This window comes from Manacus candei, unplaced genomic scaffold (genome assembly GCF_025592945.1).
Source record: "Manacus candei isolate 608988 ecotype Guabito, Panama unplaced genomic scaffold, ASM2559294v1 h1tg000011l, whole genome shotgun sequence".
Classification (NCBI taxonomy): Eukaryota; Metazoa; Chordata; class Aves; order Passeriformes; family Pipridae; genus Manacus; species Manacus candei.
In genome coordinates this window covers 9,300,458-9,372,546 of record NW_026138059.1, presented here as the reverse complement: position 1 = coordinate 9,372,546, position 72,089 = coordinate 9,300,458, and positions in this window count along the sequence as shown.

Sequence of the window (72,089 nt, the reverse complement as noted above, 5' to 3'; positions counted from 1 at the left end):
GCCCGGTCTTCCAGCCAGTTTTTCACCCAGCAAAGAATGCACCTGTCCAAGCCATGAGCAGCAAGTTTCTCCAGGTGATTTTGTGTGAAACACTGTCAAAGGCTTTACTGGAGCCCAAGTAGACAATACCCACAGCCTTTCCCTCATCCACTAAGTGGGTCACTTTGTCATACATAGAGGGAGATGAGTCTGGTCAAGCAGGAACTTCTTTTCATAAAGCCATGCTGGCTGGAACTGATCCCCTGGTTGTCCTGTACATTCCACATGATGGTACACAGGATGATCTTCTCCATAATCTTCCCCTGCAGCAGATCTGTTCCCCAGATCCTCCTTCCAGGTCTTCAATTATCTAGCCTTTGTAATGACATTTTTATGAGGTTGTTAACAATTTATTTTGAAATAGAAATTGATTGCTTACTAGTAACTGAAATAATTTATGATTCACAGAGAAATAGTTAATAATTCAGACTCAGTGTTTGCTTTTAAATGTTTTTCCCTTATGTAAGATAATAATGGTTTGATCACACACAGAGGCATAGTTGTGAAATTTTTTATCTGAGATATAACTATTGCAAAATAGTTTTTTGATCTTGAATTTGGTTTGCTCCTTTAGTATTCCAATTTCACCCCAGCCTAGTTTGACTGATTTCAAGGGTTAAAATTCTCTGAAAGAAGAATCAAGACTACTACTTTTCTGCCGCAACCTCAATGAACATGCAAGCTGTGTCCAGCTTTCTCTACATTGACAAGAGATGCACCCCAACAGGAATGCACATGAGAGTGATACCATTGGTGCCAAGAGCCCAGTATTGACACTGTATGCATTTCAGAAGGTTTTACTCCAGTTAGCCTTGAATGGTCCTATGGTCCTGCTTAAAATTTCCTATTGAACATTTTAAATTATACTTTAAATAGTCATAGTCAGGTCTGTCCCCCATCAGTGTTTACCTCAGTAGAGTTTTGAGCCTGCTGATGGCTGGTTTCATGGCCTTGATGCAAGGAAATAGTAGAAAACTTTTAGATACAACATTAAGGTAATAGATGCTGTCTTGACATGTCACTGCCATAGTGAGAGACCCATGTCTCCTTCTTCAGCTGCTATGTCATGCTCCCCAGCCACCATGCTATTACCAGCTGGTGAGGAACAATCCTGTGACAGTAGGAATGAGAGAGCAGATTAATGCCACTCTCCTGGTCACTGCAGGCATGTGTCAAATGGCTCAGTGGGTAGATACTGTGGTGGTGAGGGCAACTATAAATGGACTGATCTTCATTGTTACATTTAAGTACATCAGCACACCTACATTTTTAACATTTGGTCTGTATTCCAAGTGTTCAGAAAGAAGCTATTAATTAAGCCAATAAATGAGAATTTGGATGATTAATTAATTCACCTAATACCTCACTGGTATTAATAGTGCATTCTTAAGTATTTTCCTGGTTAAAAGCTAGTGTCCTGGTAGTGAGTAACATATCAACGTGACAACATTATTAAGCTCGCATGAAATAATGACTAACATGACAGACAATATATCTTATCCTATGTAAGAATGAATTCACTTCAATAGGTATTTACTTTTTCTGTTGTTGGGGATTCACATGTATTGCTTGTCAAGTTGCATGTTCTCGTCCAAAACAGAATACAGTGTCTATATGTTTTGCAGAAAAAGGAGGAGGTGAAGGCAAAAAGGATATTACTGACAAATCAATGCCATAGCCTATTTTACTGCAAGAACACCATGAGTCATTTACCCGAAAAAGTCAATCAAGTAACCTAAGAAGTTGCCTCAAGCAAGTGGTTTGTTCTTAAATCTCTAATTTTTTTCCTGGTTCCTATGTGGAAAATAACTTGTCTCTAATACAGGGCCAAAAAAAGAACTTCACAAAAAAAGGTATAAATCCCTGCAGCCTATATTTATTTGCCACACTGAGGGAACGGCCTCTTAAAGCTGTTGTTGTTCACAAGATGGCTTTAAAAGCTTAGAAATTTTAAGAGAAAATCCTGGCTAAAATGCTTTTGTTTGTTTGTTTGTTTGTTTGTTTCGGTTTTGGGTTTTTTGTTGGGTTTTTTTGAATTTTTTTTGTGGTGGGTTTTTTGTTAGTTTTATCAGCCGCACACCCTTCTCCCCCAACACCCTCCTTCCCATCCAATTTGGTTTTTTGGCTTTTTCAACCTTATAGAGTGTTTTTCAGAGTAATTTGTGTTTGTCAGGACAATGGTTTGGGGGTTGTGAATTGTAAAGTAGGTACTTTGGTGTACATTGGAATTGAAGAGCATAATTCTGTATGCCAAAATGAGAAAGTAAAGCTGAAGAATGGAAATGTTCCCTCTTGCTTTATCTCCTTCCTCTTACCTGTCCTTTTTCTCCCTTGTCCTACCTTTCCATATGTTTCAGCTTTTGCAGACACTGCAGGGCAGGGTTTTTTTCCAGTTTGTGATAAAACCTCAACAAATGGGCTACAGTGACACAAATTCACACATTATACAATCTTAAATTTTCAAGCGTGCCAGTCAGTGGTTTTCTGCCATTCATAGTACCAAATTGAGAATGTAACTATTATATAGAGAAAATCACTTTTATTTGCAGCCATTCCCACATCTATAAATTGCACCTTTTTGATTGTCTGCATATTTTCTGTTCATTTATTTCAGAGACTGAATTGTCAGATGACAAGATTATATGAATGTTGTCCCTTGCCAGCAAATTTGAGATTCTCAAATAAAACATTAATATCTTAAATATATACATTCAATAAAACATCTCGGAAAGTGACCTGGTTTTGGCTGAGGTAGAGTTAATTTTCTTCCTAGTAGCTGTTACAGTGTTGTTTTGGATTTAGGATGAGGATAAAGTTGATAACACACTTATGTTTCCATTGTTGCTGAGCAGGAGTTACCCTAAGTCAGGGACTTTCCAGCTTCTTAAGCTGCCCAGCCAGTGAAGAGGCTGGGGATGCACAAGAGGCTGGGAGGGGACACAGCTAGGACAGCTGCATCCAGCTAACCAAAGGGATACTCCATACCATAAGCCAGCATGGTTCACATATGGTTCAGCATATAAATTAGGGGGAAAGCTGCCTGGGGACCCACTGCTTGGGAACAGACTGAGCATCGGTCAGTTGGTGGTGAACAATTGCTTCTCATTTAAATCAGTTGTTTTTCTTGGATTTTATTTCTCTCTCTTTTTGTTAGTTTCCTTTTCAGGATTATTATTGGTTTTGTTATTATTACTATTAATATTATTTAACTGTTCAATCTCAAGCCACGGGTTTTCTCACTTTTACCATTCGATTCCCTCCCCCATCCCACCAGGGAGAAGTGAGTGAGGGCTTAGTTGCCAGCTGGGATTAAACTAGGACAGAAAGGTGGGTAACAAAGGATTGTTGAGATTTCTGACTGGGGTAAATTTGCACCACGCAGTGCATTTAAGTAGTAAAAGTGTGCTACAAATCAATATATATAAATAGTGCTATAAATGAAACATAATGCAATGCAGACAAGAAAGAATAATCTACACTTTCCATAAAAACTCAGCTTTTAGAAGGCTTCAGAAACCTTAGATAATTATAATTCTAAAAGGCATAATAAAAGCTTATGGCAAAACATGGGTGAAAACACACTTTGAAAAAATTACAGAGTATTCTGCAGTTTATCTCAGTCACCTGTCTGGGGTTTTTTTTTGGTGTCCCATGGTGTCACACACATTGAAAACTTTCTCAATCAGGATTTATATGCCACTAAGAGGTACTGTGAGGTATTTAGTATTAGAGGTTGAGAGTTCTTTCTTTTCAAAAATAAAAAGGCTTTTCAGAGAATTATTTGATTTTACAGCCAAATATACCTTTTGGTGACATTTTTCTGGCCCTCTAGAAATCGCCTATAACCAAAAAGATCCTGATATTAGTTCCAATAGTCTATGTCTGTATTTTCCAGTGAGGGGGAGAATGGTAGGATTATTTTTTATTCGTTATGATTGAGTCTTCAGCAAAATTTTAATAACATTTTTAAGAAATTGAAGTACTGAAAATTTCATTGAGAAAAATTTTACAAAATTCATGTTTTCATTTAGCTCTAGCATTTTTTTCAGGATTTTACACTCCAAGTGTAAAAACAACAAGTATCCCTGAAATCCTAAATATTGGAGAGGAACTAGCTAGCAAAAGCCAAACAGCTTTAATCAGATTAAATACCTAACAAATATTTTAGAAGCGTACCAAAGTTACTATGTTCAAAGTATTTTTAGACCTAGAGTCCCTGGGAGTTCATTAAAAGGCACATATATATTTTATTTAAAACTCTGTTCATGTAAGTAAGAAGAGTTTTAAGATTAGCTGCTCTGGGAAAAAAAAATAGGAAGTTATAGCAATGTTGTCTTTATTTATACATTTCTTAATGCAAGTTATTTTAAAGTCTAATGTCAGCAGCCCAGTTTGGAAACCTGTATTACCAGTTGAATGAAGACAATAGCAATAGAACTCAGCTTTAAGTTCTGTAGATTAACAGGGACACTCCAGAAAAATCTTTAATCCTCATATGCAGAACACATGGCCAAGACCCTTGACCACTTGACTGCCCTACTCCAGGTGTTCTACCCTACAAATCCATAGTAGACTGAGAAACTGAAAATGAGAGAGCTTTTGTGGGAATTTTTAAAGTTTAGAATATAAGGAATTAATGCAATGTTTCTGAACATGTTTCTTAGTAATTACTGGCTCACATTACTTCTTACTAAATATTTAAGAATGTATTTGTTCCTTGTCTATGATCTGTCACACCGAGCTAAAACGGATTTTAAGCATCAGAGTCTCAGGATGATTTGCAAACCCAATCTAATTGTTTAAGTGTCCTTTCTTGAAGTATTCTGTAATGCAATGTGGTCAACAATTAAGACTATGGCTATTTAAGCAGTTAGCATTGATAACAAATTTCTCTATAGGTGTTAACAAAGATTTTGTTTGGTATATTATCTGCCAGCTATACCCAGATGGACATAACCAGTTTAGCTTTTGCTGCATTGATTAAAATAGTGTCTGATATGACTGAAAACCACAGCAATGAGAAAAAAGTGTTGGCACCAGTTTTGGGGAACCATAAGGTAAATAGTCTGTCCTCTTGCATTATCTCCTCTGAAAAATGTGAAATTAACATTTGCTCCTAATGCTTGTGGCTAACCCTCACCACCTAGACCAGAGGAAAACTTCAGTCTAGGTCCAGTGATCTTTGTACTGGAAAAGGAAATTTTGACATCAACAAACACTGAGACAAATACAGAGGGTCAAAATCAATTATGTTGTAACTCAGATATATTTCCATAGAAATCATATTTGAGCAGTCACAACAAATATGCATTCTTGACTAAATAAATACAAGCAGAGCTTCTCTTATTTTCATCAACCTACTTCACACATTATTTTTCAGCTCCATAAGCTTCATCTAATTAAGTTACCTTTTTTTTTTACTGAAACATTTTTTCATGCACATTCATAACTCACATACCACATTTTATTCTTAGAAATGAATGGGATACATTCATGATTTCTTTGCTTTGGTCTTCACACAGTTGATGAGGCACAGTGAATTGGAAGGCTGGTTAATCTTTAAATCAACTACTAAAAAAGAATATTATTGAGATTTTTAAGTGTTAACCAATTTATCCTTTAGTATTTGTAAGTTTGTCTCCCTATTGCTTTTTTTATTTTTTTTTCCTATCCTGTGGGGATTTTTTGCTCCTGAAAAATGATGAAACCTATAAATGTTTAACTTCCTCACTAAGGATGTAAAATGTCTGCAAACTTTGGGGACCACAGTTCCATTTTACAAACCAATATACAAAATGTCTTTCATTTGCATTAGGTTATTTCAATTTTTTTCTCTAATGACCTTAAATAAGCTTCTGTGACAGTTCTTTCCAATTAGTTTATTTATAGTGGTAGAGCATATAAATTCATTTTTTTCTGTTTGGAAATATGAATTATAATCCACATGAGAGATATTTTTACTCTTTTGTTAAAAAGTCCCTTCCCTGACACACCAGGTAATATATACTCGTCTTTGTCTTTGGTAGTGTAACAGGCAATTAACCTGGAACCTATTCTGCATATGGAAATGAAGATAATTTATATAATTCCACCTCTGTGGAAGCTACATGTGTGTTTGCAGACAGAACTGGCTCCACAGTGATACCTCCTAATGCTGTGGTTAGTGCTTTGAGTCATTGTTCTTCCCTCCACCACCAGTATAACTCCATTGGAGAAGGCCACCACATTTGTCAGGTATCATTTACCCTTAGTGAAGCCATGTTGGCTGTCACCAATCACAATCTTATTTTCCATGTGTCTTAGCATATTTTCCATGAGGATCTGCTCTGCATTCTTACTGAATAAAGACTTAGCCATTCAAATGGTATTAGGGCAATTGAGTTATGGAATAATGAAACTTGACTTGCACTTAAGTTTCTTACGATTAAAAAACCAGAATTCCTGCTTAGACACAATACATACAAAAGAATGTGAGCATGACAGTATATTTACCACAAAAGTTTAGCATATTGCCCCAATAGAAAAACCTTTCATAATAAAATTTCAGTACTTCCAAAATTTATAATGGTATCTAGACAAACTCTGAAGGATATAATATAGCAACATCTTCTGCCATTTTCATCTGGTGAAAAATATTTGCACTGCTAGTCCCTTGACACAACCTTGAGGAACACTGTGGAAAAGAAAAAAACAGAGGGTACTATGGGATTTTTGTCTTCTGTAGAGTTTGAAATACATTGAAATACATTTAAAGCAGTCTTAATATATTTCACTTCTGTTTCTTTCTTTTTTTTTTTTGACTGACAAGCAATCTAGGTGAGTTATCAGAGCACCAGGAAGATGAGGTCATTATTTTGTTTTTTCCAGAGAAGAAGAAAAAAAGGTCCTTGCAGCCAGCATTTCTTCCATGGAGTATGCAGGGCTTTGAGTAAGGGAACAGCTCTTGTATAGCTGGAAATCCAGAAATGAAAGACAATAAAAAGTCAAAACAAAACAATGGAAGAATTAGTAAGAATCCCTCAGTTTAATTTATTACTGTATTAATATATACATTTTATATTAATATTTTTCATCTTATCTACATTTGAAGATTTTGAGAAAGAAATTACCTTAGGCTGCTGCAGGATAATCAACTAAACAGGCATAACACAAAGATGTTTCTAAAACCAGACATTTCATACCACTCATGTAAGTAGTCCTCAAAACAATCCCAGCAATAACATTATTCTAATCACAGATCACATCTGTGAGGTGAAGGAATAAACTGAAATGCATTTGCAGCCTGTGAAGGGACATTGTTAACTACCAGAGACATCTATCCTCTTTTTATTTTTGCATACAATTTTTTTGTCTAGAGTAGGGAAAAGATTCATTTCTCACATATGCTACTCAATTATTTATACTCAAAACAGCAGTTATCCTTGTCACTCTGGGCTGTTTACTGCTGTTTCTTTGTTACCAAAAATTCAGTGACAATTGCTTTATTAGAAAAAATCCAAACATTAAAACTCAGTTATAATAGATTAAATAGTTATGGAGACAAACAAAACAACCAATTTAGATAAATTTAGTGCCTGTTTCTTGTAAACAATGAAACAAATACTACTAAGATTTAGTTTTGATTTCTAGGTAAGATTGTCTTCATCCAAAACTTCAACACTGTTAACTCTGCTATTATTTTAAGATTTGAGTGAAACACTGCAGTGAAGCAGCTGTTAGAGTAAAAAGCAATGTTCACATTGGTTTGACTGCAGGCTCTTAACAGAAACACAAGTTCAGTTGTAATATATTTCAGCAATATTTAACAGACATAATACTTCTTCCTTAAGTGCCATTTAGTGCCAGAACTCTTTAATGTTTATGTATCACAGCTAGCAGACTTACAGAAAGCATTACCTCTTTTACAAAAAGAGAGCTCGAAGCTTTATGCTGTTGGTACTGCTGATGGTAGTATTTAGTTTCAAAAACCATTTTGGGTTGGAAGGGACCTTAAAGATCATCTAGTTCCAATCTCTGCCTTGGTCAAGGACAGCTTCCACTAGAGAGGGTAGCTCAAAGCCTCATCCAACCTGACCTTGAACTCTTCCAGGAATGGGAATTTCCTTGTCTGTCCTGAACTAGGGAGTCCAGAACTGGACACAGCACTCCAGACGCAGCCTCACTAGCAGGGTTGAGTAGAGTGGCAGGATCACCTCCCTCAACCGGTTGACAATGCCCTTCTTAAAGCACCCAGGACACCATTGGCCTTCTTGCCTACAAGGACATACTGCTGGCTTGTGGACATTTTTTTTCCTGTTAGCCAGAAACTTTGGGGAGTTGGAGGCTTACAGACACAAGTAGTCATTACTCATAGCTCACATTAGATTTACCTCATGGATGGAGGTAAGATGTGAGATGATTTTTCAATCCCTACTAAAAAGCAAAGCATAATTTCTAGGCTTTCTTTTCTATATTTAATATTCCCTTTACAGTAGGTAGAACTGTCTTGTTAAAATATTGCCTAAGAACTGAGATTGTATGTAAAACTATCTTCCACCTTTTGAATAAATCTGGCATGAATGTTTAGCTTAGCACTGAGGAAAGGTGAACATTTGGTACTGTCTTGCAAAATGGATGGAATTACAGTCAAAGCATCTTGGATATCAATTACTGAGGCTCAGGTAATATTCAAAAATAAGAGTATTATACTTTTTCACTGGATCAGATCTTGAATGGTATATGATCCTGCAGATATCTACATAAACCAACTTCTCTTTGATTATAGGACTATATGAAGATTTTGAACAGTGAACACTGAACAAATGTATGCATTTTTAGCTGAACAGAAATTTTAGCTTCTCCCTACTGTTTACTGATTTAAGATTTCTCAGGCTTTTAATCCTCAAAGAGCTAAATTCAATCAAAGCCTAAATTATAGGTCTTGTCAAAAAGGCCATATTGACCTCACTCCAGAAAACAAATCCTCATTTCCAGTAATAAGACATAAGACAAGTTTTGTTAAAACAGAAAATAAATAAAAATAATTGTCAGAATTTTTTCTCTTTTCTGAGAAAACATACGGAAGGAGGAAACTGGGATGTTATTACAAAGGCTTATTCATCACACATCATTCTTCATTTGTCACCCTTGAAAAGATGAAGTCTCGGATGGATTCATTGTGCAGGATTTAATATAGTGTATTTGATACAACAGCCTAGGACAATAACACTCAGATGCCTTAGGGCATCCTGCCTGGCTTCCAGCTGCCTTTTCAGAAGGATGAGGATTCCCTGGAACTCTTGTACAAAATTTTTAAGTTACTTGGGTTTAGTCAGGTAACCCTAATCATATCAAACAGCAATGGACACATATTAACCCAACTGAACTGAGCTCTAATGTAACTTTAAGTGCTGTAGTGTCCAGATTAGCCTCGCACTACAGCTTCCATAAATCTCACTGACAACCCAGTTGAGTGGTTTTCAGTTTCTCTTGGCTAATTTCAGGCAGCTACATCCCATCTAAGACATCACTAGTGAGTGAACTGAATGCCTCACATTTTACACCAATGAGAGTTTGCTGTCTAGTCACCTTTAGATACACAAATTTATGCATCTGGAGACAGAATTGAATTCTCCCTATTAGCCTTCAGGTTTCAAAATGAAGCAATACCATAGGCCAAGAAATACATTGTTAAAATCAATCTAAAAGCACTTGAAGGAGCTATCCAATGTGGTAAAGCCCTTTATTGTCACAGCCTGGAGGGAATAATGGGTCAACAACTTTTGGAGCTGAGAGAGAAAATGGCCATTTATTGAAGGGCTGCACCAGCTTATAAAGGGCAGGGATGGAAGGTGATGGAAGGGAAGGCATGATCAGGGTGGAGCATGCAAATGAAGAACATATAAGGAAGAAAGGGGTAGGTCTTAACCATAAAAGGGGATACAGAACCATATAAGAGATAACCATATAAGGAAATGGAAAGCCATAAAAGGAAACACTGCAATGCAGTGTCTATTAGCCAATCAGGGAAAAGGAAGGAACAAACACAACCATAAGGATTTTTATAAAAACTGTAAAAATGGGGTACAACAAGAGGTAAAATACAATGCCCTTTAAACATGAACTCTGACACAACATTCCCACAGTGCGGGTGATCATTTAAAGGTGGTGAATGTGACATTCTCAGGAGTGCTGCAGATCTCCTCACATGTTTCTTGGTCTCGCTTCCACGTTTCATAATTGTCTCTCTCTTGGTCTCCCAATTAATTTGACTGGGATGAAGTTATTCTCCATAACAGCCCATGTGGTGGTTTTGATTTGTGGTGAAAACAGTGTTGATAACACAACACTATTCTATTATTACTGAGAGGGACTTACAGTGTCAAGGTTTTTTCTGCTTCCCCACATCGACCCTGAAGTGAGTAAACTGGGATGTACATAAAAATTCAGGAGACATCATAAACAAGACAGTGTATCTGAACTGACCAAAGGGATATTCCATTTCATATAGCATCATGCTAAGCGATAAAAAGTGAGAAAAGGAGTTTTCTGGGGAAGGTAACCATTTCTGGGAGACTTGCTTGACACCAGTCTACTTGGGTGAGGTGGTATGTGATTGTCGTTGCATCAGTTTTGGCAGGAGTTCTGAGGACAGGTAATTAAACTGAAACAAACTCAAAACCAAAACATCTCAGGGACAGATACTGGAAGCATTATGAGACATTATCCAATGTGCTGCTTAAAATAACGGGAGACTGAACTAGAGCCAGGTAGTCCTTTGCATTCTAGAGTTTCTAATATATTGCTGTTATTAAATACTGTACACCTGTATATATTTTCTTTCTAAATTTCTTTTCTGTATTTAAAAGTAACACCTATATATTCTACTAAAATCTTTTTTATTTAAAATTTTCTACCACTCCGCTTCATAGGGAGGCCTTGTAAAAAGGAACATAAACTTGTAGGAACTCCAGACAGCCTTTTGTTTGGTTGTTTGTTTTTATAACTGTGTAGATATTGTGGTATCTGGCTCTGCAGATTTTCACTCTCAGAATAAAAACACCAGTTATTTCTAGATACTTGTTCAAACAGTTGGGTATAAAAAAGGAAATGTACCAGTACCAATAGTAAAACAAATAATGAATATGGAAAGCTTGACTGTTCTACTGACAGAGAAATGTAAACATTTTTGATAAATTAACACTTTCTTGCTTTATTAAGACTGAATTTCAGCACCCCAGATAGAACAGAGTGCATAAAATCATAGGAAAATTCAACTGGGAGGTACTCTACAGGTAATTTCAAAACTAGATCAGTTTGTCATGGGGCTCATCTAGTTCTGTTTTGGAAGCATCCAGGGGCTGTTATCCCGAAACTTCTGTCAGAAACTTACTTCAGGACTTCATCATTCTTGTTGTTTCCTCATACCTGGCTGCAATTTTCCTTCCTGCAAATTGTGACCCTTTGTTGCAATTTGTGAGCAGCAGCTTACCACGTCCTGTCACCCTGCACCTCTAGGGAAAGTCTGCTTCTTGCTGCTGTATAATCTCCCTTCACATAGTGGAAAATGGTAGAGAGATTTGTTTGCAGAAAGAGATGCTGATCTATGATCAACCCAGTCAGAAAGGTGCTCAGACTCTGTGAAGCATCATTTAAACAGTTATTTAGGAGTTAAAGAGAGAATACCATAAATAATCTGACCCTTTAGGATTTATGCTGCTTGATAATCCATAAACTCTACCCCAAAATTATTTCACTGCAATTGTTTTAATGAAAAGTGGATATTGTATAAAGTCAAGCTAGGAGTGAAAGTCTTCTCTTACCTTGCTCTTCAGAACAGTTTGTTGCAAGGGTAGGTCTTTTACAGTCAATAACTGAGCAGGTTCACTGCTCAGTTTTCACAAATACATTATGATTTACATTATTTATCATCCATATTTTAGCTCTCCTGGCCGTGTTCCCTCCCAGCTTCTTGTGCACTTCCGGACTGTTCACTGCTGGGGTGCATTGAGGAGCAGAAAAAGCCCTGACATGGTATAAACTCAGCAATAACTAAAGCATCTCTGGGTTATTAACATTATTTTCAGAACAAATCCAAAACACAGCCCCATACTAGCTACTGTGAAGAAAATTAACTCTCTCCCAGCCAAACCAGCACAATATATCATTAAGGATCTGGTCACCAGAGAGAAAAATACGAATTTTCAACCAGGAAGCTTATTCATCTTAGCTCTACATTTCCTTATCTTCCTAACAATTCACTTTGTAGGAAAATATTTTTCAAGGGTTGTTAAAGATTATAGAGATGAACATAATGGGATTTCAGTGTACATAGACACCTAAATCCAATTAACCTTTATTTCAAGTACCTTTAGGTCTTCCTGAAAATTCTAACCTAACAAGTACTCCATCTAGAAATAATACAGCAACACATGCAAACTTTGAAACAGAAAAATAAAGTTGAAAACTTTTTTTTATCATGCAAAATGGCTTAAAATTTGCCCTTTTGCTTTTGCTTTTTGTTTAGAAAAGTATCTGTCAGTTTTGCATCTACTGCTATCCTTGCTGTTCATCCTTATTCCTCCATGCTGCAGGTATTATCAATCATCCTGATTCTTTGTCCACATTGAAATAATAACATAGTCTTTACATACTGAATATATGAAATCCCTCTGTCTTTTCTGATATGGACTCATTGCTGTGAACCGTAGAGCAGCCACCTATGACATCAGTTCTGCAACCTAGCACTGCAAATCCCATATAAACAGTATTCCTACTAACAGGACTCCTGCCTGGGTTTCAAAAAAAAAAGACAGAAGACTAAAATTAGGCTTGGCTTGAACTAATTAGCCATCAACAGGCAGAACATTCCCAGCTCTCAGCCTTTCCTCATAGGAGAAATGCTCTATCACATTAATCATCTTCATGTACCTTCACTGGGCTCTCTCCAGTATGTTCATGTGTCTCTTTCATACTGAGGAACCCAGAACTGGGCACAGAACTCCAGGTGTGTCCTCACCAGTGCTGAAGAGAGGGGAAAGATCACCTCGCTTGCAGCCTAGGTTGCTGTTGGCCTTCTTTGTCACAAATGCACATCCCTGGATCATCTTCGAACTGGTCTTCGCCAGGACCCCCAGGGTCTACTTTGCTAATCAGCCCTCAGGATGTGCTGGTGCATGGAGTCATTTGTCCCTAAAGAATAGAACTTCTCAAGCTTGGAAAGCAAGTCCATTTCAAGTCTTCATGCTCCCTGTTAATTTTGAAATTCATTGTATACTAGGTGATAGATTTGACTAAGATATTGAAACAAAACAACTATTTGTACTAGTAAGCATGATGCACATGCCAGGACAGACAAAAGGATTTTTATATATCCTTTTGTTTCATAGAGTCATTGAATATCATGTTGGAAGAGAGCTCTAATATCATCTGGTCCAGCCTTTCTCAGCAAAAGCACAGGTTAGCTGTCCAACTGAATCTTAAAAGTGTCCAACATTGAGGAATCCACCACTTCCCTGGGGACATTATTCCATGTTTCTTCCTGTGTCCAATCAGAATCTCCACAGGACTAGCCTGTACCCATTGTTCTTTGTTTTTCCCACAAGATGCCCTGTGAAAAGGGAGTCTCTATCTTGTTTGTAGTCACCTTTTAAATACTGGAACATTGTGATAGATCACCCCTACGCCTTCTTTTTTCAAGGTTGAACAAACGCAGTTCTCTCAGCCTTTCCTCAAATGTCAAGCTTTCCAGTCCATTGGATTATCTTTATGTCCCTTTTCTGGACTTGGATTATCTTTGTGTCCCTCTTCTGGACCCTCTTCAGCCTGTCCACATGTGTTTTGTGGGTGGGAATGTAGCTGCAACAGTAACGAATCAGAATAAAACTCAGTAGAGTTACGTAGTTAAAAGGACCAGAACTAGTCTACCAATTTCTCCCCATATAAAGTCACAGTGGCTCTAATGCCATCTGATACATTCAAGTTAATCACAAGTGGACACAGAAATCTGGTATAAACTGCACTTATGTATGTATGAGTATCTTTGTACACACACAAACGTAGTAGTGTGTACTTCTTTTTTCCCCGCTGTGACTAAAACATTCACAGATGTTGATGCTAAAACGAGTGTTTGAATTAATTCTGTTTACCAAAAGATTCAGATTTCAAAAGTACTTATACAAGCATATTAGCATTGTATTCATCCTTTTATTATCATTTTGCAAGTGTTTACCATCTGCACATCAGTAGCAATTTTTACATTAGTTTCCATGTCAGCGATGACAATATTGGACAGAATCAAGAGTAAAGCAGTCCTCTTGGAAATCTCCTTTTTGAGATTGCTGTAACTGTGTAATTTGCAGTAATATTGGAGATTGTATAATCTATTCCTAAATATAGTATATAGTACCAATTTCGTATCATAATGCCATGTTTTACTAAGTCAGTGTTTTTCAAATGTCTGACTATTTTCATTTTCCTTTTCAGACAAACTTATAATTGCCAAATATGTAGTCAGATTTGTTTGTCAAGGTTGATTCCCATAAAATCTCTTCTACCCTTCAGTTGTTTATTAATTTCCTGTTCTGTCTAGGTCTGATACTATACCACGAGTCTTTGTGTCCTCACCTGCTGACTACTGACACTAGAACAGTACAGTGCCAATCTCCTTCTATCTCTGATGTTGAAAACTGGCATCAGCAGAAAGCAAATAATCTCAGTCAACTCTTTTACTATACTAAAAGTGTTTATCTGCTTATAAATTGCCTCCTACCTACTTCTGTGGCATTCATGCGTTGACTTCTGCATGATTCTGTTTCTGAAAACTGATGTAGAATATGAATAAGATGCTTCTGCCTGAAGTATTTCTATTGTCCAAAGACGATGAAGTGATGCTAACAATATTGACTTTCAAATGCTAAAAAAAAATTTGTACACTCAGAATCAAAGCCCTGTGATATACCCATGCAATAGTATTCCGTTACAGTCTGTAGAACATGCATGGAAGTGACTAATTTGATAGTGTTCTGAACTAATATTTCAGACAGCTTATACAGAAGGGAAGATTTTTGCAGGAGATTACCAATATTCATAGAAATTCCTTCTGTAACATAAGAAGATTCCTACAGGATTGTTGGTATTATGAAGCATTCAACATAATGGATAATTTACAGCGCGGGCAAATCTAACCTTTATGAGGAGGTGACCTTTTAGACCTCTTTCTTCATACTCTCTCAGCTAATGAAGGGAAGTTCTGCTATGTCTGGTAACCTTATGAGGAAGTTCAGTGGCTGGAGAACCATGTCCTTTTGTTCAATTCAGTTTCTCTCAAACACAGAGATGCTACACATAACACGTGGAAATTTTTGTCCTTTTGTGCTGACATAGTACAGCTCTTCAATCTTTCAGCATCTTTGTTCTTTTAACTGAAAATGACCTAGCCACACCCAAGAAAAAATTGTTAAGTACCAATGTATTAATAAACTATAATTTTAAATAAATTTAAATAAAAAATAAAAAATGAACACTAATAGAAAATGTACACAGGTGTCTTTATATAATGCATAAACCTATCTCATATTTTTCACCTATTGCTACAGAAAAAAATCATGTCTCATAGCAGTAAAAATTGATAAAAAATTGTAATATTTCTGCAGTTACAAGTCTCTTCTTCATTTATAGAAAAAATCTGATATTGTTCAAAGCATGTTTGCTTTTAGTCTACATCTTTTACTATAATTAGATAAGAATTTGAGAATCAAATTTTATCTTACTCATGATCTTTATCTGATATATTTTTGTTATGGTAAGAGTTACTCTATGCCAGATAGTGCTTTCTATGTGCACAGTATTATTTATGGATATCTTCTTAATAGTCCTTATTAATTATTTTGTTAGTGATTGATTTTATCACATTTTTTCAGTGCAGACCATGTAGTTATTTTAATAACTAAAAAAATTAGCCTTTGAACCACTGAATATGAAGGGCTGGACAGAGTATATAAATTAAGAGTTTGTGATATAATTTAATTTAGGGAAACACTAAAAAATGCTTATGTTGTAATGAGTCCTTCAAAGAAAATGAGGCTTATTACCTCATTGATAAAAAAGGTTCTTCTGTGGTGAGGATTCCCAGGGCTTCATTTTAAATAAATACTTTGTAAGGGTCATGTTAAGTGCTGGAACAATTCTGGTGATCTCAGCAGTGCCTGCCATCAAATGCAGCCGATGGGTCTCAGAGTAAATCACTTCCCGCTCATCGTAATACAGAGAGGGGACAGAGACACTAATATAATTCTGAGTTTTGTGTAGCTTTGATCTTCTTTGGTCTGAGCTAAATCTCAACATTTCCTTGATGGAAATGAGCAGAGTCTTAACATTTTGCAGGCATATGACACTGTGTGTTGCAGCATCAGGTAACTTTTGTGAGAGGTACATCTCACACTTTCCTTGTTCCTCTGATTTTTGGAGTGGGTAGATTATTGCAAATGACTATTCTCTGACTAAGCACTGAAGCAAGAAGCCTGATGAAAAATAATCAGATTAAAATGTTAGTTTTATATTATATCATGAAATCTAGTAGTTCTGGTCATGCTTCTCACTGTTAATTGCTCTTAATTTCTTAGATAATAAATACAACTGAAAAAAATGGCACCTTTCAGCTGAAGTAGAGCTCCTTAACTTTGTTGGTGCACCAGCTTATGAATTTAAGTTACAGGGTGAAAAATTGATGACAGCTGATACTAGTTTTACTTTGGTTTCATCACAGATGCTCCTCATTTATGCAGGTGAATATGAAATCAGAATCAGGCCCTTGGGAGTATTTCTTCGTTAAATAAATTTCTTGTTACAAACACGGTAAAGTTGTCTATCAGACAGGGCAGGAGAGGTCAAATGAAGATACAGCTTGCTAGGAAAAGGCTATCTGAAAAGTAATCAAAATGTATATACTTTTATAGTTGGAAAAATATATGTATAAATATCTTCAATATACTTCGTGAGAAGATACCTTTGCTCTGCAGTCAAGGATGAGGACAAAGTAAAGTAGCCTTGAAATTCAGCCAGTGTTGCAATCACTAAACTTTGGTTAAACTAAGTTTCTTATCTCCATTTTCAGCTACAGGCTGACAATAAGGAGGAAAGAAATGGCCATCAGAGACGGATTGTTTACTGTGAAACTGAAAATCTAGCCGGATTCAAGAATTCTTATTTAAAGTTTTTCACTTCTGCTGGCTTGTCAACAGTACAAAAATAATGATGAAGGCTAAAAAGATCAATTCATTTGTAGACTTCTTGAGGAAGTGTGACAGGGTAGATAGCCATGTACCTGTTACATCCCTATTATGTAACTGGCAGCACCCATGGCTTAAAAGTGGCATTCCTGCTACTAGCTTGAGATTTTTATCACAGCATGACCTTCACAAATAAAAGCTTTATATTTTCCTAAAATAATCCCTTAAACTGCTTAAATGATACAATTACATAGTCATTAGTGGCACACATTTTCAGCTTGGTGCCATGAAAACATCATACATGTCCCAGATACTGTAACTGCTTGTCTCTCTTCCTCATGCCACACACTGTAACTCAAATAAGGTAGACACTACTGGCATTATATGTTTATTACTTTCTCCTAGAATTTACTGATGATGTGGTTCCACTTTACCCAAAAGCATTTTACTTGATTATTCTGGGGATGATGTTTCATTCCACTCTCAGGCACAGAGAGAGTATGATTTCCAGAAGTAGTAACAGTTCCATAGCAAAATTTTAAGAAAAAAATGTAGTTTCCCCCTGAACTTTGATTCCTGTCTTTGTGATTTTCTCTTTTCTTAGCCATATGTTGCCTCTTTTTCAGCCCAAACTTAATCAAGGCTCCCCAATTCTGATCTCACCGAAGCTCTGTGCGCCTCTGTCCCCTTTTACTATCCTTGATGTACCCTATCCTGCATCGAGACCTCACCTCTGGAGGAAAGCACACTATCACTGAAGGAAATGCAGGAACTCCTGTCTCCTTGTCTCTCACCCTGCAGCTGGTAACACCATCCCACTTGTCTGTCCTGTACTACATATTGTTTTTCACCTTGGCACACTTTGCCTTCAACAAGCTTCATTCTTTCCTGCATGTCAGTGTGCCATGTTACCTACTTCTTTCTCTCCTACTTTTACAACTGTCTTCCATCCAGCTTTCTGGCTTATGACATGCCTTCACAAACATTTTATGGTGGCCCTTGAGGCTTGCATTGATATTGCCCCTGCCTACATCTCTCTCATTCTCTGTGTACATGCTCTGTTCTCTGATTTCTATCATCTCAGTGCTACTTTTGTTGGTTTTTGTTGATTTTTACCACAGATGCCTTATACAATTGACAATCTCCTTGAATGAGTCCTTTATTCCAGCCTGGACAAATAGTCTCTCCACAGGTGCTCACCAGACTGCCTCCTGTGTAATTGCATTTCTCCTGGTCCTTTAGTCTCACAATCTATTTGACTCTGCTTTCTTGTTCCTTTGATATCATCCAACAACACTGAAAAGTTAACCCCTCTTGGTGGGACTCTTCTTTACAGGGAACATACGAGCCATGTGCATGCTATTATAAACAAAAAGTAGTAAATAAAAGCACATCTAGTGTTTCTGTATAATCGGGGACTGAGCGAAAATGCTATGCTTCCCTCTATATGTATGGGATTCGGGGGATGATGGGTCTTAATTAAGATAACTAAAGAATTTTAATATTGTCCAAAACATCTTGTGATATCCTTAAAGTTTTAAGGAGATCTAAGTGTTTATTTTCTGTTTTCTTAGCTAACCTATCATCTTTAATGTCAATATCGAAAAATACCAGCTAATGAGATTTGAGATTTTTTTGTATAGAATCTCCATAAGTGTCAGGGGCACTTGTAGAGGAATACTATGCACGCACCAAATCAAGAGTGACAGTGTGCATGAGGAGATTTCTGGTAAGGTCTGGATCTACTCATGGTGACACTGGAGTCTGTTTTTCTTAGAACAATGAAATGGGATGGGAATTTATGATGAGTGTCATATAAACTTGCAGGATTTTTTTTATTTCTGATATAAATGGGGTAGATGATTATTAGAGAGACAAGATAGATACATGACAACATCAAAGACCTTGGGGAATTATTGTAGTGAAGTAGAAATATTCATCAGGCAAGAGCAATATAAGATTATTAATTATACGGTTCTAATGTTGGTTCACTGTTGGGAACTAGGTGAACTACCATCAGACCTTCGAGATGCAGTCATCATCACCCTGTATAAGAAGAAAGGAATTAAATCTGACTGTTCAAATTACTGTAGTATTACTCTGCTCTCCATTGCTGGCAAAATCCTGGCAAGAATACTCTTGAACAGAAGGAATAGTAGAAGGACTATAGCAGAAGAACTTCTACCTGAAAGCCAATGTGGTTTCAGAGCCAACAGGAGTACCACAGACATGGTATTTGTTCTCAGACAACTGCAAGAAAGGTGTAGGGAACAGAACAAAGGTCTCTATGTAACCTTTGTTGACCACACCAAGGCTTTCGATACTGTGAGCAGAAAAAGTCAATGGCAGATTTTGGAACATTTAGGTTGTCCCCCCAAGTTCCTTAAAATGATCATCTCGCTCCATGAGGATCAGCACGACCAAGTTAGATATGGCAATGCACTTTCTGAACCCTTTCTAATAACCAGTGGTGTGAAACAAGGCTGCGTTCTTGCATCAACCCTATTCACAATCTTTTTCAGCATGATGCTCCAAAGGGCCACAGCAGACCTCAATCATCAGGACGGTATCTACATTCGATACCGTACTGATGGAAGCCTTTTCAACCTAAGGCGATGTAAAACCCCTTTGATGAGCTCGTAGATTGGGACCCCGGGTCTTACACCTCCTGTGCCAATGAATTCTGAAAATTCGATACGCAATGAGTAAAAAAGCAGCTTTTAAACCTCATTTAAGCTAGTATGCTATCAGCTTCAATGTAGTCATATTATTTAAGGTTTGTTAGCAATTTATATATTCATACTCACTCCTCAGGACTTTTAAAATCTTAATTACACACTCTGATCTCTCCTCATCAAACAGTGTTCCATCCTCTCAACTATTTTAGATGCCCTTTTGTGTTCCTTTTCTTATGTCCTTGTTGGTCCTTACCAATCAACAGTAGGATCCTAGTCACCTTATTCTGAAGGGTGAGAAGACTTAACAGGCTATTTAATTCAGGAATGGTCTAAGGACAAAAAATGGATTCCAAATATTTTATGAGAAAATAAAAATGAAATATTATAATATTGAGCATGTGGGACAGGAGGCACCCACAGTACACAGTGACAGATCTCCCAGTCTTACTGGGACTGATACTGAAGGGTAAACTAAAAAATACAGGACTTGACCTGGTCATCAGCACTCAGAGCACACAAAGATATCACTTTGATTATGTCATAAGCACAAAATACTTTCAAAAGCTCAACTGCATAGGCAGAGTGGACATCTCACCAAGAGCCAAAATATAGGGGCTGAGGATTTGGGCCACCACAAGAGAATCATTCCCCTAGAGAAGGTGGACTGAGTGATTTTCAAAGTCTTGGCAAGTAAGATGGGAAACTGATCCCAGAAATGGTGTTCCTCTGTGCATTTTTTTCTGGAAACAATTCCCTTTTTGACTGAATTTCACTCGGTATGCATAGGCAGAGGATTTCCTGGGGGCTGTTTCCATATCTATAGCTAGAATTACCTCCTCTTCTTTTGTCTATAGAGCCTTTTTTTTTTTTCCCTGACCAGGTGATATTATTTACTGTGGATTAATATATGGTGTTTGATTTATCACTGGAGACACATAAGACATCTAATTGAATTTCACTTCTTTTTCTCACCAGTGTTGGGACAGGACATGCTATTTTTTCAGTTTCATGAGATTTCACTTTTCAAGACTCCACTGGGATGTAATATAACTTAAAAGAATAATTTGTTTTTACAATATTGATTGCTACTAATAGTAACATAATATTTATGTTGCTGCTTAAATACAGTCCTCTACACACAGGTAAAAAAAATCATTAATTGTTTTGGCATTATCCTGCATTAAATTTCTTCCAGAAAATTATGTATTTCCTGATATGATCTAATTAATTTTAAAGAAAAATACTGTTGCAAAATATATGATATACACTGTTACCTGAATAAGCACACCTGCTACTGCCTCTTCTGTATAGATTTTCCTCTTACTCTTATCATACCTTTCTCTCCCCATTTTTTTTCAACACAAAAGTTTTTCTATACAATTTAAGTGTGCAGCAAAGAAGAGGTTCTTGAGGGTAATGAGATATGATTAAAATGCTTTTTCTAGAGTTTTGGAAGGTAGACAACTCCAAGTTAGAAAACAGCTTTTATTATTATTATTTTAATTTGCTAAGAACTGCCCAGTCCTTAATTGGCATAAAGAACAGGTCCTTTGTGAATTTCATTTAAAGTTGTTTTTCTGCTGGCTTTTGTTCTGTGGGTCATATTGTTCTGTTTTGTTGTTGTTCTGTTCATTGCAAGGGTGTATGGTGTGTGTTCCTTGCCATGTAACCAGTAATGTGCTTTTACTTTCAAGTAAAATCAGAAAAAAATTATCATGTTATAATTACATTGATACATGTGTCCTTCAGCAAGCATTTAGAAATTATAGCTAATCTTAGTCTCTGAGAGGAAAATTTGGAAAATAATAATTTTTTCTATGGTCAGATTCCAAGTCTTTTATAAGAATACCACACACTAAACGTAATGCTTTGTTTATTTCAACACAAAAGTTTTCTTGAAATAGGTAAGTATTTTTAAACCAGTTGTCAAAGTGTGTTTAACTCCTGTCCAGTCATTAAAAAACTTCTTCTTGTAATTTTTTTTCTAAATTAAAACTACTGTTTCTTTAGTAAATCTGTGGTCTGCATGTGCAAGTTTATATCTATATATGAAATAACCTACATATGAAATAGCTAGATATGAGTATTTATATATTCTTAGTATTTTTCTCTTCAGAAATATTTTTATTAAGATGAGCTTATTGTGTTTGGCAACAGCTATTCTCATTTGAATAGTTATTCTGTTCTAAGTATCACTCTGGAAAAGAGAACATTAATAGAATGTGTTGTAAATGGATGTACTTTCATTACACTTTCAAAAGTATAATTGCATGGGTTTGAAACAAACTTCAGAGAACCATATTTTCACGTTACACAATATAGCAATTAAGGGAATCATCTTAAAGGGGGACAATGGGTTCCTTTCTTCCTGTAGTATATATCAAAGGACAAAAATTTATGACCAATTCCCTAGTTTTGACCTGGTTACCAGGAAGGCCTAAGCCAAATCCACTACACCTTGGTATCTGCAGAACTGTTTCTCTCAGATTTTCTCTCAACCTTATGAATTCGGTTTAAATCTCTGTCCATTCCTGTTTGATTCCTATATCATTCAACATATTTTTATTTTTTGGTTGTTTCTAATGCAGCAGCTATTAGAACAAGGTTGTGTAAGTTGCTGCTTTCATCTGGGAAGGCTCATATAAAAATAATTTTAGTTATAAAGATGGAATGGAAAATATCCTGAAAAATAATGGCTGCTTGGGATTAGATGTAAGAGATCTTTTGCATTAGATTACTCATGTAAATACCTACTGTTCTTTTAAACCAAGATTTTGTGTAGAACACCATTAACAAATTTCTGCTGACACATATCAGTTACTTACAAAACAAATAGAATCATTATAATCTCTTTGTCTACTCACTTAAGAATTGTTCTGTACTCTTGTTTCCTGAAAGATGAATTGTCTCCTGATCTAATGCTTTCTGTGAAATCAAATGTCTGCCCCCACTGAAGCAGGCTTTTAATTCATCACTTCCACAAGGCCTTTCTGGATTCCATAACTACTCAGAGACAGTAGTTGACTGAAAATTGTTTGGATTTATGTTGTAGAGGAGTGCATGTGGACCTCCAGGATAGCTGTCATGCTGTCTTAAAATGGAAAAAAATTTCTTGTGCCTGTATAAAAAGCCCTCCATCCAATACAGTAAATACAAATGGGGAAGCATTTGTAGCTAATAGCATATATATTTTGTTAAGAGTAAAGGGAAATCAGTTTTCAAAGGGTGAATAGAACATAGATCTAAAGTTTACCTTCCATTGATAATGGCCACCCAGAGTACTTCCATGGAGTTAAATCATATCTAAAAATGAGACAGTATTTGATACTAAGTCTTTATAACAGGCTAAAATTAAAATGCTCGCTTTTGAACAGGTGGCCTTTATGAGAACTTTTGAGCCCCAAGCTGTGTTCACTCTAAAACTGAAGGAAAATAGGGCTGAAGTGACTAGAGCACTAACACTGCAGAGATGGTTAGATCCTAGAGGATCAAAGTTTTTTCCTACTTTTGGTTTGAAATTACTAAAGAGCTACCTATGGGATTACCTTTTTGCACAGCAACTGTTCCCACTGATGTAAACAATACTGTTTAAATCATATGAAATAGGATACTTGCATAAACCTTTCTAGAACTGGAGATGACATCTATTAGTAGTTTATAACAGGATTATTTTGATGCAGTATGCTGAAGTGTAATAAGTGAAATGTTCAGTAAAGGAGCTGTGGTTTCTGTAGCATATAAATTAAAGAGATACAAAATTAAGTAGGAGGATAAAGGTTAAGGTAAAGTGAATAATAAAAATTTACCAAATTAGTTGAATCTATAAAGACATTATTTTTAGCAGAGATACTATTAAATGGAGGATGGGATGGCCACTTGGATGAGGACAGGGACCTGGAATGAGAACTGAGATAAGATTAGCATTGACAGATAGTCAGAATCCAAATAAGCTAAGAGTCTGTGTCGGGGGGTGGAATGACATCAGAGCAAATATTGCTTCAATTCAAAGGTACCCTAATCTACAAGACCATTTTCTTTTTCTAAAAAAAAAAAAAAGCAAAGCTCACAGGTAGTTTAAGCCTGGAGCAGTAACTCCACTCTTTTTTGTCACTCTTACAAAATGCTGCCCAAAATTGCTGCCTGTTGAACTGCACCAACAGAAGTGAAAGGTATAGAAGTGTAAACTCAGTCTTCTCAGGAGATGTTACTGAAGCATTTGAAGGTGTTAGTAAGATTCTCCCATCAAAGAAAATGAAGCTTTGGAGAAGGCCCAATAGCGGGTAAGTGAGGAGATGTTTTTTAGGAGCCTAAGTATCTTAAATTGTTCAATTTTTTTATTATAACTATTAAGGTGTATTAGGTTTTTGAAAAGAAAAAAGACTTTTGCTAGTTAATAGAAGACTACAGTGGCTTGTAATAATAGATTAATAAACTTGTTGATGTGTTCAGACAGTAAGATAAACTAAAAAGTTGTTGGCTTGACAACTTAACAGCCCCCAAGGTGTATTTGGGTAGAGTCATTGGACTCTGCATGTCCAGCATAAACCTCAAAAGATAAGGAAAGATTGTGTGATGTAGAATAAGTGCAATCACATGGAATCAGTTACACATGGTACTTTGCAATAGTTGTGAAATTTTATACCAAAAATAGTTAGCTAAAGGATGCTTGGGAGATAATAGGGGTATTAAAGGTTGCCATTTTATAGTTGTTCCGCTGCTGAGACATTGTGATGTCTGTCAATTATATTTCTGGCAAACTGAGTTTTTGAGAGAAATTGCATGTGTATTTTGTTACTGTTACTGACTTTGACTTTCATCTTGTTCAGTTTTGGCTGTGAAAATGGACAGCTCAACAAGAGGGTTTTTGTGTTTCAAGTGACAAATATAACAAATGAATCTGGAATTGAATTCACGTTTTCCTCTGCATTCTTATGGCAATGGCTACTTTTAAGGTAGAACATCAGATCTGAATTTGGATTGAAAACACAAATGGAAAAAGTAGAGAAGAATAATTCTGTCATAGAAGGACTTGAAATAGAGTGAGCAATATTGTCCTGTCTTTCAGTTCAACATCTAGGTTTTGTACCTGTTAATAGTTTTTCCTATTCATTTATTTATGCGTTTTTTTACTTATTTTCCTAGATTCTTACTCTAACATCTCTTTGTATATAAAATAAGTTCTGATTGTTAATACTCTATCATCTCAGTGATGGAGTCAATATGGAATGAAAAATTGTCTGACGAGTCAGCTCTATACTGTGAGCACATGTGCACGTGTGCACACATGTATGTTTCTATACTTATTCACAAGTCGTGTTCGTAGACATACAGACTAATAAACAAATTGTATAAATATTTGTGTCACAAATGCAGTCCTTGACTGAAGTATTTTCTTTAGGTTCATAAATATTTTATTGATTTTCAAGTACGTATGGCAAATAATAGTGGGAGGAAATATATATTCTCTGTTAAAGATTTAAAAGACTATATAAGAGAGTAAGTAATAAGAATTAGTGTCTTAGAAACATTTCACATGTTTGGAAACCTGTGCTCTCCTCATCTCATTGTTTTTCAGCGGGAAAAAGCATAACTTAAAGTACAATTGCAGAGTTTATCTGCTTTTTTGTAAAGATTTTATATATAGATACCATTAATGCTACTTTGAAATGATGGAAAAGTTTCCAAGATATTTTATCAATTAATTTCAATGACTACTTTTCCCCCCCCACACAACACTGGGCATTAATGAAAGTGTGTAAACATAAAAAAAAATTTCTATCTTCATGTATTACAAGTGTCAAAAGCAGCTAAAAAATATCTTAGGAGAGCCTGGAGCAATAAAAATCTGAATTACTCACTTAGTTGGTGATACGTAGTTACATGAATTACAGCGTACCAACTGTGGTGGTTTAACCTCAGAGTGCAACTAAGCACCACACAGCTGCTTTCTTCCTCCCTCTGATGGGATGGCAAGGAAAAAAGGTAAGACCCATGGGTTAAGATAAGAAAGTTTAGTAATTGATATAAATAAAATATAATAATAACACTAGTTTATATGAAAAAAATATTCTTTAAAGAAGAATCACCTCACCATGAAAAGAGAAGAAGCCATTTCTGTCAGTAAGTCAAATTTCTTGTATATTTTCTGGATTAGAAGAAAGGAGGAAAGCAACTTATTCACAGGACCAAACGATGTTAAATGAATGGTCATCTGACCAAAATTTAATCAAATTTTAAATTGTGCCGATGGCAAAGTTCTAAACTGTATTTATCACTGAAAATGTTTGGTAATTTTTTGACAAATCTTTTTTTTGTGAGTAGTGCAATGTAAGTACTTTATCAGAAATTAGCTGTTTATATGATTTGTTCTTACAAAATTGCTACTATATTTCATATAGCATTGCTTGAGTTTTCAAGCCTTTGAACTTAGTTCTTGCTTTAGTACTTATTCATGCTATTAAGGCTCAATTACTTGAAAGAATGCTGAAAGCAAACATGAAACAGCGATGTTATGGTTCTACTGAAATTCACTTTTGAATTCACATGGATAGTCAAGGGAATTTAAGAAGCCGGGGTTTGCCCATTCTATCTCCCTTTACACTTCTGAGCAGTGTCAAAGGGTTTTAGATAAAGTTAGACTCCAACTCCGACTTTTTTTAAGCTCACAGATGTCAAGCTACACCATTGTGAACACTTTCCTTTGCACATAAATTACTGCCTTTCATAAACTTAAAGGCCACACTTTGCAGATGCTGGACTGTATAATTACCCAACTTTTACTTCTATAAAAGAGAGAATATTATGCCACTATTTTTCAAGCACTTCTTTCATGACATTGCATAGAGTACAACTCAAATAACTGCATTCTATCTAAAGGCTAAAACAAATTTCTTTTAGTTTTCTGTCTGGTCTTTTTTGCTTGGTGGCAAGCTTGTAGAAACCTATCTTTGAGGGCCTGATATGAACCACTAAAAACCAACAGAAAAAGTCCAACTAAAAATAAATTCTCTCTTAATCAAACCTTTTTCAGAATTCTAATTGCAGTTCCATTTCAGTTCTGCCTGAACTGATGGCTGCAACTGATTGAAAAAATACTTGAACTCTCAAATTTAAAAGATTTGAAATTTTATTTGAAACGGAACTTACAATTATTCAATATCTCTGGGAATCCTACACTACAGATGGACTGAGCTGTTTTGTACATTGCCTGCTAAACATGCCTTGAATTACAATATTTATTCTTGAAAAGGTGAAGAAAGATTTACCAGTTCATCACAGGACTGAATTCACTACAGGTTACATGACTTTTACATCTGCAAAAAATTAGCAGAAACATCCAGAATTTTTCTCCAAATACAGTTATCAGAGACCTTCCTTAACATGTCAAAATCCCAGATATCATGAAAATACTAAATAAATAAGTAAGCTTTTTTTAATCTTTTTTTTTAATGGAACACAATTTTCATCTTTAAGTGAAGTTTCTGTCCTTCATTTCAATTAAGTTCTACCTAAGTTCACAAAAAAGGCATCCCATGTACCTGCCTGCTATGGCTCATTTTAATTGTCATTCAGAGCATAGTTTGTAAAATAGCCTCTGAAACACTAGAGAGTTGAAATTGCACCTTACTTCTGTTTTAGAGCATTTCAACTTGAGCTACTTCTTAGGAGTATGACAGAACTATGCCTCTAATATATATCACTTCCTGATTTCCTGTGGAGAATCAGTCCATTTAACAGCATAAAGTAATTAAATCCTTAAATAATCAAAGAAAAGATGAGCTTGATTCTTAGCCAGGTGGTTATAACACACCCTCAGCAAAAGTAATTCTTTGATTTGTCATTATTCAAATAAATTCTTAAGATGAATGGAAAAATTTGGGGTGACATTCATTGACATGTTTCAAGGCTACATATCTGAAGTGGCACTCAATATAAGGTGCTTGTGATGGAGAAATATAAAAAGGTCAAGGTGTCCTTATTGTGTTTTGCTTTGTTTTGATTTCTGTAAGCTCAGTCAGCAGTTAAAGTCAGCAGATTTTTGTGGGCCTCAGTCGTAACTTTCTTTCATGTTTTGCGTAGGGAGTCAGCAGTACTTGGCATCATTACTTCTGTATCAGCATTGCAGATGACTGCATGCTAGAATGGGATACCAGGTATTTCTAAGGTCATCTATCTTCACATGGAAGTTCACTTTTCTCCACTCTCAGGTATATTTGACTATTGCATACTGAAAAAGTAATTCTTGCCTGATACTCTTCAGACATAGTGAAAAATAGGCTGAACAAATATGTAACCAACTCACAACCTGCCTGTAAGTAGTTCAATATGACTATAGTCATCAATCATTGTGATTGAGGAATGCTTCATATGTGAGAAGATGGTTTTGTATTTCATGCCAAATCCTTCTCACAAGATCCTAGGAACACATATTATTTTCTAATTTACAGTGCTATAATACATAGAGATAATATTGCTATTTTCCATCGTTTGTCTTTTGAGATTTTAAACTCTGGCAGTAAGAAAATAAGAATGAATAAATTAGTAACATGAAGTCAGTCACTACCTTAGAGATGTTCCTGTAGGACAATGGCACATGATAGAAGCTCTCAGAAAGATGTTTACATTAAGCTATATTTTTGAGGAAAAGAAGTAATCAGAAAAATAAATAATGAATAGCTAGTTACTACTTCAAGTAGTTGTGATTTTCTGCTGGATGACCACATACAATTTAAATAAGCAAAATGTATTAACTCTCTAACGTATTTTAAAACAGTATTTTTTGAAGAGTTAAAAACTTTTATGAACGAATCAGAAGGGAGAAAATCTAAATAAAAATGCTGAATACCAGTGACAAATTCTTTAAAGGTAAGTGCAACTAAATCCTTAGTGCTGGCTGAAATCCAGGATGAGGTCCGCACTCTATTCAGAGGGATCTGAAGGTGGTCATCATCCGAATTTGCCTACCACTAACACTGTTAGATTTAAAGGACTGTCTCCAGCACAGGGGATATGAGAACCTGCACACTCTCTGACAACTGTATACCAGAGAAACTAACCAAACAATTTATAAAAAAGGTAGTGTTGAGAAGTTGTTTGGACTCTAATCAGGGACGTGAAAGGCCTGGTTCCCAAAGCTGTATCCTTTTCTAAAACTGCTCAAAAGAGCCTTGAGATATTACTTTGTTCATCTCAACAGTTTTCCTCAGAGTTGCTACATATCTGCATTTTAACTCACAGACAGAGAAAAAAGATTCTACAAAGTTCTTACTAGTTATAAAAATCTTCTTTCATTTTGTTCAGCTTCAAAATTAGAAAAGCTCAAATAGGAGTGTCTAGCTCCAAGACAGTGCAACACCAAAAGACTATTTAATTAAAACCACAAGCCACAGCAGAACTTAAGAGTTTGCTTAATAGATACTGGTTAGGAATCACAAATAGTTCCAATTAATATTTAGTTAGAATAACAGCATGCAGAAGTCCCTTACTTATAAAGCACTGTGGTTCATGCAAGTTTTTTATTTTCTTGCCTACAAATACACCGAATTTCCTGTTTATGCAATAAACTAGCTTTCTGGATACCCACTGTATGTGAATGAGCCATACTCATCTTTTTTTACAGTCTTGAGTACATGTAATTGGTGCTGCCCCTCTGAACCTGCTTGATTCTTTGAGAAAATTATATGCCTCATGAGGACAAGATAGGTCAGTGTCACTGATAATATCAGCCTGACAAGGCCTGACCCAGAGCTGGAATATCACTGTAACCAAGGTAAGTGATTAAGGAGAGACCAAACATATGAACATAGCAAAAATTTTGAACTAGACAGAAATAGATAGGTAAATTGTTTTTGTATAGGAAGTTTTTCATGAAGTTGTGCGTAACTTGAGTTTGCAGACAGCTCTGTTTAAAGAGAAAATTACTTCTGCCATTTTGTATCCTAAAGTGCCTACAAAGCTGCCTTGGGCAAACTTCTTTTTCATTACAATAATTAGTGTGAATACTGGTATGGAGGGGTGGCCCTGGCTGAATGCCAGGTGTTCTCCAAAGGCATCCTCTCACTTCCCTCTTCAACTGGACACAGGAGAGAAAATATAACAAAAGACTCATGGGTTGAAAAAAGGGCAGGGAGATATCACTCACCAGTTACTGTCACAGGCAAAACAGACTAAACTCAGGGAAATTAGTTTAATTTGTTACCGACCAAATCAGAGTAGGATAATGAAAAATAAAACCAAATTTTAAAAACACCTTCTCCCCATCTCACCCTTCTTCCCAGGCTCTACTTCCTCCCAAATTTCTCTACCTCCTCACCCCCGAATGGCACAGTGGGAGATGGAGTAGGGTTTGTGGTCAGCTCATTACGCATTGTCCCTGCTGCTCATTCCTCCTTACAGGGAGGACTCCTCACACTCTTCCCTTGCTCCACTATCTGTCACTTCCATGGGAGACAGTCCTTCATGAACAGACAGCTCCAGCTTGGGTCCGTCACAGAATCACAAGTTCTGTGAACAAACCTGCTCCGGCATGGACTCCTCTTTCCACAGGTACACAGGTACAGCACAGACTTCCCATGGGATCACAGCCTCCTTCAGGCATCTACTTGCTCCAGTGGGGGATCCTCCAGGGGCTGCAGGGGCACAGCTGCCTCACCACAGTCTGCACCATGGACTGCAGGGGATTCTCTACTCCAGTGCCTGGAACACCTCCTCCCCATCCTTCTTCACTGACCTTGGTGTTCTTCTCCCATTCTTGATTCTCTCTCTAGTTGAAGCTGCTGTTGCACACTTTTTTCCCTCCCTCCTTAGCTACTTTATCCCAGAGGTGCTACCATCACAGTTGGTTGGCTTGGCTTGGCCAGCAGTGGGGCCATCCTGGAGCCTGCTGGCATAAGTGCTGTTGGACATAGGGGAAGCTTCTGGTAGCTTCTCACAGAAGCCACCCCTATATTTCCCCACTACCAATACCTTACTGTGCAAAACCAACACAACTGGATATAGTCTATGGAGCACAAAAATACAGACTTCATTAATGCCAAGAAAGAAAATACCAGAACTAGACTGAGTTCCTGAATTACTGTTAGAATCTGATTAATGTACATTAGAGTGTAACCTGAGCTATGCAGTTTGTCAGCACAGCGTTAATAAGTTCAGTAAATGCACTCTCTGATGCAGTTGATTTGTATACTGTGTGTGACTGAACCAAGAGGAGGCTGACTGTTCCTATTTGTATCCTGTGACTGGAGTGTAGAAATGCTTAAAGACCTTAGATCAGCATTCAGACTGAATTCTTCTCCCTTCTACAAGAACTCTATTATAGCCACATATTGTCTATATAACACTTCAAAATACCCATTTAGCATCTGTGACAGTCTAGAATCAAAAGTGAAGATTAATGATAAGCCATAATGTATGGGAACAAATTCACTAGGAAAAAAGGAAGAGAAGGATATTTTGGTGCTCTCCCCTTCATTGAAAATGGCAAATAGAAGAATGAGCTCCAATGAGACATTTTGTGACTGTGTAGTTTGCCCATTTAATCCTGATTGTATCTGTTTCTTTTTCATTGCACAAACTGTACAGGTAAATATACCCCCTGAAATTCAGTTTTCCATGTTGAAAGGTACCTGTATAAATAAGGTTTGATTACTTCCATGCTATTTTCACTGCAAATCTTTAAACTTGAATGGACAGCTCTCTGGTATTTCTCATGTCAGGTGGAAAATCAGACTGATAAAAATAGGGTCAACTTCTCCTTATGTACTCCAGGGCTTAACTGCTTGTAAAGTTTCCAGAAGAATCTAATTGCAGATTCTTTCAGACAGTAGTGAACCTGGGCATGCCTATCAGGACTCTTTGGTCACAAATTAGTAACTAGTCAAAATGACGAATCAAAACCCACATTTCTAAGAGATTTTTCCCAACTTTCATCTCTTCTCTATATCCAACAAAAACCACTTTCTTAATGGCTTTAAAACTTTTTAAAGCTTCAGGCATTGGCTGCAGTTAAGAGGAATTAATAGATATAATAATCTGAATTTATGTTATGAATTTCAATCTTTTGTTTCTACTTCCATATTATGCCTTCAGCAACCAGTGTTTCTGAACAGTCACACGTACAAGTTTATGTCTAATCTGTCTTCAGCTGAGTGGTGTGTGCTTTACACTTTTCACAACTAGGTGGTCAGGGAAAAACTTCAGGAACATAAAGGACCAGAGATGACTTAAGTTAAACCCTGTGAAAAAAAGAAAATATCCTACTTTAGACAGCAGAAAACCTAGATTATTTGAACTCAGACTCCTTCTTGCTCCAGTTCCCATTGAACCATAAATGCCTGCCCAGGGCAGAGAAATAACGGAATATGAGGAGGCTGCATTTCAAAGTCATTCTATCTTTACAGAGAAAGAATAGCCACTGATTCAGACACTGATTGTAAGTGGCAGTTTTGTAGTCTAAAAAAAAATAAGAAAATCCCTACAGATTAGATATAGCTACATGTATTTTTCATTTCCAATAGGCAGGAAACAAGGTTGTCCTAGATCGTCTCTCTTCCACTTTCTTCCATTCATACCCAGAGCCTGAAAAAAGAAGCAAACAAACAAACAAACACCATGGGAATGTCAACCTTGTCATAATTAATGAAGTATCATTTTAAATGTCAGCTAGCCAAACTTATCACGAACATTTCTAATGTATCTAAACACTAACTCATACATTGTAGCCCTAGGTATGATATTGCCTTGCAGCTAATATGCCATTGTCTACTGCAGCAGGCTCATCAGCATAGCAGAGGCATTCTGAGGTCTGTTTTATTTTAGTGTGTGCCAGAAATAACCCTAAAGTCAAGTGTCCATTTCAAGGATTTATTTTCAAATAGGTAATAGTTTTGTAAACTTCTCTTTCCAACTTAAACCAATAAAAACATTGGTTATAGTCAGTTGTTTTCTGCACCGTTTCATTGAGAGAATAATAGCTTATCCCCTACAAAGATAGATTAGAAACAAAATTGTGTTGTCAAGACGTAAGTATTCTTTATGTTGGTAGCTAGAAAAGTTTCAAGTCCAGTCCTCCCAACATTATAAACATTCTTATCTTTCCTCATGTATGTGGTTCAATTGAAACCTCTACTTTCTACACCACTCAGTGTGTAATTGGATCTGCTCAGGCAAGATGTAGTGCCTCTGCCCAAAGAAACAAGGGCTTGTAAGAAATAGCTTTATTTCTGATCTGTCTACCTTCTATGTCAGTGTTCCATGTTGTCTCATGGAAGTAGAAAGCAGACGAGTAAAACAGTATTGGACATGAATTTGACCAGAAAATTACATTTTTGCATGCTTTTCCTTCCTACACTAGCTTTGCTAAATTGTGTCCTATGTTCCAAATACCAGCAGGGACACATAAGTAAAAAAAAGCTTTAATTTTCATGTCTAGTAATAGTACATATTTTTCATTTGATAGCATAAAAAGGGCTTAATTCTATTTCCATTGAAATGTTCATGAAATGAACATTATTTGGTTTGGTGCCTTATCTATAAATATTTCTCATTTGTCCGGTTCCTGAAGATCTGTTTAAATTGGTAGGACATCAGATATTCCCCTGCACATACTATCATTAAATCCTACTTGGAGTAGATTAATCATTCAATAATTACCTTCTGTTTCTATAACGGTCTGTACATGAAGTTTGTGTAATACTGGAGATTGAGGATCTCAATATCATATTTATTTGAGGTCTGATTGAAATATGATTGCAGATGGGGGAATCGTTCCTCTAATAGAGTCAAGTTAGGTCAACAACAAAAGGCAAGCCACTGCAGCAGATATAAACATAAAATTTTTAAGAGATCTATGTTTTTTTCTTGAGAGAATTTCCTTTTTAGAAAAAAGAGCAAACTTATACAAAAGTTTTATGCTAAAAGTAATGCTTAGTTTCTTTTGGCTGTTTCTCTCTGAACAGAAAGAAAAAAGAACTGTATTTTAAAAATGCCATTATTCTTTGTTATGCTATACTCAAAGAATCTGTACTTAAAATATCCAAGAAAATAAACTTTGTAAGTTAAGATGATTTTTAAAAAGAAGACTAATAATGGAAAAGAGCAATCACCTGTTGCATTATTTCTCTTCAAAGGAAACAAAACATTCAATCTACTTTTATCCCTCAGGCAGGAAATGTAGTAATGTTACAAGTTACATAAAGACAGTCAGTATGAATTTTATAAAATTAAAATCATATACAGAATAGGTCAAAGTCATCCCATGTGGAGGTCTATTGACTTGAGCAGGCTTACAGCACCTATTTCAATTGTGTGCTATATAGTGATTCAGATGGAATTGTTTGTGCATCAGTTGTTTCTAAGAGCAACTGTACTCGAAGCCTCAAAAATGCTGAGGATCACAATTTCACTATTCCCAGCTCCATTGCTTTGTTACCTTTTTTGAAAAAGAAACTGGAGATACATTCAATGTTGTTATGCATTAATTTCATCATTAAAGTGTATCTCCAGCAGGTACAGCAATAAAAACCATGATGAGAGAGTCTAGCTGCATTTTCTTAAAAACACAGCAGTAATTTTATAGTGGTTAATGAACAGCCAGGCTGAAATATGCAGTAAATCACTGAAAAAGGTATGTGATTTTTTTTTTCCAGAAGAAAGGAACAAATGGAACTAGATTTTATTCAAAAGTCCAGATACCTAAAGCTATTTAGGTTTAATTACTCTCATGGGATTTAGGATTTTAGACAAGTTTAAAAATTTTCACATAAGAACCAAGGAATCCCTGTGAAGCTGAAATATTTCAGTTCTATTTGAAGTCAGTAGAAATCAAGCAGCCCTTAGACAACTGTAAGACAGCATCTCTTTTTTTTTAAGTTACACAATTTAAGTAAACTGAATAATAGGAATTATTGCAAAAAATCAATTTATGTATGAGTCTATTGAAAGAGTTCCTTAATCTTCTGTCATGCCAGAATAGGGGAGCACAGTGCCTTTAGAGCAAGATATTTTATTTGTTGCTGTCTAGTGTTTCCCAAATCCTCCTTGTTTTCATAATTTCTCAATTGTTTTTTATAACATGGGGAAAACTAAATGAAGTCATAAACTAAGGGAATTTCTACAAAGGTACTAGTGTTGACACCACGAAATATTTCAATAGAAAAAATTTTGAAACTCTTATCACCAAAAGAAATCTACTTTAAATTTGGTGGTCAGGTTCCTAAAAAGAATGGGGGGAAAGCAAATAAAAAATTTTATATCAAAGAAAAATATTCACAGAATCTAATAGATTGAAAAATTATGTACCTAAAGTAATCAATAGAAAATGCTGAAAAGATGAACCTATTCAAGACCTGAATGTAGTTCTGCCATATATAATTTCCCCCCCTATTTTGGAGACTAAAGGCAGGCCAGTACTGCCTTTCACAAAGCTCATGATTCACAATATACAAAATAGTGTGAGTATATCACTAGTATGTTCACCAGGTTGAGAAAAAAGTGAGCATCATTAGAAGTTCTTGGATGAAGTATTCATTTGGGAAACTCGATGTCATATCTCAGGACATTATGTTACATATCAAGACCCTCCTCATTTCTTGGTTCCAAACAGATTTTTTTTCCCATCTTACCTAACCCTATTGCAGACTTCAGTCTAGAAGACTAGAGAGAACATGTGTTCTTACCACCCAAAACATTTCCTGACAACTGAAATTGGGATTTCTGGCTTAAGAAATGGACGTCCGCTCCCGCTACATAGGGGCAAAAGCACCACTTTAAAAAAACACAGCTAAAGGTGTTATAGGCAACTGAAACCCCAATTTGTAAAGATTCTGCGGTAGTTGTGGATTTGTTCAACACCAGAAAAGTTCACACCTACTAAAGGCAATATAAATACACCCAAGCAGAACTTAGGTTATTTGGGTACCCAACACTTTTATAGCCCTTAAGATGTCAGGTATAGGTAGTATAAGAAAAGGGAGTTTCAAGGATGTCAGTGATGCCTAAATTTTGATTTAGGAATCTGCACCGGAACAAATGCAATTAAATTACTTTGTGAATTTGGCCCAGAATCACAAAGGAAGTTTAAAGTTCATAGGAGACTGAGCACAATTCAGTGATCTCACTATCAGAGCCCTCAGTTTAGAGACAGTTATTTAATATTTTAATATATATTAAATATATGTTTCCTTCTAGTAGTAGTTAAATCAGTTGAGCAATGTATGCCTATGAACAGATGTACATCTATATTTTATTTGCTCCTCTTCTATATATCCTCCATTTGAGTTTATTGTAAGATTGCCAGTTAACCTATCATTTTATAAGGTTTCAGCATCTTCTAACCATAAATACTAAATGAGTTCCCACATTAACACTGCAGAAACCTTAGCTGACACTTTAGATCAAAATGTTGACATACAGCATGTGTGGAATGGATCATATAGCAACTTTCCATGATTTAACTGATTCATATGTTTACTTACCAGAGCTACTGCTTCATCCTTAAAACATTAGGTTTGACAAGCTGTTATCATCAGCTCACTCTTGGGTATAAAAATCAAAATAATTCTGAGTAATTCAGTAGGTTCCCTAACTCTGCAAGGAGCACTGATAGTCAGAACTGAATACACATGTAAAGAAAGAACAAGAGAAATATGATTAATTTTACTTAAATAATTACCAGCAATAAACATGAATACATATTTGAAAATCATTGACCTGCTTAATGATCTTTAAAATGAATTAAAAACTGTCTGAAGGGAAAATGCAAATGGAGGCTGTACATTATTAGTATGTTGCAAATGACATTAGTAGGTTCTATTACTGGAAAAATTTTGTCTGAAGGTGGGTTGAATGCTACAATGTTAGCTCATCTGTCTCATCTAATGAAACCAGTTATAATTAATTCTCTCATTGAAACTTAATTACAACAATTAAGGGGTACAGGATTATTTTGCACCTCAAGATATTTCTGGACTACTCTTTTATGATTACTCTTTGCCTCTGTTAACAATAAAAATTCCTGCGCTCTGCTCTAATAATACACTCAAGGCAATTGAATTGGATTGAACATGCAGTTACAGACATACATTAAAAGTCCTGTCTATAATTTTTGAAGACAATACAATAGATCATAAACACTTCATTACTCCTTCCCACCTCCCCTGTATGCTGTCAATTAAACTCATAGTATTTAATAGCAAAATCAAAGGGTGGCTTTTCGGCCTAAATTTTAAATATGTTTTTATCAATTAACAGTTCAAACTTATAAAAGGATCAACAACACACCAAAACAGAATAAGATTATATTTCATCGCTTTGGGCTGATTTTATAAAGAATTTCTTGAACAGCATCACCTATTTACTGTCCAGCATGATGTTATTTTGTTTTGCATTTGGGACTGAAAAGATCATGCCTGGGATACAGCATCACTACCATGCTTTTCAGTTTTTCAAGGACATGAGCTTTCTTAAAGTTGAGATTTTGCTATAAGTATGTAATCACTGGCTGGATTCAAGAAAAGAAGTCTCCAAACAGCTATGTTGTCTCCAAACAGCTATAACCTTAACAACTTTTTGAAAGGGAAAAAGAACTCAGTAGTCCTGTATTGTACTCCTGTGTTTTCCAGAAGAGCAAAATTTATCCTTGACTCTCATATTTATTGAAATCAATACCCCTGTTTCCAGGTTCAGCCTTCCAGATCATTCAGTCAGCCTGTCTGCTGACACTACTTATTCCTTCAACTTATTCTTCTTTCAACTCAATTTATTGAGTTTATATACTATATAACTGGAATATGTAGTTATATATACATAAACCTTGAAGTACTGGGGGGTACAGAGCTCTCTATTCCTTTTTATTAGGAAATGAGAGGAAGAGTGACCATGGACCTTTTTTTTTTTTTTCCTGACTGTCAGACGTATTTAGAAGTCCAAGCAGACCCAGAAAGAAGAAAGAGTTTGGTCCCTCTGTTATCAAACAGAGGAAAGCAGAGATACAGTGAAAGTCAGTGTATTAATTTTCTTCAAGGATATTTCTGAAGTGAATGAAAGATGAGAACAATATGTGCAGAATAGAATTGAAAGAGAAAGGGAGAAGAGCTTCCATTTGATGATGTGGACGGTTTTCTACATGTTAGTCACTAGACTGCTCTGCTACCAGGAGGACTTTGTCTTGCAAGGTGATGCAAAGAAGCTTTTTCATATTATTTAGTATAGATTTTGGTGAAGCTGTAGAGAACAAATATAGAGCCAAGGGACTGTATACTACATTCAGAGAAAAGTATTTATTTTTTCTCATATTTCAATAATTAGAAAGAATTTTAAAATTAAAAAAAGAATATTACAGTTGCAAAGTAAAAAGTGAAAATTGGGGTTTGCTTCTTTGTGTCTTCCAATTTTATTACCTTTTTTTTTTCTAGTTTCCGTGCTACTTAATGAGCTAGAACCACTCCTTAATTGTCCCATGAAGTATTAATGGATAACTTTATTAAAACATAATCTGTTGTTTCCACAGCAAATATATTCGAAGACATGAAAATAGGTAATTTGAATAATGTCAGAAAGTGAGAAAATTGGATTCAGTTGCAGGTAGAGTCATGAGATTTGAGTCATCTCCATCTGAGTTAGTGATCTAGATTCCTTTATAGTAAACATAGGAAAACATAATCAAGATGTCAAAAAAACCCACCACAAAGACAAAAGATGATTCATATCCCAGCAGTCCTGCAGGTTCTTCTTAGACCACTACTTCATTTGTAGATGTCTTCAAGATAAGACATAACCTAACATTTATGCCTTTTGTGCTCTGTGGCTTTGCCAGTAAAAAGTTGATACAATATATATTTTTAAAACTAAAGTGGTTTTACTCAGACATCTTTATTCTGTCTGAGCATTTTCTGGCATAGTATTTTCTATATGTAAATCAGTACTGGAAGGCAGATCTGAACATTTAACAGTGGTGACATATTTAGCTATTAAAAATTAATATCTCTGATGTTAAGGGAGGAGGAAGTACAAAATTCCTGATTAAGGTCTTGTGGACAGCTCAGAAATTTCAATTATTTTTAAAGTAGTCTTTCTCCTTCTCTCCCAGAAGTAAAGGAATGTGAATAGAAAATCACAGTAAAAATAATTCTACTTAGAGTTATTTGTATATTAAGAAAAATAAAAGCTGACATTTCAATTCTGGCGATAAGGATAATCATATTCATAAAACATTTTTTACACTGATTAAACAAATTTGTTCATTTACTTCCTCAATTTTCCTCCTGGTAATACTCTGCTTCAGCTCTTAACACAACTAAAATTTGTGGAAAACACTCAGTGCCTATTACTCTTCAGTTTAGAAATGGAGGCAGTTTTCAAGCTTGCTATACTTATTTAAAGAAACAAAAAAGTACTGATGAACATTCAGATGAAAAGGAGAAGAGTTCCAAGTAGGTATTTGCTTCTCTGTCCAGCAGCCAGGATTTCTTGAGTAATCTGAAAGGAAGCTGGATATTGACCTGTGAGATGTATCTTCATATATTCAAGAAGGGTAGTCCTTATCTGAGAACTCATTACTTTTCTGTGAAGGCAAAAGAAAACAAAAAAGGAAATTTGGAATAAATTAATTCCCAATTGTTTCTGGGGCAAATTTTGAAAATACAACAGAAAGAATCAGACACTGGTACACAAGTCCACTAATATATTAGTACCAGGTTGCACAGTCTAAAGTGAATCTCCGCACAGCACAAACTCAGCCCTCATGATGACCTTTTCTGCGTTCATGATGGCCCAGCTTCAGGGAAAGCCCCATATCTCGTTCAAGCAATGAAGAGGAGGCAACAGTCTGGACTCTTAGCTGACTTGAAAGGCCCACCTCTACCCCTATGTTCAATATTAGAGCATGAGCACTAGCTTGCAATCACCTATGCTATCAAATTGTTAGACATGCCTGGTTTGGTTTTACAGGGCAGCAAACAGTTCCCCAGTGCCATTTAGAAGCTAGACCCAGGAAACTTCCAAACAGGTAATTTGGTCATGGTCATTTCACCTTGAAAGCTACGAGCATATGTAGACCATTTCATCTCAGGCTTAAGTCCACAGGACAGACCTTGGTACATTTAGTCTCCTGTTACAGACACAGGCAACCAATCCAGGCTCTGAGAATCCAATCAGTTATGTGCTCGTGTGAGAGAAAAATCCACAGGGTGTTCTCTTTAATAACTTCAGAATTTAGTCAAAGTAGGATTAGTGGAACAGGAAGCAAAGCTGCTTGCCAAGCAAGAGAAAGGACAACAAAAGGATTCCCATTTCTATATTTTGTTGAATTATGATTTTTTAAAATTAATTAATTACTTCACGAACCATTTCTTCTGTTTACAGAAAACCAATCCATTGCAGCATAGACTTGAAAAAAGATAAAGACGCATAATCTATATTTTTGGGTTTTTAATTTCTGTGGACACGTAATGACACTCTAAGAATACTTTGCTTAACTTTAAGATCCAAAGAACATGGCTTGTGTTTAGCTTCCTTGCCTTCTTCTGAGTCATTCTACCTCAGGGTATAATCCAAAGAGCATTTTGTGCGCAATCAGTCTTAATGGGCTTCTGACTATATCTACAGTCTATATTCTTGAACTCAAAAAAGTGTCCTAAATTTTTTCCATCCACAAAAAAAAAAAAAAAAAAGTCTCTAGTTCACTTGGACCTTAGATTAATGCTTGAACTTTAATCTTCTGGGAATATTTGTTCAGTATATAGCATTGCATGGATGGTAAAATTATCTACAGTTTTGGACCTGAGCAAGAATATTTTCGGGTTATGTTGCACTCGTGTGAGTCATTTTAATAGACAGTGTATTAAAATTCTTGCAAATAGCAATCTACTGTGTGTCTTTCACCTTTTCTGCCCTTTTGTACTTCATAGTCCCTCTGGTGCTGAGTGCTTGCAAATAATTTCAATCCCCCTTTTCATACCCAAAGTCTGGAACTCTGCAGCCAAAGATAGAAAGTAGTAACAAATAACTGTGTCATCAGGGGAACTAACACTTCCTGAGCGAAACTCACTAAATTCCTTATTTCCAAACACATATTTCTGTTCACGCAGAACTCATACTGGGTTTGGAAAAGGACTGTGGAGATGACCTTATTCCTCCCGAAATTATCGTCCTACCTTTTGAAACACTGGAATGGTTTATGGCTTAAACATTGTTAAAACCACTGAAGGACTTCTGCCCACTGTAGCAAACGGTGCAAAGAAGCATTTACTTACCAAAACCCATCCCTCCCCAGATATTCCTACTAATTTGGACTGTGAAGGGAATTTAAGATAAGACAAAGGATGTATGTTAATTCTGGCAGAGGCATCTCTCTAATAATTTTTAGACTCTGATCATAACATACCTATGCAGGCACACACACACACAATCTATTAATCATTGCAGATCTCTGGTTCAGTGCCCTGCAGCAATCACAATTGCGCTTGTATGTGTGTGTGAATAATTTTAAGGTGACTACAGATATCCTGCTCTCAGATATACTCAGACCCACCAAAACACGGTAGGCATGACCTCAGTAAGAAATACTTTAGCAATTCCTCTGTCCTGGCCTTGAATCAGTGAGCTGCTCTGGCTCATGACTTGGACCATTCCAGTGGGCAGTTTCTCAAAACGAGCCTGAACATCACTTATTAGCTTCTACCCCTCTTCCCCTCTGTGTAGAGCACATGATTAGGGCAGGGAGTGAGTGACAAAAGAGCATTTCGTAAGAAATCATAAAAAGCCACAAGCTCTGTACCTCTGGGCCCCATACTTGAGCTAGGACATCTGGTGTGCAGCGTGCCCAGGGCTACAAGCACAGAGGGAGGATGATCCCCAGGTCAACACAGAATCACAGAATGGGTAAGATTAGAAATTACCACAATGGGGTAATCTGTCCACCCAACCTGCTGAAACAGTGTCATCCTAGAGAACATTGCACTGGATTGTGTCTAAATGGTTCTTGAATATCTCTTGAATATTTCTCAACCTTGACAGTGGGCAAGCACAGCAATGGAGACAGGTCAGTGAATGATCCACATCATTTTACTACTGTGATAAAGATCCAGGAAACATGATGCTGGACAGGTTTTGTGAAGGAAAGGATGTAGACTGTGCCACAGGTTGTTGGCTCCTTTAGCTGAACAAGGGTTGGTTTACCAGTCCTGGGAATTGCCGTGTGCCTTCCCTGCTCCAATGTGCGTGCATCTGTGCTCCCAAAGACCTTTTATTTAGTTTATCAACAGCACAAAATGATCATGACCAAAAAAGACCTGAAATCAAAACTACTTTGTCCTTGATAAGTCAATCTCTTTGTCTTGAGTGTAGCATCTCAAATATTTAATTTTAATTTTAATGAAGTTGCTTTGTTTGATAAAGGTCAGTGTTGTCAACATAGAAAAATGCTGAAGTTCAAAGGAGCTTGTTTGTTCAAAAGATTGAACTTTTGAATTGATAATTTATATTAATAGCACTTAGTGTTCACAGTAAATACACACTAACATGAAACTTACTATTTATTAGGGTTCTGATGGAGACTTTCAAATAAATGTGTGTGAGGGTTAGTGGATTGGTAGTATGTATTGCCAGTGGTTTATTTTATCATAAATATTGCAACCTAAGTTTCTGTATTATTCTAAATTGCCAGGAGTTAGGAATTAATTTTATAATTTATGTATTTGCAACTTGCTGAGTAAGATTTTTTAATAAAGTAGTTGCTATGAAAAATAGAAAGGCATAAAGTGACTTTTTTTTAGCTTAGATTTTATAGAAATTGAGGCAGCAGGCCCATATCCTGTGATTTCTGGATCTTTCAGATGCATGATTGGATGACTGGCTGTAACTCTGTCTTAATCTCACAGAATTTCTGCTCTCACTCTGTGTACCCACACTAGCCCTAGCAGGAGTTCTCAACGAGGACTGCAATCTTGGGTACAGAGTAAAATAAGGTTAAAACAAGACATAAATCTCACAGGAGATGTTAGCAAACTGCTTCCACTATAACTAGCTTACACATCAAGCAAAATTCACTTGAACCTCAGAAAGAAACTACAGCAAGGAGCTGAGTGAAAGGTTAATTGGATTAACTTTCTGTATAGAAAATCAGTGGCTATTGGTCTAGTTTCCTACAGAGGTCATGATAGAAAAAGATCATTAGATACTACATGTGCATGAGAAACCATTTCATTTCATTTGTTTCCCCTTTAGTGAAGCCAGTAACCTGTCTCTGTTCAAACCATTATTTCTTTTGTGTTAAATAGATAGACAGATGCTCAGTAGAAATTTGGGGTGTTAAGAACTAAATTGAGAGGCACCAAAGGCATAACATTACCAGACAGGTTTCTCAGCTATTTTTTCCTTCTATTGCTCTATGACCATTCCCTCCAACTAACAATCCTAACCTGCAGTTATTCAGATTACAGCTTATTCTGAGGCATTTATAAGATTTTGAACATCAAAATGCTTGTCAAGTGGTCATTCCTCTGATTAATGGCAGGAGGTGAAGAAAAATCTCCCACCAAAGACAGAATTGTCACCATAGTATCTTTTAAGACAGTTCCTCATTATGATGCCTGTCCATCCTATACCTCATTCAGAATGAAAATCCTTTGACGAAGGGTCGAGTCACCTAAACATGGAAAATAATTTTCCATATTGTAGTCGGGGGAAACAGTTTTTCCCCCTGCAGTAATAAAATGGTAAAACCCCAGGGGGTGGTAACCCTTGAAGTTTTGAAGTTGTAACCAATGAGCGCTTCTGCGAAATATAAACATCACAAGCAAACAGAAGAGAAGCTTAGTTGTAGTTGGGTGTGTAGAAGAAGTGGCCATGTTGTAGGAGCCACGAGGAGAAACAGCAGCACCCCCACTGGGGGCTGGGCCCCCCCCAGCCCCTGAGTGGGGGCTGCAGGGACTTGGAACAGCATAATGCTGGGCTAAGTACCTGTAGCTCAAAGGTAAAAAAGTTTTCTCCACTGTGAGTGAGTAGAGACAGAGCAGCGGCAGAAGCAGTGTCCAGAGACTGTGGCTAAGAGCCAAAAGATAAGAAAGCAACAATATGCAACCAAGGAAGACACCGAGTTGTCTGAAAGAGCCGAGAGAGAGAGAGAGAGCAGCAGAGAGAGAGGAAGTTGGGGTAAGAACTGAAATAAAAACCCCATACCCCTCTGAGACCTCCGAGAAAGGAGGGAGATGGACTCCGGCTTGAGAGGAGTCGTAGGGCGCTGCAGCACTGGAGAGAGAGGAGCTGAGAAGCTCAGGTGTCCTGAAACTGGACTGGGACAGCCAGACGGAACGCGGAGGGGGTGACCTTGGCCCCCCTTGCCACTGCTGCCAAGCCTAGCAGCCTGAGACAGAGCACAGGAGCTCTGATAGAACTCTTGAGGCAAAGGCTTTCAACTGAAAGCTGCCCAAGATGTTCTGACTCAGGGGTGAACCCCCTGAGCAAGGGACTTTCACGAAGATGCCCCTGCACTTTGTGATATGACCATGGTGAAGCGAGTTTTGTCCCTGCTACGCAGCCCACAGAGGAAGACCCTCATTTGAAGACGAGTGGCCAAGGGGCTTGGATACCCCTCGTGTGTGCTGGCAGAGATCCAGCTGCTGCATGAGAAGAAGAGCGAAACAGATAAACCTGCTGCCTTAGAGACATTGCTGCTCTGAAGAAGAGATCTTTCTTTCTTCCCTCCTGGACTTTTGTTTGGAGGGGAGAAGAGATTTGATCCATTGTAAATACTTATGTCATGGTAGAGATAGCTAAGATTATGTATATGATGTATTATAATATTTATTTGTACAGTCATTGTAATATATTCCCTTTCCCCCATTTAAGTCTCGTGTGATCGTCTGGAAAACCCATCTCACATTAGGTTGAGATGTGAGAGGGGGCTTAGTCTAGAGAATTGTGTTTTTGGAGCTCTGAAACCATGACACATATGGAAAACTTTCACATGATTTTTACCATCTTTGTCAATACCTTGTCTAGAGGAAATTTATCTTAGGGTAATTACTAGAGGCTGATAAAATGGCACACATTGTTTCTTATGCCAGTTGAAGGGCGAACTGCAGCCACCTAAGGTCCTATTATTTTTTTTCTTTCAGATTATGAAATTTAATATTTTCTAATTTAAATTTTTTTACAAGTAATACTATGTCCCGTTTCAAATATGGATTAATGCAAGGCACTTTGAACTATGCACATGGTCAAACTAGGTGACCCTATGGGCATCTTCTAACTTCAAAAACAATTAACTCCAAGTATCCTCCAAAAATCCTGAAACTTCAAGTTGCAGCATCAGTCTGTAAAGAATCCTCTACTCCCCTTGATACTTTGTTCCAGTGGTTAATTGACACTAAAATGAATATGTTTTTTTCTTTGAATTTATCCGTCTTCCATATTCCTATTACAGATTTTATCAATAAATTATTACCCTTATATTATTTAATATTTCTGCTTTGTGAAATAACTTTCATTCTTTAATCAAGTCACTTTTTTACCCTGAAAATATAAGTGAATTGAAGCCTTTTGATCTCCCTTTGGGCTCTCTCTTCTTTGAATATTTTTTGGTTTGGATTTTCTTCTTTTTTTGTGATCATTTTAAATGTAGAATCTCTGGGAATAGTTTTGGTGATCCAGTATCAGAATTGATTGGTCCCTACACCACTCATGTCAAGTCTTAATGGCAAAGGTCAATAAAAATCTCTTGTTCATGATCACCTCTTCTATTTCCATTATTGGTTTTTTTCATGATTTATCCTCATGGGGAGGAAAAAAGTGGTCAGTGATGTCTGATGTTTAATGCAAAAAACCCCACATTCTGATAGGATAAATAGGAACATTAAATGGAGTAGCAAAACAAAGTGAGTTTTTAGTTTAGTTTTAGTTTATAGTTTTGGCATGGGACATATAGAAATTCCTTCTATAACTGTACCTGATAGTCTGCAGTCAAGAGAAATAGTTTTTACCCTCTGAGACTTACAGGCAGGAGATGAGACATTATTCCCTTAACAGTAACATGCCTCATTATAATGCTACTCCAGGCTATACTGTAATCTTTTAAGAGAAAAAGGACAAAATGCTGAGTCAAGCTCTTTTTGTCTGTGTGAACAAGAAAAAATAAAAAAGTAATTAAAACTGATCTATTGCTTTTATAGTAAATCTCCTTTGAAGTTACCTGCACAGTGCTGCAACATTGATCCTCTTAAAAGTTGCATCTAAGAATTTTGTCTCTGTACTGAGGACTTTTACCAAGTTTCTTTTTACATGGCAGTTTAGTTATCCCTGTAATAAAAAAACCCATTGGATTAATTTAGGAACATTGGATTTTCCATTCAATATCAGTCTACTTACCTAGCAAATAGAACATCCTATCCTACAGGATATGTAATGAAAGTAGTGGTTACCTTGTAGAAGTTGTCACTATATATGTTCTAAAAAGAGAGTGAACAGTGCCCAGTATACTAGAAATTCTTCTGCCATATGTTCTTTTGAAAGGGATTGTTAAAGACATTGAGATGTGTGTGCCTTGAGCCTCAAAAAACTTTTTAAAAAATAAAAAGTAATAAATATTTGTATCTTAATAAATTAATAAATTTGATGGCTGCAGAGATAATGAAGACAGTAAGGGCAGTTGTGACCCATCTAGACTGATTTCTTCAGCAAATTATGTTACAGTTAATTTCTTGGATTATTTCCCTTTTCAAGTACATTTCAGAAACATTTCAAAACAGAGGTTAAAAATTGTCCCTGTCACTGAAGGTGATCCCACTAGCATTCATTGTTGGTTTTTTGATGATTAATTATCCTAATTGCTATGAAAAGCAATTCTTCCCTATTACTCATCTTGATTTTTCTAATTTCTTTTTCCAGTCCTTGGTCCTTGTTAGAACTTTCTTCCATTTGTTATGAATATGTACAGCATATACAACTCTGAGGAATTTAATGAAGTTCATGGAATATTTCACTGTAGAGCCTGTTTTTCTTTATTTTCAGCAGATATATAGCTCTTTTCCAGAATCTTTCCAGATCAACAAAGGATTTCTGCTTGCAGGAATCTTAAAAAAAATATAATGTTCCAGAACCAACATTCATGTCATTGTTTGCACTTTGCTTGGTTGTGCTCACAATTTTTTTCAAGTTTGTGAAACTTCCTCTCTGACATCATAGTTAAATCCACACTTCATTGGTTGCATAGATAGCTAGATAGGGGACAGGCACATATGTGCACATTTGTTTGTGAACACTACCCTGCATTGCTCTACTGGATTATAAAAATACATAGAAAATTTTATTTAAATTATATTTTTCTTATGTAATCAAGATTATCATCAGGGTGGACATCCCAGTCAGGAGGTCAGCATAAAGTTTTTTGTGATAATTCAGGTTTTTTCACCCTTAGTCATTATATTCAGATACTTAATGAAACTTTCATTGCATTCTTTAATATGATTTGAAAATTTCAAGGAATTTAGCAATAACAGCATGATCTAAAGCAGCCTTACAAATAACTTTGTGGTGGGAAGAATAAGCAAGTCCAACCTGATGGCTCTAGAAAAGTAAAGACCTCTGTTGAAAGGTTTCTCTAGCATGATTCTCAGCATTAAAAAAACACCAAACCCACCAAAACAAACAAACTAAAAAAACCTCACTTGTATTCAAATCCTCCATATTTGTAAAACTGCTGACATGGGCATTTTTCCCATTTAATCAGTGGCTTCAATGATAGCATCAGTATTATTCTTCCTGATATCTCAGCCTTTAGACACAAGAGATCAATAAAGCTGTCTTCAAAGGGCTGGTAACAATTTTCCTGGCCAGAAAGGTTCATATCACTGACTCTTGTCTTTTTACTTTGAGTTCAGCAGTAATAAAGACAGTCATTCCCTCTTAATATAATTTGGTTTACCTTAATACTCACTACTATTCTCAAATAAAAGGGAATCTCCAGAAAATAAATCCTTAAGGTCATCTTTGCTTCAAGTAATTTTGATGGAGGTCAGGTACTAAAAGACCATTTCTAGGACAAGAGTGTTTATGGGTTAGGGTAAGACCTAACTGACCTGATGTTGTCATTATGAAGCCTCCAAGTAAATGTGATATTTGTACAATGTGCAAGTATAAAGCACAGTTTTGGTTTGTAACTGATTTAAACACATATCATAGCAGTGAATTTAATAATCTCTGTTCCTCAAAGTATTTCATCAATAATTCAGTGGAGCTTCGATATCTACTCCTAATATACACGTAAGAAGTTTTGATAAAATAATTTATTTTTAAGGGACAGAGGTAGGTTTAAGTTTAAAATTAAAAGAATATAGGTATTATTTTCATTGTTTTAATTTGGAGCTTTGTGCATTATAGATGCTTCACTATATCCTTTATAGATGGAACAGAAGGTAGGGGGGTTGGGATTTTTGTTGTTGTTGTTTTCAGCAAATCTAACAGGATTAATGTATTTCAACTTAGCTAAAGTAAAAAAAAAAACAAAAAACTACTTTCTAATCTAATAGGTCTTTTGAAATGTTAAATTAAAATAATTTAAGTTGAATCATTAGAGAATATGGCAGGTGTTTTTATATATGGTTTTATATTTTATATTGCTTCATGAAGAAAGTTCATTCAAAATCAATAAATATAAAAAGAATGAGAAAAGTTGTTGTTTCTTTTATTTTTCTAAATAATATTTCAGAAGAAACTATTAAAACTGTATGCCCAGTTTTACTACAAAAAATAGGAAAAATAACAACTTTGTGGATAAAGCACATTTCAGCTATGACAATTTCCTTATCTTGAAAAAAATTTAGCATAAATTTATTTATTTTAATAAATATAATTAATTTATTTCTTTCAGGAGTTTTCAATTAAAATCAGCATTTATGAATCCTTCAAATTCCCAAGCTGTTTATTGTCAAAAAATAGTGGAGAGATTTGGTGGTTGATTAGCACAAGGCAAAATGTTCCAACCGAATATTTATTTGTATAGTTGACTCTGCAAGAATTCTTATCTTCATCAGGTATTGCTCAGCTTTTTTCATCTGCCCAGGACATGAATGCCCACTGAGCTGGCACAGCAGTTTAATCTTGCTAAATCACCATATCTCAGATAATTTCCTCTAAGAGAGGTGAAACACTGATGGTAAGCTCAAAATAATGAATCCCAGCATCCTCATGGGTGTTATTTTCTTTATATTTTCTTTCCTAAACCTAAGGGAACCCAATCTTTTTTGCCTTGCTTGCAAGAGTGTCATATTAAATGGTGCCTAGGCAGAGCACGTAATATCTTGAGTTACTGTGTATCTAGAGTTTCTGCCATAGTGTCATGACTGAAAGGTGAGCTGGCAAGGTGAGTATTCCACACCTACCCTTCAAGTCTAAAAGTGGATCATTAGAAAAAAGATAGAAAAATTAATTATTTCTTTTCATCTTTCTTATTAAGTTCAGATGTACAGAACATTGTTGCTGCATAACAGGAGAAAACCTTTCAAACTTTAACGCGTCTTGATGCTAAAATCATGTCAGCATCCTAGTCCTGCAGAACATCTGACTTACTACTACTACTGCTGATTCCTTTTGTTTGTCAGGAAAGCAGGGAATAAAAGACATTTGATTTTGGGAAGACAGCCAGATTTTTTAAATTTATTTTTACAGAAACAGTTTCCTATTTTTTTGTAATTTATCTATATAGTTATGTAGCATACCTGGTATGCTGGAGAACCTTACTCCATAAGGTTAGACATCACATTTATATTGTTTCAGCATTAACAGATACATAGCAGTAATCATACACATAGTTTTCAGAGCATAAACTGGTGAGAGTCTTAACATGTTTTATGTTAACATCATAAACATCATCTTAATTATGAGATTCATCTCATATAACGTTCAGTTATTGATTGCATCTCAACCAATAGTCTAGATGTCTTCTGTTGTCAGTCGGAAGATATCATTTCCAGAGGCTCACATCTTACTCTCTGTGTGTCATCAATGTCAGTATTGCTTCCAGCAGCTGTCTTTACTGATATTAAAGGAGCCTATCCTGCACCTCTTTCTGTTGCACAAACAGAATCCCCAGTTAATTATGCCTTTCAAGAGCTCGTTTACTTTTTCATTTAATGAAAACTGTAATATAGGTAAAGCCATCTAAAATAGTGTTTTCCCCAGTTAGATTCTACAAATTCTCCTGCAATGCACAGAACAAAACTTACTGTTTGCTTCCTGCGATCCAAGATACCTGTTTTATCCACTCTTATTAAGGCTTTTATGCAAGTTTGGATTGTACAAGTTAATCTAGAAAAGTAACAATTTTAATTGGTTCATTACAGGTCCATTCAGCAGTACCATATCCCATGTATCAGATTTCTTTGCTACTCCTATCTCAGTCTTCTTCTTCAAGCCTTTTCTGTTACTCCTAATCAGACACAGATTATCTTGCATATTTAAAAGGACTTTCCCAACTTGCTTCTACCTTTCATTTATCTTTTCTTCAAGTCAAAATCTAAGATTAGTCTTTTCCAAGCTCATCTTTTTTTTTTTTTTTTTCAGGCTTTCGCAGAGGAAAATCTCTATGGGGCTTGCTTTCCTAACAACTCTTTGTCACTGGGAAGCAAAAAATGTAATTCAGACCTATTGGCTTCCTAACAGTCTGTTAATCCTGGGTTGCTAGGTGCACTTTCCAAAATACCTTGTCTCAAATCTGACCTAGAACATTCTACCACTGGAGAAGACTATTAATTCCTAGATATCTTAAAAGGAAGACTGTTTGGTAGAAATGCGATCATTTTGTTGTTTGTGGCAATTTTGATATTATCTAAGAAGAAGGAAAGCCACTGTTGTCTTTCAGTGGAAATAAGGCACATTTGTTTCAGCAAAACCTGCAGAAGAAAAAACACAAAGAGAAAACATTGACTTGAGAAGTTGCAAGGATAATGTTTAGAACTACAGTAAGTCAAGTAACTCAGATTTGCAGGTAAGATTTAACAAGAAATTATTGATTTGAATATCTTGAACTAACCTTTATTTCCAGACATTCTTATTATTACATTATGTTTTCCATCCCCCTGTTCACATTTCTGTTCTTTCTGTTCTTTTTGTTCTTTGATTTTTCTGCTTTTCCTCTCCTTTCATTTCGGCACTGCCTGGTTGCTTCTCTGGAGAGAATCATTAGCTCAGCTAAAAGCTGCCAAATTGTGCAGTAAATTATTAGTTATACTGTATAGTCTAAGGCGGACAGGAGGTTGTCACCAGAAAAACACAAAAGCAAGCTTCTAAATTTGTGTTAGTGGGCATAGAGACACGGCCTGCCATGAAGCTGTGTTATGTGTCCATGCATAAGAATCTGGCCCTGTGAATCTAAAAATGATGTTTTCTCAACACATAATTTACTTTGTTTCATAAAAGCAAGTAAAGATTTACTTGAAATTACAGGTACTATAACCCTTCCCACACACCAAATACTACCTCTCTAATCTGACACAGAGTAGATTTTTATAATATTCCTTCATTAATCAATGCAGTAACAGTGACACTATCCTTCTGAATGAAGTTAAATTTTGTGAGATAAAGCAACAAATGCTATATGAAAATCTACATAGTTCTACAAATTAAATATTCTCCATGACTGCCTTATTTTTGTTATATGCACATTGAGTCATATCTGATTTTATTTTTTAGTAACTGATGACAATCTGGGTTAATTCACTTGCTGAAATTATTTTTTTTTATCATAGTCAACATCCAAATATGATATTTGGGTGCAAGACCTATGGAATGGACATTAAACAGTTTTTCAGGTATATCTTGTACGTATGCAGTCAATTGCAAAGAGACTTTTAATCTTCACAAAAATTCATAGCAATATACCAGACAAAGGAGATATAAAAGATAATCTTTTGTGTCCTGTAGCTAATCCAAAACCATAGAAGTGTAGAAAGCAGACAGAGAAAGAAGGAAAATATTAGAGATTAATGAGGTACCACATTGTAAATTTAAAGAGATCCTTTCTGCCATATGAGATGCCTATTTGGTGATAATGTAACTCCAATGACATGCTCATTCGAATTTGTGTAATTAACATTGAAAACATATTTCTGGCCAAAATTATGTTCTTGTATTAACCTATGTTTTTATTTAGTATTTTTTCATTATCAGTCTTTTATGCTAGACTGAATATGCCCATCAATTTTTGGATAGGAATACAAGCTAAATCTCTGAAAGGGCATCCTATAAATCCTTTTTTTAACAGAAGGCTAAATATATTTCATATTTTGAATATAGTCTTCTGTTGATATTTCGAATACATCTGACCCAAAGTCTTTTGCATAGTAATGATTTGTGAGAATCCTTTTAAATTTAGATAACAGGATTAGGATTTGAAGTAGAGGCTGTTTTCATCTAGATGATTTCACAATCAGTTGTCAGCTCTACACTTAAATGTACTGAATTCCCAGCAAGAGATTTTTTGCTGGCATATATTGTAAAGTAATGATTTTTCTCATTGCACCTTTTATTCTTAAAGTAATAAAGCAATTATGAAGGTATTCTTTTTTACTGATAGGGAAGCTAGTCCATTATACAGTTGATTTTAATGAAAAATATATTCCTTTCTGATTGATATTGTTCTTGGAGACAAGGCCCTGTTCCAAACCATTGATTTGATTCATGTGAATTACCCAATCGTGTTTCATGTCTCTCTCCACTAACTGCAGGGGAGGACTACCCAACAATGTTCCTCTAACTGAGGTGTATCAGATGGGTGGACTTATTAGAGGAATAATGTTCTCCACAGCAGCTCTCTGTAGATGATTAATGCTTGTTTTGAGTAGCACTTTTAGGTTGACACAAAGGGTTGATCTTCATTTTGTTAAATGAACACACCACAGGACTACTATATTTCAAGCCTTAGTAGTGAGGAACACAAACAGGTTAGGAAACATAAATTGAAGGTTAATCCACATATCCAAAGCTGCAGTTCTTCTTCTTCCCCTTAGCTGTCATATCTCTGGAGGCTCCTATAAGCTCTAAGGCCTCCCACTTTTTCAAAATAAGTGGACATATTACCATTTTGCTTCTAGACGTGCACAGAAACATGTCAGGTTTGTCACAGTAAAGCAATGCAGTCTTTATCTTTGCCTGTCTTGTTTGAGGACTTCAACCCAGTGAATGAAATAGTAGCAGCAGACCTACTGTGAAGTTCAGCTCACAAGAAAACAGCAATTTTTATACCATTCCTTTTATAATTAAGCACTGTAAAACCCTAAAGTGGTAGATGGTCGCAGCTGTGGCTCCATACACAAAGCAGATGGAATGGGGAAGAAACAAAGTGAAGTTTTTCATAGAGTAAATACATGATTTAAATGTTTTTATCATAGTACTCATTGCAAAATAGCTGAAAGACATGGGATAATGTCCAGTCAGGTAATAAAATGTATTTATTTGTTTTGGTTTTGTTTTGTTTTCTTTCTGAATAAAAAACTAACAAAACCAAAGCAAAACAAAGAAAAACAAACAAAAAACCCAATAAAACCCACAAATGAAACAAACAAGCAAACAAACAAACAAAACCCCAAACCAACCTTCTGTTTTTCTTGTCTCTTCTTTGTATTGTGTCTAATGCAATATTCATTATGGAAAATGCACTCTTGGGAAGAGTTTTGTGTTTTATTTTAACATTTGTGTGACACAACTTAGATATTTCAATAGTCCCTTTGGGAATTCTCATGTGGTTTTACAGAAAGTGAAGAATTATTTTGACCTGATATCCTGATTAAAATATGTAGTAAATGAAATATTTTAATTTGACAGATTAACATAAAAATACAGCAAATCCTAATTCAGAGAATTTGCAGAATACTCAAAGGTTACAAAAATACCTGAAATTAAAAAGGAATTGGAGGTTGTTTTGCTCTTTCCCTCACATGTTCTCAATGAGCACGGATGTCAATTACAAAGGTGATGCTGTGATGTTTAAGGTTGAAAGGGTTTTTCTAACACATACTGTGCAAAACATTATTCTCTAGAAAACAAATTCCTATGTACCCACTGTGTATAACTCAATCAAGCACTTCCTGACAAGCTGCAGAGACACAGTGTTTTGATGTTTCCTCCCCTGGAATATATTTTATAACAGATTTTTTCTCTATTTCTTGTCTTCGGCTTTCTTAGGTTTGATGCTTTATCCTTGTGAAACATTCTACCCTTTCTGAATTCCTTTAAATCCTATAGTTATTCCATAGATTTGAGATATTTTCTTTTAACCTTTTAATCTTTTATTGTCAATCACACCATGTGGCTTCGATGTGGAAAATACTCATAAGTCACTTACAACGTGGTCCAATTATTATCTCAAATGACCATAATTTTATTTATATGTATGAGCCATTTTTTGTTCTGTTAGATGTCTTCAGTCTTCCTTTCTAAATTCTTACCATTGCTAACAATGTTACAAACTCCCTAATGATGCTGGGTTTTTTCATTACTGTGAAGTCTTTGTGACTGAAACATAATTTGTGAAATACATTTGTCTGCCAAAATAACAGTAGTCACATGAATGTGTCAAGGGAAATATTGTTGGATACGAGGAACTTTCAACTTTCAACTGCCTCAAGCACTCTAGGCCAGCATTGAACAATTTTTAGCCATTTTTGCATATTGCAAATTGATGGTTTCAGTTCATTTCTTAGACCACATGTAAGACAGCATTATAGTCCCCTTAGTGACAGGTTCAGCTGAAAATAATTGTGTCACTGGTCATAGAAATAAGAATGTGTTGTTCATCACTATTGTACGAAGCCACAATGGCTTTACATCTGGAATACAATGTTTGGTTTTGGACTTTGCACCTCAATACAGGTATCTACTTCTTGTGTAAAAGTTTGGTGTGACAAAAAGCTCTCTTATGACTGAGGGAAAAATTTTCATGTACAACATGTACAGACAAACTTTAAAAAAGTTGCCACTAAAGGTTACAAAATTCATGATTATGAGTTTAAATACGTACACGAACCGACACTTAACAAATAGTTAATACAATTTTATTTTTTTTTGTGGAAGTAAGAGGAGGATTCTTCCCAAGACAACTAATGGTTTATCTGAGACCCAGCATAAAGTACCCTAAAATGTCAGTGAAGCCAAAACTATAGCAGTTTAAATCTTAAAACACATACAGTGTCATTTTAATAAGATAACAAATTTTAAAAAATTATGTTCTTGTGCACTGAAGACATATATTATGTGTGCAAGGTCAAAATTAAAATTGTATTGTCCTAACATGCTATCACAATAATTTCTGGTACTTAAGTTAATCTCTTTTTCTTCTGAAAGTTAAGAGATTTGCTTATCTGACTGTAAACCATTTTGCTGCATGACAGGCTTTTCCTGAAATAACCTCAGCTATCCCTAGGTATTCAAAAGTGAAACATCTGAATTTCAACTAGGCACCCTTGGATCCTTTTGTGTTCTGAAACACAAATCATGCTACATGACCCAGACACTTGTTAGGATGAGATGAATCACCCTATGAAGGTGTCCATTTTTCTCTGATTATAGTCTTCATTGTTTAACTTTTAGATGTATAAATTAGAAAAGATGGACCCATTCTAACACATTAGTGTCAGTTTTTTGCTGCCATGTTTATAGTTCTTAAGTAGACTTTGCATTATGTTCCTATTCTGCAACCAAATCAAAACAAATGATGACTTAACAGCACTGAAATTTTTTAAGATATCTGGTTCTTGTTATACCATGACACGGGTATTTGCCATTTCCTGTATCTCGGCAAGTTTCAGCATTTTCCATCCTCAGATTATTTTGTCTTCGGAGGGAAAAAAAGTGCAAATACTATTTGAATACAGTATTTAGGCAACCATTTAGCAGGCCATTAGAAAAACATTGTTAAAGAAGGAATATAATATAGAGCAAATATCAGGCTCCTTTTTATTTCTTCCCTTTTTTTTTTCCTTCTCCTTTCTCCCACTGTCCTCACAGGTTTTTCATTCAAAACGCCCCTTCATAAAGATTTCTCAAATATTTCCTTATTTAAAGAAAAAATAATACATATCTAGGTCTCTGAACACAGCATATGACTGGTTTTTTTCCTCACTGTTCCTTGTGTCCTGCCTGTTACCCTTACAATTATTTCTGAAATTACTTTCTAAAAAAAAAAAAAAGTGAAAAGTTTTTTTGTTTATTATGTTTTTTTGTTTATTATGTTTCAGTCCAAGATCTAATGAGATAAAGTTACATCATTGTCATGTTTATCTTATAATACTTAAAATGAGCTTTAAAGAGAGTGAGATTGTGAGATACACAGGAGGCATGATGCTTTTTGAAATGAGTAGCTAGATTTGTCCTTTTACAGGATGTTTTGAATTTATATTTTTATCTTTTATTTCTAACAGCAAAAACAATTGACTGCCTGAATTAGCCCATGTGGGAGACATCCACTGAACTCCATGTCTTTGCTTGCAGGGAGAGTGTACCCTGCTCTTAAAATTCAGAAATTCAAATGCTTCAGCATGCATTTATATAGAAGAATCTTAAGTTAACTCAAAATTAATTAAATGTACATAAACAGTCCCTTCCTCCAAGGTCGTTGTTACCTGCCTCTCAAAACATTCAAGGTGGCCAGTGTCTCAAATTTGCTTCCAGAGCGCTGCAGATTCTCTTGAAATTTCTCTCTCTACTTATTTAATATCTATGTTCTTTTCTGCCCATTCTACAGCTATGGGAAAAAACTTTCACCAGTCTCAGACAAACCACTAAGATTTTAAAACCATCAGAAGTTTAGTTCATTATGATTAGTATAAATCTGAAGAGAAAACAGATATATATGAATTATGTCTTTCTGGATTTCCTAGCAAGCTTGAAGGAAAAAGAAGCATGCTTTCCTGTACTTGCTCATTACAAGTGTTTGTTAAGTTTTGCACACAAAAATATCTTCATAACACTTGTTTTTTAGTAATATATATCTTACAACATAATCATAAAATATTTTGAGAATGCAGGCCACCATCCAGTTGAATGCTTAACATTATCCTTCTCATAAAAAAGTGTCACAGAAATGCTATTTTTTGAGCATATGTCTTCAACCTGGGGAAGTATAATCAACCTATTAAGAAAGTATTAAAGTCATACTTTTACTGCTAACCTCAATGGGATGCTAAGCTTATACTGCAGTTGTTTATTTTGTTGTTTATATCCTAGCATTTATCGTCCTTCTAAGGTAGCAAGTATACACTATAAGATTACACAGATGTTATTCTTCAGCGTTGAAATACTGCCATTTCTAAAATGCATCTTTCATGAAACTGCAAATGGCATATTTTCATCATTTTTAAAAAAATGTTTGTGCATAAACATCTACTGAGATTTATATGATTACCTGATAGCTTCACATATTGCCTCTACCCTCCTTTAATTTATACTTTTCTGCCATTTCCTATGTGTACTGCATGACAGGTTATTTGTAAATGTCATATTTCTATTTCCAGCCTCTTTCTGCACTGATAATTTTCACCCAGAAATATTCTGTCATACAATTCCCATGTTTACAAGTCAGCTAATTCTAAAAATGTGAGGAAGCTCTCAATTACTGTATTATGAAGACAAATATTTTATCCTTTTTGAAGATATTGAAAAATAATAATAACACAATAAAACAAAACAGAAAATCTTGTATGAATCCTAGTTGTCATTATTTATATATTGTAGTACCCAGTGGCTTAAGAATCAATTATGATAAAAGAAGTAAATACATGTATAAAAAATCCCAAGCAACCTAAAGATCTTAAAATCTGAACAGCTTCATCTGGTGGTCAACTTTATTTTACTTATTGAGAAATGTAATCTAGATACTAGTTTTAAAATATTTTGATAACTGACTCTTATTTTAGGTATCTACTGTAACCTAATTATGACCAGATCATTTCAGAAGAATTTTAACTCTTTAAAAATTAAATGCCAAGTATGATTCCTCTGTAAACAAAAAATGCTTTAAATAATTTTGAATAATCTGATTCTTGTTTTTATCCTTGTTTAATCCATTGGTTTTATCCATTAAGCACCTCCCAAGTATCTTGGAAAAGATGCATTCTTTTGAGAGGAAAAGGTTAGAAGAGCTTGACAGTATAGAAGATAACATCTACCACCTTGATCCTTCTCATTTACAAAACAACAGCTACAACAAGCAAACAAACAGATGTAATAATTTTTTGAACTTAAACGCTCAAGAACTTTGTATATTTCAAAATAATTAATCTTTCTTTCAGGAAATTAGTGAAAATTCCTGGAAAATTTCATAACTTGAGTCTGCAAACTGGACAGTGTAAATACTTGAGTGCTCTTTTGACACCATGAGTTGAATTGTTCAAGTTTTCAAAGTTTCTTTTAATTTAAATGTGGCTGGTAGCAATCATAGCTCACCTGACTTTCACACAGCTATGCACAATGTTTCTTTGCTGGAAGATAAAAACATCTCTGTGGGAATTTCTACATTTACATTCTTTTTGTAAAATAACATCCTTTTATACAATGTGGAGGCATGCAGATACTTTCAGTTTAGGGTGCCGATTCCCAATTGGGAAAGTACAAGAAGGGGAGAGTCAACCTACGGAGTAATAGTGTTTATTCCTTTTCTGAAGAAAAAGAATTCAACAATACCACTACTGGGATGCTCATAATATTAGTGGAAATAATCACATGGTAAATAAGTAATAAAGGGTTTACATTTCTTCGTATTTCATTTCTTCGTGTTATGTTATGCAGAAGATGAAAATCAGAATTGGGAAAACGCTAACAGTAATTTCACTTGTTATTATATATACCGTGTTTACAGTAATATGTTTTGAAAGTAATTAAAATAGAATTTCAGATATAGTTAATTTCTTACTAAAAGAATAACACGTTTGAATGATGCATTTTTTCTCGCTGTCATGGTCTAACCTCAGCTGTCAGCTCAACCCCACACAGTTGCTCACCCTGAGTGAGGATGGGGAAGAGAATCAGAAAAATGAGAAAGCTCATGGATTGAATTAAAGACAGTTCAATAGCTGAAGCAAGAGCCATGCATGGAAGCAAAGCAAAACAAGGAATTCATTCACTTCTTCCCAAGGGCAGGCAGGTGTTCAGCCATCTCCAGGAAAGCTGGGCTCCATCATGTGTAACAATGACTTGTGTAGACAAACTGCATCACTCTGGCCATTCACTCTGCCTTTCTTCTCCCCCTGGCTTTTATCGTTGAGCATGATGTCATATGGTGTGGGATATCCCTTCGGTCAGTTGGGGTCAGCTATCCCAGCTATGTTCCCTCCCAGCTCATTTGCAGCTCCTTGCTGGAGGGATGGGGTTCTATAAGGAGCAGAAAAGGCCTCGATGCTGTGTGAGCACTGCTCCACAATAATGAGAACATCCACGAACGATCAACACTGCGTTCAGCACAAATCCAAAGCACAGGCCCATACCAGCTACTATGAAGAAAATTAACTCTATCTCAACCAAAACCAGCATACTTGTTCAAGTTAGAATTCTAATTACATTTACCCTGTGAAGTTTGGGAGATGTCTTTGAATGCTATAAAAGGAAAACAATGAATCTATACTCTATCGTGAGTTGCACATCATGCATCCTTGATAGTGAAATCAGTGGAATACAAGCAGGGCTCTTTACCAGCAACAAATGAATGTTCTAGAATACAAAACAGAGAGACAGGACTAATAAATGGAAACCACCAAATTCAGTAAGACTTTGAACTTGCATTTCTCTGAAAGTATCTACATACTGCATACACTCATCAAGATATTGTATTTGCTTTCAGAGGGCTAACAGTCTGCCTCTGTTAGATATTGTGATAAATCCTCTAGATCTGACCTTTCACACATTCTCTTAAAATATTTAAAAGTGAACTGAGAGACTTAAGCTCAGTTCAACCTACTCTACAATGAAATCTTTTTAGATGGGAATGCAGAAACATTTGTCACTTATTCTACCATAGTTTCCTTATGTGGAGAAATAATTGGAGCTCTCTTAACTGTTCAGTTCTTTCTACAATAATTAAAACACTGATTTGCTATTTCATTCCAACATTCTTATTTTAAGCAAGGCAGCTTAACATGCTTCAACTGAAAGTGAAAATGCTTATACGTAATATTAAAAATAATAAATATTATTTTCTATATGTAACTATCAGTTTTCCTTCTGTCAAAAGTAGACAATCTGCAAGTCCTCTTTCTCCTCTTCATTTTGGGATAGAGGAAATCTTCAACACGTGTAATTCACCGCTGACATCTGCCATTCCACATGCCTTTTAGGATACTAAAATGGCTAATGGAGTTTTTTTGTAGGAATAATTTCTCCTGTACCTGTTACTGGGCAGACGTTTTGGACACAGGAGTGGGGCCAATGGAGTTTTCTGTATAATCTCTGAGCAATTCAGTGTTCACAAGTTCACACTGTATTTCTGTGACATCTCAGAGATGCCCAGTTTGCCCTTTTAAAATTCTTGAATTTAGCTGATTAAAAGCATCATACAAATAATAACAAAGGTAGTTCTTCCAACAGATCAACCCTGAAAAAGGTAAATTTGCTCTAGAGAAAACAAAGACAAAAGTACATACTGGTGTTAAGAAGGTCATGCTCAACACTGAGAATCTGGTGACAGCAGATGAAATGTTCAGCTCCTCTCTGCCAGAAGCAGAGCTTGAAGTCTCTTAAGGGCTTTCAGTCTCTTCAGCAGCCCAGGTTCTTCAGTTCACCAGGTTCTGGCAATCTACTACCTTCTCCTTGTCAAGAATTAACTTGGCAAGAGAAAGGGAATTAATCTAATATGTAACTAAAACAGTAATTTAGGCTAATCTTTTGAATAGGTTGCAGTTATCTCATTAGCAAATGTATGTAGATATTTTGAAATACCATTTTGATAGTGTTATATGAGCAATTGAAAAGCCTGAATTTTGACTGGCTAAACACTTTGTGTTTGCACACACGGGATGTAACTGTTAGGCTGAAAGGTACAATTCTTACAGAAAATGTGTTAATGGATATATCCAAATCTCACAAACAAAAGTGTTTTTCCTCTGCTTTTATAATAAATTAAGAAGTAATTAAATGAATTTTTCTTTAATCATAGCTGAAACAATAGGATCCCCTTTCCATGGTGCAAATTACTCTGGCAAAGTCTGAATGGGAACTCAGCCATGTAGACTGAAAGGTTTCCTCTGAGACTTTTTGCAAATGTGATGGCTTTGGCAATGTTTTGATTACAGTTGACTATCTGAGTATTTGTGGGATCAACCAGAAAGCAAACTGACAGACAGATACACAGTGTGAGTTTGGTCTTGAGAGAATGGAGTACCTTTAATCATAAGACTGTTTGGAAAGACAGTTTTAGTTTCTAAACAAGGAAACTTTTGGGTTTTGTTTTTACTTCGAAAGTATATAAGTTCCCCAAGAGCTTCCCTTTTCTTCTGTGATAGAAAGCTATGATAGAAAGCTTTTGTCTTTATACTTGCCAGCAGAAAACCCTCCTTCCTCCTCAGCCCCTTAGGCACCCTCTAAGCACCTCATTTTGTTAACTGGAAGGGCATAGAGCTTCTCACTGGATACCCTGAAATAATCCACGTGGACCCCAGCCACTGAAAAAGTGTTCCAAAATCCTACTCAGTTTGACTTAACATGGCTTAACATGGGGAATCATAACACAATCCCACCCAGAGTTTTAAAAAACTAAAAGAAAATTTTTAAAAAAAGACACTTTTCAGGGTAAATGTAGAAGAAACCCTCCTAAAATAAATAAAATTATAAAACTGGTTCTTTTATTTTGAAAGAATCTATCTGGAACAGACTTTAAACACAGTGCTAAAGACGAAGTACTGACAACCTTTCTACCCTGCTTTTAGACAATAGTTTCATGTGGTTACAAATATTAAACTGAAATATTAAACTGAATATTAATAAAAGCTGGGCATTTTTTAGGCCTGAAATAGACCATTTCACAAATCACTTCTAATTTCTTGAAATTTCAAAAAGTAAAAGAAATCTTATGAAGATATAGAATTTTAATAAAATGTAATTTTAAGCTGTCTCTTTATAACTGATAAAGAAAAACATAGCATGCATCATTGAGTGGATTCACAGATAACGTGGAGAAGGAGTCTACTCTGTTTCCTAAGAATATCAAGCTCTTAAGGAAAATTAAGTTGAGGGCTGACTGGGAATAACTGAGAAAATGACCTTTTGAATATTGAGTAACTAATAGAATAATTTAGTGTAGATTAAAATGCAAAACAGTGTGAATGTGGAAAAAAAAGAGCGAACTGCATCCACACAGTGATGGTCCTGCAAACTCAGGAATGAAACCTTGTAATTAAAATTGGTAAATCTGTTGAAATGCTAGTTCAGTGCTCAGTGGTGGCCAGAAAAACATGCTAGGGTTTTTTAGGAGAGGAATAGTGAAAAAGAAAAAATATGAAAAATATGCTGAGTAATACTGGCACTTTCCCAAAGGACTACCCATCTTTGTTAATTTATACCTTCTAGGTTTGTGTGGCATTGGCAGTGTGGATTAGAACTTCCATTTGGTGGCACAAAGTGCGATATATATCTGGAAAGCCTCAGCAGAGCACTCAAGGAGCTGTCAGCACGCAATAGTTCCCATCTGCCTTTGCCCTCCATTTAATGAGCTGAGTTTACAGAAAGTTATTTGGAGGGAATGCACAAGTCTTTCTCTCCCCATTTCCATCTTCAAGAGTACTTGAAAATAGACTTTGCATTTTTCTCTGATAAACCATCTGAGTGACAGGAGAAATAGAAACTACAGAAAGGGCAGCTGCCATAAAAACGAAGGGGAGAATGACACTGCCACTAACAAAGTTACAAGCTAGAATGCAGAGGTAAGCAGAGATTTTCCCTTAACCCACAACCCTAATAAAATCTGTTGGACTTCAACAGAGGAGAGAATAAGGAACAGAAAACTTAAAATACAAATACAAAATACAAATCATAAAAAATCCTAAAGGCATTGCTCCAGGTACCTCGGGGTAACCACGTGAGTACAAATATGCTGGCTGATCCTGCCACTACTACTGCTACCCATGTAGACATGCCCAGGAAAGCTGGAAGAAATGCACCTTAAAAGTTCTTCTTGGATAGATGTCATTCATGCCCTGTGTAAAAGCAAGATTCTTACTGGTGACATGACCACCTCTAGAGCATGTAGAAGAGCATAGACAAACAACCAACCTTAAGTTCCTCATTTGGAATACTAAGTTTATCATAAGAACCAAATGACAATAAATATGAGAATAGGATACAGACAATACAGCAAAACTGTGTAAATATATGTATATATGTATATATGACAGAAAAGTGAGTCATATATGTTGTTTTGAATATATGTCATTCAAAGGCTTTATGTAAGTTACTCATTATCGCAACTTTTCTCACATTATCAAAAATACATATTCATTGTCTCTTTCTGTTCTTTGGGATAGAATATACTTAAATTATTCCATAATGTGATTTCTATCAATAATGTTTATATGGAATGGTCCTCCCTACTCTGAATGTTCTCTTCCTTTGATGTGTGAACTGTATGCTTGAATGATCAATGCCGAGGTTTATCTATGGGCTTAACTGTGATTTGAAAATTTATAATGTAAATAAAATCATGATATGTAGGTATAAAACAGATGCTTGAATTACAGGTGAAAAATAAACTTGGAAACTATGTGCCCATGTATTGCCTATAAAATGTATTTTTCCAATATTACATGTGATGGTCCATGGCAGCCATTCTCTGACTAAATGTGTTATGCATAAAGTAAACAAGTTCTTATGATACTGAAGCAATGCCCCAAAAATTCAAATGTCAGAATATAAAGCAAATATAGACAAACTTCATCAAAAAGTACAGTCACCCAGAAGAATGTAATTCAGATTAAGCTTCTGCATAGAAATAAAAGCAACTCTAAATCATGTGATATTGTTTTGCATTACTCCTTTCAGCTTGAAGTACCCACAGCAATGATAGGTGGCAGATGAATATGTAGTGAAGTGGAACTAAGTGGATATAGCTCTGTCATTGATCCTGCTTAATATGGTCTGTCTGTCCACAATTTCTCAATGCCAAACAGCCCATTTACAGTAGTAATAGTTTTGAATGTGCTGCATGGCTCCCAGAAATCCTAGGCAGCTGTCCATGATTGCATGTACAGGCTGACCTACAGATCTAAACTGCTGGTTTTGCACTAAGTGTGAATTCTCTGCAAATGTAGCATACTGGCTACCCATGCAGTCCTTGTTAGAACAGGGACTAAATTCTATTCAGGTTTACCCAGACATATAAACAAGTTAAAGCACGTGCTTCATTGCCACATGCTGCAATCTTGAGGCAAGGATCAAGGTACTCCTGTTCTGAGTGGCTGGCACACACACAAATCATAAGAGGCAAGAGAGTTTGTTTTGTTAATTGCTGTCTTCAGCTACCTAATGCAAGGGCAAGGAAATGGAACTGTACTCTTTGTGAAGGCACATAACAGGAGGAAAGGCAAAATCCACAACTTGGAGCAAGGAAAATTCCTCTTAGATATAAGGAAAGACCTCACAATGTGAACAGCAAAATATTGAAGCAAGCTGGCCAGAGACATTGCGGAATTTCCATCACTGGAGCTGCTCAAAACTAAACCAGACAATGCCCTGAGCAACCCGACCCATTGAGCCTGCTTCAAGAAGGAGGTTGGATTGGATAACATCCAGAGGTCCTTTTCAGTTTACATAATTCTGTGAGTCTATAATCTGCCTGAAAGAGACTGAAATTGGCTGCTGTTTCTGACAGAAAGAAAATCACACTCTATCACCTTGTCATCTAGATGGTGTCTTTGCTATTGCTTAGTGTAAAATAAATGCAGTATAAAGCAAGCTTTTGTTTATCCCTTTTTCATCCAACAAGACAATAATTTATTTCAGAGACTCACTTCATCCTGATAATCATTCCAGTGTTACCTTCCTCTTCTCCCCTTTGTTATTTCAAAGCTCAGAAACCTGTGTCTGATTCAAGGTTGTTTATTCAAATAAAATCAATTCCCTTGGAATTACTGTGATACAAAGTCCTTATAATTTTACGGTTGATTTGGATTTAATTGATTATATTTGTATAAATTAGCATTAAAAATTGTTTTATTTAGAAGTTTTAGAAAAGCAAACCTTTTTTATTGATATGGACTTTTTAGGAAGGAGAGACAGAAGAAACGAGGAGGCAGTGTTGCCCTCTATGTCAATGACCAGAGGGAGTTCGTGAAGCTCTGGGATTGGATGAGGAGCCAACTAAAATATTATGGGTCAGGATTAAAGGGAGGGCACGGACAGGTGACATTACAGTGAGGATCTGCTACAGGCCACCTGACCAGGAAGACTGAGTGGATGAGGCCCTCTACAGACAGATAGGAGAAGACTCACATTCACAAGTCCTGGTCCTGGTGGGGGACTTCAGCAACCCCGACATCTGTTGGAGGGACAACACAGCAGGGCATGAGCAATCTGGAGTGTCCTGGAATGTGTTGATGATAACTTCCAACAACTTGGGGGTGTTGCTGGATGAGAAGATCAACATGACCTGGCAATGTGCACTTGCAGCCAAAAAGGCTGCATCAAAAGTAGCATGGCCAGCAGGTCTGGGGAGCTGATTCTGCAACTCTGCTCTCATGAGACGCCACCTGGAGTACTGCATCCAGCTCTTGGGCCCCCAACACATGAGGGATGTGGATCTGCTGGAGTGAGTCCACAGGAGAGCCACACAGATGAACAGGGCAGGACTGGAGCATCTCTCCTGTGAAGAAAGGCTGAGACAACTGGATTGTGCACCATGGATATCTTATAGCACCTTCCAGTGCTAAAAGAGGCTTACAAGATTGCTGGAGAAGGACTTGTTACAAGGACATGTAGTCCTTGGACAAAGTGGAAGAGCTTTAAACTGCGAGATTAGATATTAGGAAGAGACTCTTCACTGTGAGAGTGATGAGGCACTGGAACAGGTTGCCCAGAGAAGTTGTGGCTGCTCCATTCCTGGAAGTGTTCAAGGCCTGGTTGGATGTGGCTTTGAGCAACCTGGCCCAGTGGAAGGTCTCCCTGCCCATGGCAGAGTGGTTGGAACTAGATGATCTTTAGGGTCCCTTTCAACCCAAACTATTCTGTGCTTCTTGTGCTTCTGTGATATGATCTGGAATTGCCTGCAGGACTTTTTTTCCCAGTAAGCTTATTCATTCAAAATGATTATTGCATATATATTTATTTGTTTTAAATAGTAAGAATGCACATATATTGAGTGTCTAGAAGAACTTAACTCATTGATTTGCCTTCAATAATATAGCTCCTGCAGTCTCTGTACGTAGTATAGAATATCTTGCCCCCTCAAAGTGTAATTGAGCAGTAGGATACAGATTCTAATAGCACTTTTAGGCACACAGCGTCATCATGGCTAGGCTTCGCGAACGAAGACTTAGGAAGGTTCTATCCACATTTGTTACAAGCATGCTGGTGGCTAAAGAGGCCAATATGAGATAGACATGTTCGATTGCAAAAGGCACAGCAGAAAGACTCCTTAGGTGGTATATTCTGCAAGACACGATTCTTTCTGCATTGTCTTTTCTCCTCAAGAGTGATCCTGCGTGCGTTCTCAAAGGAAACAGCAGCGTTATAGATGGTGTGTCTCCAGACCTCCCAATTGGAGGTCAGAGTAGACCAGTTCTGTTGATCAATATGGTCAAGGCTGAGATGTTTCAGGGAGTCCTTGTATCTTTTCTTCGGGGCTCCTCTCTTGCAGCAGCCAGTGGCAAGTTCACCATAAAGCAAGATCTTAGGGAGGTGGTGGTCCTTCATCCTTGAGACGTGCCCTGCCCAATGCAGCTGAGTTCTCATCAACATGGCCTCAATACTTGTGACTGCTGCTTGTTCTAGAACAGATGTATTGGTCACATAATCTGACCAGTGGATGTTTAGGATACATCTTGCCCCCTCAAAGTGTAATTGAGCAGTAGGATACAGATTCTAATAGCATTTTTAGGCACACAGAGTAATGGTTCAATAAAGCTCCATCCCAGATATAGAGGTAAAAACAGGAATGATTTATTGAACACGTGAGTGCTATTTAAGGGTCTCAGGGGTTTACATGCTAATGGGGAGGCAGGGTTATTCCAAACGGGGATTTCCACAATCTATTAGCATTTCCAGTAACAGGGGTGACATAAAGGAAAAAATGATTTTACATTTCTCGGATACAGTGTTTACATTTTGGGGAAAAAGGATTTGATATTTCCAGTAAGCAGGGTTACATTGGGGAAGGGTGATCAGCTTTACCTGAAAGAAGGATTTACACGGGGAGGGAGAAAACAATGGGATATCTGATAGCGTCATGCGAAGTCTCCCTACATCCTCCTGGGGGAGATCCGGACAATGGATCTTGTCTGGTCTTTCAGATGGTGGGTTTTTCCTCAGGTCCTGTGGCCCAAGTTTTCCTGTTTAATCCTAGTAGTTCCTTTTCTGTTGGTATTCGAATTTCAGACTGCAACAACACAGCTCCCAGTGAATTTTGGTGGACCATTATAGTTCTGTTTCTGGTTAAATGAACACAAACATACAGAATCAGGATTTGGATGAAAATACAGGGATCAGATAATTTAGAATGTATTCTCTCCAGTTATTCTCCTTTTTCTTTTCCTTAACACAAATGACAAAGTGTTTATTCAGTTAAGTGTTAGTGATAAACGAACATAGAAAATATTCTCTTTGTACTCATGTTTCTGTTTTTCCATCTGTAGAACATTTTGTGAACAATAGTTCTGGATACCTAGCTTAGACTTCTTTCCCAAAATATTCAGAATAGATTCAGTGGTTTTATTCAGCTCATGACATTTGAGAAATTATTCTGAGGTCAACATTGCTAGTTTTGCAAACACTCATGACAGTACTATTTTTTGAATTAACTTTCTTCTCAGAAAATATACCACATTAAAGAAGACAAAAATGACCAAAGATTCCTCTCTTGCTCTCAGGGAATATTCTGCTGCTTTTGTGTAGATATAAACATTAATATAAATTTACACCTACACAGGTGACAGCAGAGGACATTACTCAGAGTACTCTGTGTCTGCAGTACTCCTGGGGTAAGCTTCTACATAACAATCACATCCCATATCATCACATGCTTCTTTTTTCTCAAACATTTGGTACATTTTCCTCACTGATCTATTTATCCTGATATTAGGTTGGTTAGAGCATGGTGCTAATAACACCAGGGTTGTGGGTTTGATCCCTATGTGGGCCCTTCAGTGAAGAGCTGGACTCGATGATACTTGTGGGTCTCTTCCAACTCAGAATATTCTGCGATTCTGTGATAATAACTTTAAAATTGCAAGTGACCAATAAGAAGGTCAGTAGTTAGTCTAACAAATATAATTTTTTCTAAGAGTGCTGGTAATAAGATCTGTTTTGAATCCTGATACAGGTTCTTTTTACAAAGCTCTGTGTCCAGACATTTTTTGTTAACACTTGAACTACTTGACTTAGCCAGAATATTAATGCAGCAAGTTAGCATTTTCTCAGTGTTGTACTGAGAAAATGTAATCTCACAGTTACAGTTGTGTGGTAGCCAAAAGTATGTACAAGCAATATCTTCAAGTACCACAGGAAACCTAATCAAAAGAACTCAGTAGCTGTGTTTTTGTCTTTGGTTTAGTCTATAGCTGGTGTTAAAATCTGCTTGGTTTTTTTGTGCTATGTGCATATTTAGCAGTTGCACCCTGTCAGTACAAAGAGCTCCTTAGGAGCTGTCCACACATTTTATAGTTTTGGATCTGAAGTACCAAAAAATGTTCCAGCTGTAAATAATCAAGCTGGTATTCCGTCTGGAAGATATAGACCATAAACTGTCTCTGTCAAATACCTTCTAATGTTGCCTCATACTGGTACTACAACCTGCTCTCAATGCTGCATGAAGTTTACCAGCTGTTGGGCCTGTCCTAATATGCCTGGGCACGCTGGCCACAGGCTGTCACCCTGCCCACATTACAGGAGGAGCACATTCTGGTTTTGTGTATTGCCCAGAAAGGTGACCCAAATGGGCAGTTGAGACTCGACTGAAGCACTCAGGCCATCTTGCTTCAACCATGGCCATGTAATTTAGTGATGCTTTTCTGCAAGGGTTTTATTTCTAGTTGAGGAGACTCAGTGCTGACTGGAATCAGAGAAGCAGCACAGAAGCACAAATTCTTTCTTAAATATCCATTAAAATGCTGTTTGGATAGCAAATCTTTTTAGTTCATTAATAATAATCAGTATGATGTGATTTATTCTGAATTTCTGCAGCTAGAACCCCTATAAACCAGAAAAATGGAGTTGAATCATTTTATGTTTGTTTATATTTTAAAAAAAAAGCAATCAGGCAAAAAACACAAGCAAATAAACTCCGATGGCTGTTGCTCCAGCCACTCACAATTCCAGGGCAAAGATAGTCACAACAGAAGGACAAAACAGAGTATAGAGAAACTGGAAAACAAGGTAACAGTTTACAGAAGGTGACAAGAAAGGGGGGAAAAAAGCCCTATCCATTTCTTAGGTCCACTCAGGAACATGTACAACCAACTACATATCATGATCTATGTAAGCAACATATCCTGCCTCTCAGCAAAACTTGTTACATTAAGGAACATCCCATACTTACTAGATATATATCCTCAAGGCTGCCTCATATACAGTTAGCTTTAAATCAGGACAGAACTTGAACCTATTTACACTGTCCATAAAGATTTTATATATATTATATATATATATGTGTGTGTATATATATATATATATATGTAACACATGAGAGGCCACAATCTCAGCAGTATAGTTATCAAAAGCAGATCGGAGGAGGACTTAAAAAAGAATAATAAAGTAACTTTGCAGATATCTAGAATGATTTACAGATGTCAGAGAAGCTTGTCTGAAAGTATAGCAAGAGCTTGGGAGAGTCTAACATCAAATGTTGACCAAGGGTGTGAAATGGTCACTTATGGTAATGACTGGAAGGTTAATTAGTCCAGGAATAAATTATGGAGGACCAGGAAAGCAAAGACAAATAGTTAATCTCTGGAAGACAAAAAACCTGGTGGAGACATGAAGGAGAGGGGCCTTGCAATATAGGGCAAAAATGGGGAAAATGGGTGAAAAAAGTTGTTGGGGTAACAGAGGGAGGATCTTTATTATTTAACCAGGAGGTGTTAAAGAGAAAATAAAGAAAAAAAGCATATAATATCTGTAGAAATATTAATTATTTTGGTTAAAACATTTCTTCTTTTGGGTCCTTAAATTTAAAGAATCTTGCTGATATTTACAAAACACTGAACATTTTTCAGAGAATCATTTGGATATAAGTGTAATTCTTATTTTGTATTAAAACATTACAAAGGTCTATACATCACTTAGCTCTCACTCCAACTAAAAAACAGAGCATTACCATGACTTCAGTGATGCATAGCCTGTGCAAGCCCTCTGCAAGGGCAAGTTTCACCCTAAGGGAAGGTTAGGTAGTACATTGTGTATTTAAATGAATAGTTTAATTCAAAAATTCTCAAAATAACAACACTGCCAGCCAATCTGTGCAGAAACATATGAAAGATTGTTCATGAACTGGCTCTCTGATAATAAAATACCTACAAGATCTGCATGTCCTTATAATAAGCAATTCACTTCTACACAGTGAATGGACATATGTGGCATTTATTAATATAATAAATAATAAACACACCATGACCCAGTTGGTTGAGGGTCCAAACAACCAAACCTGTTTATTGGAAGCAAACAGCAACTTTTTTATGCACTTTAAAACAACACATGATTCTCTTAACCAATCACCATGTGGTGCCCCAGTGCCCATGTGTGTGGGCGTACATTAGGGACTTCATCTCCCAGGATGCCCCTTCCAGCATCCCTAGAACGTGCCCCCTACAGATGTAAAAACCTCCAGCATTCAAAATCTGTTTCAAAGGAGGCATTTTATACACCCACAGGACTTACACATATTGATGAGATAGGATTACTTAGGATTTGCTGTGGGGGTCCCCAGACTGCTGACTTTGATTTCTTCAAGTTGTATACACAACTCCCCATTTAGACTAATACCTCTCTCTGGTCTATTGGGTACACTTCTGTAAGTCACTGAGTACACCATGGGAAAAATAACAGAAAAACTGAAGTCTTAACCTGTCTGGTGCTAATCCAGGATCTGTTTGCCCACTTATACCACAGTTATTTTTTCAACTGTTCCATTAATCACACTAGTCTGGCAACAAAAAAAAAAATAAAAAAAATGCATTCAACTGCTATTACTGCTCTTTTTGTTCTTCTGCATTGTCTTCTCTGTGATTTTATTACAACTATATGAAAATGAGAGTATATCTGGTTTTGGTTGCTGCCTGTCCTCATCTGCATTTCATTGCCCTAAATCTGTGCAAACCCAAGTTAAAGCAAGTTTCAGCATGAATTTGCAAGTCTTTCAGATTCTGTTTCTGACAGGTAAGTTTGAAATGTGAATTTTCGTTTTTTTCAGTGTCAATATAATCTCTTTTTCTTAAAAGAAAAAAAATAGGAAAAATAATATTTTCCTTTTTCTTTCTCCAGACTAGGAAATCAGTTAAAACATAACACTTTACTTTCCCATTTTTCTTTTCACAGGGAAATATGAATGCTCTTTGATATCAAGCTATGACCTCCAGAAGCTAGAGTGGTATCAATATATTCGTGTTCATGCAATGCCAACAAATAAGAATCTGTCTCTTCCTGACTAATGATAGATGTCTCATTAAGAACAGGTGGCTATCAGTAATAAAAAACTATTTCAATTATCAATATTTTAGTATAAATGAAACATAGAGAGGGTGAATTTTACTCCTTGATATTGAGGACTGAATTCCTTACGACTATTGCCCCTAGGAATATACCTTGGTCTTTTCTATTAAAACCCCTTTAGGGCCATGAAAGGCAGTAATTAAATCCCCTTTTACCCTAATCTTCTCTAGGTTAAATAAACCCAGATCCCTCAGTTGCTTTCCATACACATTATGTTTCAGGTTCCTAATCATCTTAGTGGTCTTTTGCTATAATTAATCCACTTTATCATTAGTTGAACAAAACA